The 72,089-nt window shown below is 42.1% G+C and overlaps 1 protein-coding gene across 1 annotated transcript; it reads left to right on the top strand.

Annotated features, from left to right (window-relative positions):
• Positions 1-28,004: 28,004 nt before the first annotated feature.
• LOC132816936 (interleukin-18 receptor 1-like) lies at positions 28,005-45,824 on the top strand. The gene is made up of 5 exons (XM_060826961.1): positions 28,005-28,158; positions 28,987-29,130; positions 31,052-31,216; positions 42,304-42,684; positions 45,730-45,824. The coding sequence occupies exons 1-4, from the start codon at positions 28,005-28,007 to the stop codon at positions 42,654-42,656; spliced, it is 816 nt and encodes a 271-aa protein (XP_060682944.1). The 3' UTR covers positions 42,657-42,684; positions 45,730-45,824.
• Positions 45,825-72,089: the final 26,265 nt, after the last annotated feature.

The raw sequence follows: 72,089 nt of genomic DNA on the forward strand, positions 1-72,089 counted from the left end.
TCCAAGTTCCGTGTTTTGCAAAAAAAGTCTTAACGGTTTGGTTTTAATAATATAGGAATATGAGTAGACTGCCTGTATTTGCTTCTACTCTTGCCCATCAAATCATAACCACAGAATCCCAGGTAATGGATCCTTTCCAAACCATGTACTGTATTACTATAGAAGGGCCTGTTTCCACACTGTAAGTAATCTAATCTAAAAGCTATCAAGCATCTCGGTCCCCTTTTCTTCATCATCTACATCTTGCCTCTTCATCTGAAGGCATGGGCTTGGCTTTTACATATATACTGATAATATCTGATTTTTCCTCTTCACTACTTTCCATGGCCAATCTAGATTTCTCCAATTATGTGTCAAACATCTAGTCACAGTTTCCTTCAGTTAAAAATTCAAAGAAGGCATTTTCAGCTTTGGTTACAAGCTCTGTACCATTGCCACAGAATCCATTCCTTTCAATGGCAAGTATCTTTAGTTGAACAAATTTGTTTACAATGTCAGACTATGTTTGACCCTGAGCTGAACTTATGACTCCTATTTTTTCCATCAAGCAGAAAATCTTTCAATTTTGTAGACTTGCCTGTCTTCGACCCTATCTTTTTCTCATCTTTGTCACCTCACAATAAACTGCTCCAATACTACCTTCTTTTTTCCCCACCTTTCATTGAGTCCAGCTCAACCTCAACTTTACTGCTCTTATCCTCTTCTATAGAACATCCTGAGATTTTCTCCCCCACAAGCAAAGCCATCAATTTTGAATTCTCAACTTTGTCATCAAATCTGTTCGTGGACACAACTCTCCATATCTTGTTATATTTCTCATGGTCTGAAGATATCGGAGAATGCTGGTTTTACCAGCTCTGACTTTCTGTGTCTCCTCCATTACCTTTGCCCCATCATTATTTGCTGCTCCTTCAAACACCTTAACTTCAGAATTTTCTGTCTAAACTCTCCAACTGTATCCTCTATTTCAATCCAACTTTTTGATACCCAGACTTTTGACTAAAATTTTAATTAATCCTCCTAATATCTTTATCTGAACTTTTGTATCATTCTGATTTTATGAAACATGTTACAACTTTTTTGACATACGTATGAATATAAATTATTGTAAACTAAATTTCTACCTCTCAAAATAATATTTTTTATTGTTGTGTAAAGTGCTGCTGTATTCTAACAAAGCTTAAACATTTTATGATTATTTCTAGGAAATCAGATTGACAGATGTCCTCCAGATGTAACCAGAAATGTCTATGCCCTTGAAGGCGAGCATGTCCGTTTACGTTGTAGATTGTGTATCCCATCTACTCCTCATGCTGTGAATAATCTTCAAACACATGGATCTGGAATTACTTGGTTTAAGGACCTACATGAAAATGGTAGTATTGAAATAATAGGTGGAACAGGCAGGCTAACTGTTGAAGGAGTCTTGCTCAGTTTTTGGCCGGCAACTGTGAATGACAGCGGAAGATACTTCTGTTCTTTCTTGTAAGTAGCAATAGCGATAGTTATCTAAACTGATAGGGACGTGTGTGTGTGTGTGTGTGTGTGTGTGTGTGTGTGTGTGTGTGTGTGTGTGTGTGTGTGTGTGTGTGTGTGTAGGGGAGAGATCATTCTTTTAAATCGGATGCCATCAGTCAGCATTATAATGAAAACCAGGAATATGTTGACAAATCTCCTTAGAGACAAGATTAGAATGGTGCTGGAAAAGCACAGCAGGTCAGGCAGCATCCGAGGAGCAGGAAAATCAACGTTTCAGTTCTGATGAAGGGCTCCTGTCCGAAATGTTGATTTTCCCGCTCCTCAGATGCTGCCTGACCTGCTGTCCTTTTCCAGCACCACTCTAATCTTGGTCTCTGATCGCCAGCATCTGCAGTCCTCATTTTCGCTTCTTACGTGTTAGAGCTTAGAACTCCATGCCTCAACCAATATAACAAATCTAGTATTTTTCCTCCAGTCTGTCCATTCAAAGTACAACGGTCTTTGAAGACCAGGAGACTATGGTCATACTTTGCCTTCCCTCATTTCATGTTGACATGCTCCCTCCCCAGCCTCCTGCAGCTGATTTGCTTTTCTTTCCTGCTCCAAACACAACACATGGCTTTTCCAGTTTTCTTTCAAAAGCATCAGCCCCATAGTTTGCCTCCTTCCCCCTTCTGTTACAGTTCAGGATCTTTTTGTAAGACACTATTTTGCGTGCTCTTCCCAGGCATTTGTTTCCGCTTACTCTGTGAACTCTTCTCCCTTGCAATGTTATCCAATCCATATCATAAGACACTTGCCTTCATTCCCCATTATCACTACTCACCACCTTCTTTTCGACTGTTTATCCATTTCCCCTCACTTACATCCATCCCACTTGAAGACAGACTGCTCATAGCAGCCTGTGGTTTTTGATCTTTTGAAATTTATGGGAGAGGTCCACAGGCTGAGAATGCTCAATGTCCTGGTGTTTCATTCTCGGCTTTACCAGCAAGCACAAAACTTCTCCTTAAAACTTGCAGCTTTTGTTCTGGTTGGCACTTTTTAAAATCAATGATCTTGTACTTTGCCAACCAGAAGTACTCCATTCAATCTTTCTCCAACCATGTTTCTTTGGATCTAACACTCTCTGGCTATTGCTGCTTCTCTACATTAACATACATAACATTAGACGACATCCATTGCATTTGTTATGAAGCTTGAATGATATAGCTGTTATGGTGTTTGAAATTGAACATTAATTAGTTCATCTTAATCTTCCCAGAAGAAATTAATTGTTGGAACAGCACAGACAGACATAGACAGTTGAGAGTTGGGATCTTGCAGAAGTTCTGACATAGCTGAATCCATGAAAATTACTTGCAAAGTTGAAAAGTCTGATGGGCAATTATCTGGTACCCAGAACACTCTGAAAATCTCCTCAAATTTGAGTTAGTGTTTGAAACTTTGAGGAGTTGCAACTGTTTTGCCTGAATAGTTAGTCAGAAGCGGTTAGAGGAGGTGAAACTGACATAGCTACCATCACAGCCACCCCTCCACCCCAAACACACACATGCTCACACACCCATTCTCCGCCATCCCCAACTTCACATCTATCTGCAGGTACCTGAACCCCACTCCAGATCTGGTTCCATGACACCTGATGCCCCTCCTCCTGGAGTACTAACCACATTATGCCCCCCACCCCATGGTATCCTGAACCCGACACCACCATTCCACCTCACATTGACCTAGATCCAACTCAACTTTTCCCCCAACTCAGGAAGACCACGGCCTCCTTAATTAATACTTATTTCCCTTGCAGTCTTCGTTGAGTTAAGTTTATTCATAGTTCTTACTCGCTGACATTAAAGGAACGTAAGTATGTCTTCAAGTTAGGCTGATCCGATTTGAAAGTAAGGAGGGTTCTTATGTTTCTGATCACCTGATTGGTAAGGACCATCCAGTTAGGACAGGCTTTTAACGCAAAGTTCATGTATTGCTACTGATGGAATATACTGCCAGAGCACTGTGTTTGTGGTGGAGGGCATGGATAATGAGTCTATTGCTGTGGGTAATAAAGAAATGTATTGCTTTGTCCTGGACCATGTCATGCATTTGGGGTGTTTTGTGACTGGAGGTGGTGAGTATTCCATTGTAGCTCTGATTTAAGCCTTGTAGATGATGGTTGTATTGTGACAGTGCTGCAGAAAACAGCTTTACATTGACTTATGAGTCAGATTAAGCATCTAATTAAATGTATTTTGAATTAATGATATCATTGGATTGTGAGTGCCTTTTGCTTAATTACTATGAATGATCTTGAATCTTGCACAAGACATGAGAGTGAATAAAGCAGTCTAATTTGGAACTGACTGTCTAATCTGTTCCTGTTATTTATTATCCTAAATTTGTGTTCAGCATCATTTGTTCTAACCTGCTTTGTGCTTAATAGCAATGGAACGCACAATATGACGGGTGAAAATATGAGTTTGAATGTTGCATCAGTTATTGAAGGTTGTTACACTGAAGAGCTAACATATGAACGAGATGCAGATATTGGAACATCGATTGAACTGCTTTGTCCAAAAATGGAAGATTATGAGAATAATAAAGAAGATCTGAAGTGGTACAAGGTAATTATGTTTAATCAAATCAATTAGATTATCAAGTCTGGAGCTCACACTTATATTTAAATTAATAAGTGGAACCTATGGGCAATGGTGGAGTCACTTGGTTAAATGTGGTGAAAATTGAAAAGGTAGTATTGATGTCGTATGCAAAAGACTTTTGATTTACCATCCAAAGTTTGAATGGTGATGCAAGAATCTCTCAAGTAAGTGGCAAAAGGCTTATTTAAATGCATTAATATCTCATTATTACCTGATCTCATCTCATTTATCTGCAAGTATGTTTTTTATTTCCCAGTCAATGGATTAAAATCAGACGTGAAACTCTGAGCAGGTACCTGGTAGATTCAACTCATCATTTGCTCATCTGGGTTTCCATCTGGACAACAGAACTCAGCATCACAGGGCACCACCACCTACATCCTTCATCCAAAGAGGTTGGCATCAGCCTTGCAACACCTTGCATTGCCATGCTGCTAGCAGTGTCTTTGTACACAGGGGCACGTATCATCTCATACATCACAACTGGATGCACCTCGTAGCTTTTAAATATTTAAATCAACCTGTTCAGAGATGACATCGCACACCTCTGGAGCAGATGGCAGACCTGACAAAGACACTAGATCTGCCATGTACCTGCTCACATACAGTCATAGAGACGTACAGCACAGAAATAGACCATTTGGTCATCAATGCCGACCAGATATCCCACCCCAAACTACTCCCATCTGCCAGCACCAGGCCAATATCCCTCCAAACCCTTCCTATTCATATACCCATCCAGCTGCCTTTTAAATGTTGCAATTGTACCAGCCTCCGCCACTTCTTCCAGCAGCCCATTCCACACACACACACCATCCTTGCGTGAAAAGGTTGCCCCTTAGGTTTCTTATATATCTTTCCCCTCTCACCCTAAACCTCTGACCTCTAGTTCTGGAATCCCCGATCCCAGGTAAAAGACATTGTCTATTTACCCTATCCATGCCCCTCATGATTTTATAAACCTCAATAAGGTCACCCCTCAGCCTCCGATGCTCCAGGGAAAGCAGCCCTAACCTATTCAACTCTCCCTATAGCTCAAATACTCCAACCCTGGCAACATCCTTGTAAATCTTTTCTGAACCCTTTCAAGTTTCACAGCATCCTTCCGAATGGAAGGAAACCAGAATTGCACACAATATTCCAAAAGTGGCCTAACCAGTGTCCTGCACAGCCTGAAAATAACCCTCCCAACTCCTGTACTCAATACTCTGACCAATAAAGGAAAGCATACCAAACACTTTCTTCACTATCATATCCACCATGCAACTCTACTTTCAAGGAGTTATGAACCTGCACTCCAAGGACTCTTTGTTCAGCAAGTCTCCCTAGGACCTCTACCATTCAATGTATAAGTCCTGCCCTGATGTGCCTTTCCAAAATGCAGCACCTTGCATTTATCCAAATTAAACTCCATCTGTCACTTCTCAGCCCATTGGCCCATCTGATCAAGATCCCGTTATAATCTGAGGTAACCCTCTTCGCTGTCCACTACACCTCCAATTTTGGTGTCATCTGCAAACTTACTAACTATACCTCTTATGCTCGCATCCAAATTATTTATATAAATGACGAAACATAGTGAACCCAGCATCGATCCCTGTGGCCCTCTCGCACTTTCATGTCAAGAACTGTTGCTGTCTGGTTTTTCTCCACTAACTGGGAAAATAGCACTCTGAATAGATGAGGTGAGATTAGGTAATAATGAGATGTAAGTGCATACCACTGGAGCAGGTGGGACTTAATCCCAGGTCTCCTGGCTCCGAGGTAAGGGCACTACCAATGCACCACAGGAAAGCTTGCTTTCTCTGTGTTCGTTCGCTTGGCATTCCTTGGGTGCTCACAGCATCTCTTTGCACGTGCCTTGCCTTCTTGTGTATTGTCCCTCATTCAGAAATTAAAGGCTGTCAGTAGTTCTATCTCACCTTGTCTTTTAATGCCAGACAGTTTATCATTGTTGTTGTGGTGATCAGTCAAGAGGTAGACATTTAACTGTTCAACACCACGCTACATGAGTGTCACATCTACAGCATGTGCCAGCAGCTTACACTGCAAGCACACTGAATGTGCTTCAACCTCGTGTCTCCACATCTAAGGGAAGTAGTTCTCAGTCAAGTCAAGGGTGACTGCTGTCAGTCAAGGGGTTCCACCATCATCAGTCAAGGACATTGTGTTATCTTAGTCCAGGGGCTTGGACATAGGCATTTGACCACATCAGACATTCAGATTCAGATGTTCTGTATCATTAAAGTCTAGAGAGTGGGCTGTGGTCACTCCTGCAGATTGAGGATTAGCAGTATATTGGCTGGGGAGCTGGACAGAGATTAGTCAGGACTCTGTTCCATCATCAGACAAGCCTGTTATTCCAAGTTAGTCAGGGGTTGGTCCATGATCTCCAAGATACCTGTTCATTGAAAGACAGATGCCACTTATCAGGGGCCACTGCTGTAGTGGGCAATTTGGGAAGTCAATTGTGGGGATTGAAGAGTAGGAAGAGTAAGTGTTTTTTTTCTTTCTGTGTGAGAAAGTGATTGCACTTGTGAACAATGAGAGGACCATCTTAGGGTAGCTAACTTAATCAGGCACTGACACAACACAGATTGAAAATATCTGTACTCGTAAAATCCTGTCTGTGAAACACTTACAGTGACTAACTGAATGGGAATGTAAACCTGGCCACTTGCAATTGTGACCAAATTATTGGTCGATACAGATTGATTATGATCATCTCTGTAAATCACAAGTACAGGGCAGCTCCCATATCCGTGGAATCGTTTTCCGTGATTTCAGTTATCCGTGGTTTACCATGGCCCAAACCTATTACAGGCAACCTCCCAGAACCAGGGGTCGAGGGCTGCCGGGTAGGAAATGTCATGGAAATTAAACCGACTTGACTCAATAATTAGCAAGAGCAAAGCAAGGGTCTTTATTAAAAATCTTGCAAGATTGACTCATTACACTAAGTCAGAAGCCTCAATGCAATGAGTACTGAAAAATTACACAGACGCCTGCCTTAAAGCAGTCCTTATCACGCTCTCAAGAGCAGAGACTGGGGAAACTCAAGTTGTTATCCTCTCATCCCCTGGTCCTAGACATAACAGTTATTCAGCTTTCGCTGAGTTCGACTATCGCACGGTCGAGTTGAATGTTTACAGAATTCCAACAGAGATAAGCTAACTGCAAATCTTCATCAAAGCATCGTTTACAAAGCTCAGCACAGCATTGATTTAAACAAAGCATTGTCTTTAAATTTCACAGTAAATGGATAATTGATTTCACAGTAAATGGACAATTTTCCATTACATTTTCCCCCTTTTTGTCATTTTATGACAACAAGGACAACTACAGTAACAATAAAAAAATACAGAGCCAGAATAGCTACACATCCTAAAATGTTGAGGCAAAACCAGGCCTTTTTCTCAAACACCAACTACCCGAAACATAGCTTTATGGTGGTATCGTCACTTGCTCTGGTGTGCTCAGTACACAGCCCATGTTCACAGGCCACACTCGTCAACGCCATGGTAGGATGGGGTCCACGCAATTCCCCTGCCCTTATGAATAGTCCTCCCAGGGCACTTGCTAAAGGTGTGAGTTGGGGCAGCCCCATATTCGTAGGAGGCTTCTAATCCGTACTTGCACTTAATTGGTTCCGGAGCTGTCTGATGTCTCCTCAGGCCCAGCTACACGCTTGCAATGACTGGCGTGCATCCACATGGCTCTTTCTGAGATCTTAATTGCTAACTGCTGTCTGTGTTGTAAGGAGCACTTAAAATAGTTCCAGCCACCTCTTCGCCTTCCAGTTTTTTCTCCTGAAGTTTTTCACCACTATCCAGTCTCTAGGTTCTAGATCATGCAGCTTCCCTTCGGCTGGTTGGGGTAGTGCTGCTTTCACTTGATTCTGTATTTGAGATAAAAGTGGAGAGAGTTTTATACAGTAACACATCTCCTCTTCACAGTGGCCTCTTATCTGTCTTACCTTAGGTCTTGGGCTAATTCCTGTATTGGGCGGTCTCCCAAACAAAATTTCAAACGGGCTAAGATTAGCTCTTCCTCTCCTCTGAGATCTCATATACATTAGCACAATCGCAGTGCCTTTGTCCATGTCACCCCTAATTCCTCACAACATTTTGTCAATTTATTTTTTAGCGGAGCATTTTCTCTCTCCACTGCCCCACCGCTCGCTGGGTGGTAGGCACAGTGTTGTCTCATGTTTATTCCCAAGTAATCATTGATCTGCTGTATGACATTATTGACAAATGGGGTCCCATTGTCACTACTGAGCCTTTCAGGGATACCCCATCTCGGAATTATCTCAGTTAGCAAAGCCTTGGCTACTGCACTGGCATCCTGTTTAGACGTGCGGAACGTTTCCACCCATTTGGAAAACATATCAACGATTACCAGACAGTACGTTTTCCCTTCACTGGGCGTTTATTCATTGAAATCCATCTGTAAATGTTCAAAAGGTTTTTGGGGTTTGGGGTGTGCTGCTTGACTCATCTGTATTCCTCTCCCCACATTATTAGTGGCACAGATAAAACAACGTTCACAATATTTCTGGGATTAATGAGTAAATCCCTTAGTGTACCAGTGTGTTGAAATACTGTTGTACATCCCCCTTTTGACACATGGTCCTTACCGTGTGTCAGGTTGACATAGAATGGAAATAATGCTGGTGATAGACAGGGTTTATCATTGGCGCCACACCATACTCCTTCCCTCACATTGCATCCTGTTTTTGTCCACTCACGCTTTTCTTCTGGTGTGGCCTGTGACTGTAACTCCCGTATATCTGCTGTTGGAGTACAAATTTTTTGTCATATACATGTCAAGTTGATCACTTATCAGCTGCTGGGCTGCTGTTTTCGCTGCTGAGTCTGCCCTTGCATTGCTTTGAGAAATAAACTCATTGTTTTTTCTGTGGGCTTCACACTTACACACAATGTTTGATTTAGGCAACAGGACTGCTTCCAGGAGGTCAGAAATCAGGCCACAGTGTGTGATGGGCTTTCTGGTGGAGGTCAAGAAGCCCCTTTGTTTCCACAGGGTTCCAAAATCATGTACAACCCCAAATGTATATCTGCTCTCGGTGTAAATATTCACTGTCTTTCCCTCAGCCAATTTACATGCCTCAGTCAAGGCAATCAGCTCTGCTGCTTGCACTGACAGATGAGAAGGGAGTGATCCTGCTTTGACTATCTCGTAGGTAGTCACTACAGCATACCCAACACAATTCTGGCCTGTCTCCTTGCTCCTGAATGCTGACCCATCCACAAAAACTCCATATCTGGATTGCTGAAGTGGTGAATCCCACAAATCTGGTCTAGGGCTGCAAATTTCATTAGTTACAGCGGCACAGTCATGTGGGTTTCCATCTCTTTCTGTGGGGAGAAGGCAAGCAGGTTTAAGGACGTTACATCGCTTTATTGTAATGTTAGGCATCTCCAATAGCACAGTATTATATCTGAGCCAACACGCTGCTGACATGTGCGCGGTCCTTTGCTCGCTCAGCAGTAAGGATACTGCATGTGGGACCAGTAGGGTTAATTCACCATAGCTGACTTTATCCCTGGACGCTACAACAGCCTTTTCAGCTGCAGCCACGGCTCGCAGACATTTAGGCAATCCTGCTGCTACGGGGTCTAGTTCAGGTGAAAAATAAGCTACAGGCAGGCAGTCTTCCTCCATGATCCTGTAACAGCACAGATGTCATGCAGCCACACTTCTCATTCACCGTTTGTACAAAAGGCTTGTTTGGATTCAGAATCCACAGTGTAGGTTTAGTTTGGTGCGCCTTTCTCAATTCACCAAAGACACTCTCGGCCTCTGGGGTCTAATGCAACAGACTCTGGTTCTGCAACCCTTTGCCATGGGCTATGTCACTTAGGGGCACCTCAAGGGTTGCGTAATATGGGATAAACATTCTACAGTAAGTGCACATGCCCAAAAAGGATAGCGTTTGTTTCTTCGTGTGAGGCTTTGGAATTTGCTGGATTGCTTGAACTCTGTCTTGACCAATAGCTTTCCCTTGTTCAGATATAGTATAGGAGTTAGGAATATTTGGGGCGTGCAGGACAACAGCGCTATTGACTGCCTGCAGGTATTGGACAAACCTCCATTCCTCCGCTTCATCAGGAATGTTTGCCTTTTTGACTGGAAAAATAGGAGTTCTCCCCGATGAGTTTTCACAGGGGATTATCACTCCAGCCTTTAGGAGGGATTCAAAGACTGGAGTAATTCCTTCTATGGCTTCGGGTTTTAACGGGCATTGTGCTCTGCAAGGACAATACTCAGACTTCGAGGTTATCCTTATGGGCTCACAGCCCATTATGAGCCCCAAATCATGTTTGCCCTTTGCCCACAACTCAGTAGGGACCATTTTTAATCTTGGGTCTGAGACTTCTATCTTAGGGAAACGGCAGGCTATCCCCCTAGACTTCTCAGGGCTAGTGGGGGTTACCTGGACTGTTATCTGCCTGAGTTAGCCAATTTAGTTTCTTCTTATATGTCCACATATCTGCATTGAACCAGATACCCACATCATCCCTGAAGACTCAACCTTTCGTTCTTTGTGCCTTTAGCGCCCATGGTCCCAAACCCTGCCACCTGTCACTAGATGCCTTTGCCAGTGACACGTGAGGAGTGGACCCTTCCACATCAAAAATATAGGGTCTGTTTGCTGTTACAGATACCTTAGATAAGTTCACACTGACTGCATATCTCTGATCACTCCAATAAAATTCGCACAATAACAACTGATCTGATTTAACCAATCTCCTGAACCAATCCTTTCATATGGTTTGTCAGGACCATCCCAGTGTACGTGTACATAATCTCCAGCAACAGCAAGAAAATCGGTGTTAATAGGACTAACATGGTTGCTTGCTTCCAGGGTGAGTGAATCGCTCACTGAACATATCGCTCTCTGGCCTAATCGCCACTCATAGACATACATCAGGGGTCGTGGGTCATATTATACAGCGTGCACTGGTCAATCTTCCCTTTGAATTACCTGCAAGCCGGTCGGGGTACTGAGCAAGTCCAACCCCAGTCTCACTATGAGATCCGAGCCATCAGATTTAAAGGACAAAATTCCAATAACAAGAAGGAGAATTGGAAAGTTTCCCCGTTCCGCACAATAGGAACGTGGAAAATCTCTCCCGCACCATGACTCCTGGTGCACCCATTGTGTTCAGGAACCTTTCACTCATCCTTATTTGTGTCGATTGTCTAAACTGGCTTAATGTAAGGACTGAACATGTTGCCCCTGTATCTACCAAAAAGGTAACTGATATACCTTCCACATATAACATAGAGGTGGGCATTGACTTATACGCATCATTGTGATATTGGACATACTGTCCACACTTCGCAATCTCAGCACTCAACGTAGAGGTGTGACATGTTTCAGTGCCCGTAAGGTTAGTAGAGGAGATAAGCGAGTCTTCATTGCCAAGCATAAAGGAAAGAGGCTTACCTGTACCTTGTGGGCTGAACACCTCCACCTCAGCCTTCCCCTGTCAGTCACCCTGTCACTCAGCCTCCAGGGCCAATTGGGACTGTCTGTGCGGGCACTGCCTCGCCCAGTGGTCCATTGCTCCGCAAACAAAGCACCCGCCAGATCTACCTCTGGCAGCGCCTCTTCCGCAGCCTGTTTTTCTGCAGCACCTTCTTCCAATGGCTGGGTGACCATCTTTTTCGCTATTTCATCCTTTATTCCATTGATGAAGCTGTTCCTCAGGTGTGCTTCATACGGCATGATTTCTCCTGCCGTCATGTCTTCAGGTAGTCTCAGTCCATAACGGACATTATGAACTTCAGTGAGGCGCGTAAGGTACTGGGACACTGTCTCATCTTCTTGTTGTTTACACATTGCTACTTTGGTCATGTCCATTCAACTGGGATTACCGCCCCACAGGCAGTTGCCAGCGCTGCAACAAAAGCCTTAACGTCTCCGTTCTCTTCTGCTTGCGGGTTGGCTACTCTGGCATGGACATTTACGACTGGCCAGTTATACTTCTCTTGGCCTTCTTGCTTCGATCTGTTGCGGGTACGAAGTGCTATCGGTGGACGCTGACGTGGAACTTTTGCCAGACGGATCATGTAGGGGGTTGCTGGTCTCGGAGGGCAGTCATCAAACTCAGGATCTGAAACAGACTGAAGAAACTGTACAGCTTCGTTAGGTTGTTTGCCGCGTGCGCCTGCATGTGCGCTGGTGTTTGCACGCGTATTTGATCTATCTTTTACTTGAGATTTCCTTTCTCTAATATCAGCCTCAACCTTCCACATGTTATAAACACTCCAATTTACAGGTTCTATTTTTTCCTTCCTTTTCTCCTTCTCTCTCTCCTCCAACCTCAGCCTCAATATTTCCAGCTGCCTTTTACTAAAACTTCCTCCCTCCGGAAAACCACATTCCTTGATCCACAATTCTAACTGCTTTACAGACTCTGGGCTATAATTATTTGACATGTATTGTATTTTTGGTTGGCCATTCCAAGTCCTATGTGGACTTTCCCTTTGTTTGCTCTTTAGTGTAACTGGAAAAGTGTTCAGCTCTCTCTCTCTCTCTCTCTCTCTCTCTTTCTCTCTCTCGGTACCGTTACCTTTTCCCTTTTGATTTGCTTTTTACCTCTGGAGGTCCCCTTTCACATTGGGCGCGTCTGCCTCAATGCCTTGATTTTCGTAAACCAAGAAACCATGTACCCGGTACGTCTTAGGCGAGTCCAACTCAGCCAGTGGTGGTTCCAAGTCTAAAACCACCCTTAACTTTACAGTCTCCTAAACGCTCTTGAGATAGCAAGCCCCTTCCCTTGGGGTTTTACTCTAATACCACGCGAACCTTTTTCCTGCTGTATTTATTCTCTTAGAAAGAGTCTCTATGCAGAATTACTTAATCCATGACTCTTACCCTGACCTTATTTGATTCGAAACCCCGGCGCTAGGGTGATCCACAGATTCCCAGTCCTCTCACGCAAAGGGGCCAATTCAGCGCTCGACATGAAGTGAAAGACCTTCAAGGCGCCTTCTGAGAATCTTCAGAATCTCACCCAGTCGCGGGGTCCCAGACTGAACCCCCAAGTTTACTGTCATGGAAATTAGATCGACTTGACTCAATAATTAACAAGAGCAAAGCAAGGGTCTTTATTAATAATCTTGCAAAGATTGACTCATTACGCTAAGTCAGATGCCTCAATGCAATGAGTACCGAAAAATTACACAGACGCCTGCCTTATAGCAGTCCTTATCACACTCTCAAGAGCAGAGACTGGGGAAACTCAAGTTGTTATCCTCTCATCTCCTGGTCCTAGACATAACAGTTATTCAGCTTTCGCTGAGTTCGACTATCGCACGGTCGAGTTGAATGTTTACAGAATTCTAACAGAGATAAGCTAACTGCAAACCTTCATCAAAGCATCATTTACAAAGCTCAGCACAGTATTAATTTAAACAAGCACTGTCTTTAAATTTCACAGTAAATGGATAATTGATTTCACAGTAAATGGATAATTTTCCATTACAGTAACTTCCCCATTTGAATGAATTGTGTCAGGCTTCCACAGTAGGTCTTGGAACGTATCCTCCCCGGGTATGGGGGACTACTGTATCTGGATGGATGCATGAATAGGAAGGGTTTAGAGGGATATAGGCCAAATGCTGGCAAATGGGACTAAGTCAAATTGTGATGTCTGGTTGATGTGGATGAGTTGGACCGAAGGGTCTATTTCTGTGCTGTGTGACTCTATGACTCTGTGTGTGATGGTGGCATCATGCTGAAAGTGGCCAAAAAGGCAGCTAATGATCCTCTGGATGTTAATACTAGTGGGATGGTAGGGGTAAATAATGGGGACCCTATTGATTTTGTGGGAGAGAAGAGAGGGAGTGAAGCCGAAGTGCAGGAGATGGATCAGATCCGGCTGAGGCCCCTGTTAGTTACGGTATTGGGGAATCCTCGGTTGAGAAAGAAGGTGGACATTTTGGAACGCTCCTTGTCAAAGTTGGCATCATCAAAACAGATGCAACAGAGATGGAGGATCTGGGAGAATGGAATAGAGTCTTTATAGGAAGCAGGGTGTGTGGGTGTATAGTCAAGGTAACTGTGGAGTCGGTGGGTTTGTCATGGATATTGGTGGCTAGCCTGGATTAATGGATACTGAAAATGTGTTGCTGGTTAAAGCACAGCAGGTTTGGCAGCATCCAAGGAACAGGAAATTCGACATTTCGGGCCAGAGCCCTTCGGCTCTGGCCCGAAACGTCGAATTGCCTGTTCCTTGGATGTTGCCTAACCTGCTGTGCTTTAACCAGCAACACATTTTCAGCTCTGATCTCCAGCATCTGCAGACCTCACTTTTTACTGGATTAATGGATAGGCAAACACATGTATTCCTTTTCTGTCATCTCCTCGGGATGCCCATTTATATCCTCCCTCCTCACTATCCAAAGATACAAACACACCTTCCAGGTGAAGCTGCGGTTTAGCTGCACTTCACTCAATCTGTATTCACTGTTCACAATGTAGTCTCTACTACAGTGGGGAAACGAAGCATAGATTGGGTGACTGCTTTGCAGAACACCCATGTTCTGTCCACAAAAAAGACCCTGAGCTTCCAATTGGTGTGTGCCCAGGCCAAAATCTCTTTCTTAGGCTTGCTGCAGTGGTCCAGCGAAGATTAGTGAAAGCTGGAAGAACAGGGCTTCTTTTTCCTCCTGGGGACTCTGCAGCCTCCAGGGACTTTTAGGGCTTAAGCAGCTTTTCCCATTCTTCATTCTCCCAGACTGACCTTTACCTTTTCCTTTATGCAACTGTTTTTTTCTCTCTCTTTGGGTTCTAGCTCCACCTATCATTTTCTCCTCTCCCATTCCTATCTTCTGATAAAAAGCTACCCTTTTCCTAGCTGCCATCTATTCTGAAGAAGGATCACTGGACCCGAAATGTTAACTCTGATTTCTCTCCACGGACCTGCTGAGTTTTTCCATTTTCGATTTTTGTTTCTGACTTCCTGCATTGGCAGTTCTTTCAGTTTCTTTGCTCTGTTGTCAATGACATTGTTACAAGCTTTGTCAGTTCTTGTCTGAATATTAGCAACATCTGGTTGATTCATTCAACAGGATTGTCAGGAATACATTCACACAGGATCATCACTACAGTTTAATAAACTTAAAAAAGAAAATGCGGGATATTACACTTGCATGCTTACATTTGAACATTCTGGAGTACAATATAATACTACAAGGACATTAACACTGACGTTGAAAGGTAATGTGTTTTACTAATTTCTTAATGGCAGGGCTTTTATATCCTTGATAAATGATATGCCTGTGGCAAAAAAGCACCAATAACCTTCTTAGGCCTATTCAAATATTTTTCTAAGTTGCTTGTGGAATATCTATCTTCTGTTAATTGCCAAGTTAACAAGCATTTAGTTAATTGACGGTCATAAGAATATCTACCTTTAGAGGGCACAGTTTTAATATAAAGAGTCTCACAGATGAAGATGAGGAGAATTGTTTCTTACAAAGGGTCATGAGTCATGAATTGTCTGCTTAGAGAGAAGTGAAGGCCTGGCTCATTGTACATTCTTAAGAGTGAGTTGAATAAATTTTTGAATGACAAGGGGTCAAAGTAAAGTTGAAGCCACAATTAGATGAGTGATGAACTTATTAAAGGGTGAAACAGGCACAGGGGCTGATTGAGCTGGTCCTAATTCACATCTTTGCATATTTGTATATTCTTATACCTTTTCTGGATATCTTCAAGAAGATATTCTGCAGAATAATAAATGTTGACCTAGGTCTAAAGATCATATCCAGCCTTCTCATTTAAACAAAAAGTTATTTCAGCACAATCCTAAAACATGCGGAGTGTTAGAAAATGAAGAGGTTTAGCTACCTGTTTTCATATCCTACATGTGACACTCAATGATGTGGTCAAATCTTGACTGCAGTCTGAAATGACCCAGTGAGCCATTCAATTGTATCACCAGGGAATCTCCAGAGAAAGTAGGAGAAGAATAAAACTCAGAATTGGATTCCTTCCCAACAACTCTGTGAGTACCTACGCCACATGGACAATAATGGGTCATCACTACCTTCTCAAGGGCAAATATGCATGGGCAACAATGCGAAATTCCCATGTCCCATGAAAGATTGAATGTAAAAATGTAATGGGTAACAATCAAAGTACAATTCAAAATTTCAGAATTGACATTTAGAGTCATGGAGTCATAGAGATGCAAGCATGGAAACAGATCATTTTGGCCAACTCGTGCATCCGACCAGATGTCCTAATCTAATTTGGTCCCATTTGCCAGCACTTGGTCCATATCCGTCTAAACCCTTCCTATTCATGTACCCATCAAGATGCCTTTTCAATGTTATAATTGTACCAACCTCCACCACTTCCTCTGGCAGCTCATTCCATACACGCACCACCCAAACAGTTGCCCCTTAGGTCCCTTTTAAATCTTCCTCCTCTCACCCTAAATCTATACCCTCTAATTCTGCACTTCCCCAACTAGGGAAAATGCCTTGTCATTTTACCCTCTCCATGTCCAGAATGATTTTATAAACCTCGAAAAGGTCACCCCTCAGCCTCCGATGCTCCAAGGAAAACAGCCCCAACCTATTCATCCTCCCCCATAGCACAAATCCTCCAACCCTAGCAACATCTTTGTAAATCATTTCTGAACCCTTTCAAGTTTCACAACATCCTTCCCTATTCTAGAGGGATAAATGTTACAATTGAAAATACACTTACTGTCGGGTATGCAACAAATAGATTTTATACATATAATGATGAATACAAATAGAGCTTTATGTAGAATCTTTGAAAGAAAGGGTTATATTTATATTGCACCTTCCATGACTTCAGGACTTTCTAAAGTACTTACAGTCAATGGTTTGTTGAAGTATAGTCACTACTGCAATGTAAGATGGACCTTAAAAATGTTTGGAAGATATATACTTAAGCTAGATACTATAGAATTTGTCAAGTTTGTGGAGGATGGTTTACTAAGAGTAACTTTGAAAATCTGGGTTTCTGTTGTGGTACTCCAGCTTAATAAGATTTCACATCATGTACAGTGCTTTACAGTATACCCGTAGTGGTCGATTCTGGAAATGATTTATATTTTGACAGACCACATTTTAACAGGTTAACTCCTCTATAAATTGACTTGTTTTGCCCCCAAATATCTACCTCAGCCTTCTTTCTCAAAACCTACCTATTTGATCATGCTTTGAATTATTATGCATCGTCCTTGTAGCACAGGTTACTTTCACCTCTGAAAAGTGCTTGGAAACTTTACATTACATTAAAGTTCCATATAAATGAAGTTTATTGTGTAGTTACATTAAGGAATGAACTTAAGAACTTACTTTCATTTACTTATTTAAAAATTTCTTTTTAAGAACCTCCTGCCAAACCAAATTTAATTTACCCAGTTGAAGAACGTATTGAAGTGGTTTTAGGTGGGTACAGTTTCTACTACTTTTTTTCCAATGTGACTTGTTACTTTTATTGATTGTCAGAATGTTTAGATTGTATGCAAACAGGTGAGATGAATTGTAATGGAAAAGAGCACATTACAAGGTCATGGAGTCATAGAGTCATACAGCTTGGAACTAGACCCTTTGGTCCAATCATATGCTAATCATATTCCCAAACTAAAGTAGTCCCCCCTATCTCTGCTTGGCCCATATCTCTTCAACATTTTTTATTCATGTACTTATGTAAATGTCTTTTAAATGTTATAACTGTACCCACATCCACCACTTTCTTTGGATGTTCATTACACAAAAGGTTGAAGTTCTAAATTGGAGAAAGGCTAATTTTGACAGTATTAGGCAAGAACTTTCAAAAGCTGATTGGGGGCAGATGTTCGCAGGTAAAGGGACGGCTGGAAAATTGGAAGCCTTCAGGAACGAGATATTGGGAATCCAGAGAAAGTATATTCCTGCTAGGGTGAAAGGAAAGGCTGGTAGGTATAGGGAATGCTGGATGACTGAAGAAATTGAGGGTTTGGTTAAGAAAAGGAAGGAAGCATTTGTAAGGTATAGACAGGATAGATCGAGTGAATCCTTAGAAGAGTATAAAGGCAGTAAGAGTACACTTAAGAGGGAAATCGGGAGGGTAAAAAGGGGACATGAGATAGCTTTGGCAAATAGAATTAAGGAGAATCCGAAGGGTTTTTACAAATACATTAAGGACAAAAGGGTAACTAGGGAGAGAATAGGGCCCCTCAAAGATCAGCAAGGCGGCTTTTGTGTGGAACTGCGGAAAATGGGGGAGATACTAAACAAGCATTTTCCATCGGTATTTATTGTGGAAAAGGATATGGAAGATATAGAATGTAGGGAAATAGATGGAGGCACCTTGCAAAATGTCCATATTACAAAGGAGGAAGTGCTGGATGTCTTGAAACGGTTAAAGGTGGATAAACCCCCAGGACATGATCAGGCGTACCCTAGAACTGGGTGTGAAGCTAGAGGAGTGATTACTGGGCCTCTGGCTGAGATATTTGTATCATCGATAGTCACAGGTGAGGTGCCGGAAGACTGGAGGTTGGCTAACGTGGTGCCACTGTTTAAGAAGGGTGGTAAGGACAAGCCAGGGAACTATAGGCCAGTGAGCCTGATGTCGGTGGTGGGCTAGTTATTGGAGGGAGTTCGATGTTTTGGGCATAAGCCCTTCATCAGGAATGAGGAAAGTGTGTCCAGCAGGCTAAGATAAAAGGTAGGGAGGAGGGACTTGGGGGAGGGGCGATGGAGATGTGGTAGGTGGAAGGAGGTCAAGGTGAGGGTAATAGGCTGGAGTGGGGTGGGGGCGGAGAGGTCAGGATGAAGATTGCAGGTTAGGAGGGCGGTGCTGAGTTTGAGGAAATCGACTGAGACAAGGTGGGGGGAGGGGAAATGAGGAAACCAGAGAAATCTGAGTTCATCCCTTGTGGCTGGAGGGTTCCCTGGCAGAAGATGAGTTGGAGGAAGAGCGCCTCATCTTCTGCCTGGGAACCCTCCAACCACAACCGAAACGTTGAATTTTCTGTTCCTTGGATGCTGCCTGACCTGCTGCGCTTTAACCAGCAACACATTTTCAGCTCTGATCTCCAGCATCTGCAGACCTCACTTTGTACTCGAAGTTATTGGAGGGAATCCTGAGGGACAGGATGTACGTGTATTTGTAAAGGCAAGAACTGATTAGGGATAGTCAACATGGCTTTGCGCATAGGAAATCATGTCTCACAAACTTGATTGAGTTTTCTGAAGGGTTTGGAGGGATATGGGCCGGGCGCTGGCAGGTGGAACTAGATTGGGTTGGGATATCTGGTCGGCATGGACTGGTTGGGCCGAAGAGTCAGTTTCCATGCTGTACATCTCTATGTGTCTATGACTCTATGACTCACACAAACTGAGTCTTATTTAAATCTTTCTTCTCTCACCCTAAAGATATGTCCCCTAGTCATAACATCCCTCTCACCAACCCCCCCCCTCTACTCCCCAGGGAAAAGACACCTGCTATTCACCTTACCTATAACCATTATTATTTTATAAACCTCTATAAGGTCACCTCTCAACTTACTCTGCTGTAGTGAAAATCCCAACCTTTCTAGCCTCTCCTTATGAATCAAACATTCTGTTCCTGGCAACATCCTAGTAAATCACTTCTGAACCTTCTCTAGTTTAGTAATAAGCTTCCTATGGCAGGGTGACCAGAAATGAATATAGTACTCCAGAAGAGGCCCCACCAATGTCTTGTACAACCTCCACATAATGTCCCAACTCCTATATTCAATGGTCTGAGCATTGAAGGTGAGCGTGCTAGATGCCTTCTCAACCACCCTATCCATTTGTGATGCAAACTTCAGAGAATTATGTACCTGAACCGCTAGGTCTCTCTGTTCTACAACACTACCCAGGGCCCTACTTTTAATTGTATACGTCTTGCCTTTATTTGTTTTACCCAAGTGCAATACCTCACATTTATTCAAATTTAATCCCATTTACACTTTCCATCCCATTGACCCAATTGGTCAAGGTCTGCTTGTAATCTTAGAAAACCTTCTTCACTGTCCACTATACCACCAATCTTGATGTCATTCACAAATTTATTATCTATGCTTTCTATATTCTCATCTGAATAATTTATATAAATGACAAACAAAAGTAGACCGAAGGTCTTGATTTCATCTTCAGTGCATAAGATCCTTAACTTTAAAACCTGTGGAAATATAGCCAGTTTCAAAATGGTTTCTGAGCTAGACACAGATAAATCAAACTGGGCTTGATTCAGGCATTTTTGACAAATATTTCTTGTGCACTACAGAAGAATAACAATTTTCAGGCAGGAACAAACCATTATTTCATGTCACCTTGTAATCCAGTTTCTCAAAAATGCATTATACAAAGATATTGTATCCTAAAGCTAATCACCATGATTTGCTGATGTGAATCTGTCTGATCCCTTTTTGAACATCATCATAAGTTTCTTTTTTCCATCAACTGATAATGTGTACCACATATTCACCCTTTTATTGGTTTTATTTTCTGTACTTTTTTTTCCTTCATTTGTCTCTCTTTCTTGAGTACAAGCAAAAAAAATCTTGTTCCACAATCTCTAAAGCAATTAATGCTTAGCACTTTAATGACCCAACAATTAAGAGGTGGCACGGTGGCACAGTGGTTAGCACTGCTGCCTCACAGCGCATGTTCTCCCTGTGTCTGCGTTGGCGTGCTCCAGTTTCCTCCCACAGTCCAACGATGTGCAGGTTAGGTGAATTGGCCATGCTAAATTGCCCGTAGTGTTAGGCGAAGAGGTAAATGTAGGGGAATGGGTCTGGGTGGGTTGCTCTTCAGAGGGTCGGTGTGGACTTGTTTGGCCAAAGGGCCTGTCTCCACACTGGAATTAATTAATCTACTGTCCATATAACAGTGAGACTAATGGTATTCAATATTATCAGTGGAGGAAGAATTCACTTTGCAGCACCTGGTCTTTAGCTTTGTAGGTCACAGAGCTTCAGGCATAGATCTAGGTTCTTTTTAGATAAGTTGAGGGTTTCTGGCGCAAAGAGTGAACTAAGTAGTAAATTCTAGGCATGCACTACCTTCTGGGTGAAAAATCTTTTCCTCATGTCCTGTCTTATCCCCTCTATCAATCACCTTAATGTGTCCCCTTGTAATTGCGTTCTCTGCTGAGGGGGAGGGGGAAGGTCTTTAATGTCTACTCTATTAAAACCCCTCAAAATTTTATACACATCATTAAATCACTCTTCAGACTCCTGTGTTCGAAGGAAAACAACTCTTGTCTCTACAATCTTTCCTAATGACTGCAATTTTCAATCCCTGACAATATTCCTGTAAGTCTCTGTACTCTGTCCATAGCATTACATCTTTTCTATAATGTGGTGATCAAAAGTGTATACAAAACTTCAGAGTGGCCTAAATAGTGTCTGATGCCATTCCAGCATTACATTCCTGCTTTTGTAGTCACAGCCTCAGTCAATAAAGGAACATCTCCTATATGTCAACTTTGCTACCTATTTACCTGTTCTGCCTTCCCAGAGGGATCTGTGGACATGCACTCTGAGATCTCTTACTTGTTTACCCCTCTCATTACCTTAAGTGTTTTGATTGCCCACCCAAATGCAGAACCTCAACTTCTCTCAATCCCATCTGCCACTTTTTTGCCCATTCTGCCAGACCATTGATATAATCTTGCATTTGACAGCCATTCTCTACACTATCAGTTATCCATCCAATTTTTGTGGTGTCTGCAAATTTACCAATTATGCTTTCTACATTTAAGTCTGAATCATTAATGATTAGCAAGGTACATAATATTGAGTCCTGTGGAACACCTCTAGAGACTGCTTTCCGTTAGCAAAGACATCTGATGACCATAACCGTTGTTTCATGTCACTGAGCCAAAATTGGATCCAACTTGTCACAGTCCCCTGTACCCCAGAGGCGTTAGCTTTTCTAATAGTCTGCCATGTAGGACCTTGCCAAATGCTTTACTAAAATCGGTGCAGACTATATCCACTACACTGCCCTTATTACTTCCTCAAAAAATTCAGTTAAGTTAGTAAGACAAAACATTCTCTTAACAAAGCAGAATGATGCTGAATATCCATAATTAATGTGTGTCTTTCCAAGTAGCAATTACTCATATCTCTCAACACATTCTAGTAATTTGTCACTAAAGTCAGACTGACAAGTTTATAATCATTTGATCTATCCCTTGGTGCTTTTAGATTAATAATACATTGACAGATCTTCAGTCCTGTAGTACCTCGTGTATCCAGTGAAGTTTGAAATATCCTCATCCATTATTTCCTTCCTTAAACAACCTAGAATACGATTCATCTGGCCCTGATGACTTATCCACTTTCAAAGAAGTCGGTCCATCCAGTATTTGCTTTCTTATTATATTTATTTTAGTTAATGTTTCAGACTTCTCCCCTTTAACTACAATGTCGGCATCAGCTCCCTCTTTTGTGAAGACAGTGAGAAGATATTCAGTAAATCCCCTGTATGTAGCTTCTACATTCACACACAAGCTGTCATGTACATCTCTGATAGGCTCAAACCTTTCCATAGTCATCTTCTTGCACTTACAGTACTGATAAATGCTTTTGGATTTTCCTTATTTTTATTGGACAATTTTGTCATCTATGCGCAACTTCAGATGAAGAAAGAAATGCGATTACATGCAAAAATCTGAACATTACTATCTGAAATACATGATCACTTTGTGAAAATGCCTGTATCCACATTCAAATGCATTATGCAGCTTGATCTACTTTCAGAGTTGGTATGAACTAAACTTTGGATGCTCAGTCACTGAGCGTAATCAATACTGAGATTAGTAAATTCTGGGCACTAATTTTAGGAATTAAGGGATATGGTAAAAGGCAATAAAATGGAATTGATTGTAGAAGATCAGCCAAGATCTTATTCAATAACAGCACAGATTAAATTTGCCCCTAATGGCCTAATGGTATTATCACTGGCCTTTTAATCCAGGCACCTGGATTTGAATCCTGCCCTGGCAGATAGTGGAATTTGAATTGAATGATAATCTGGAATTAAGAGTCAGATGTTGATGAAACCATTGCTTATTGTCAAGGGAAAAACCCATCTGGTTCTCTAATACCCTACAGGAAGGTAAATCTGCTGTCCTTGTCTGGTCTACATGTTATTACAGACCCATAATAAGTGGATGACTTTTAATTGCCCTCTGGGCAATTAACAATGTACAATAAATGTGGGTATAGCCAGCAGTTTCCACATCTGATGAATGAAATAGTAAGGGCTCCAACAATAACATTCACTGTGTCACTATTCACACGAGCACTTTATTTTCAGAATTATTTTATAGTAATTATTAAGGCCTGAGCGAAATGTAAAAACCTGCAATCCAAGTGCAAAATAAAATCTATTGTGGTTTCTTCAAATAGCTAATTCAAATCAGGATTTTAAAAAATTTTTTCAAATGCTACTAATATCCATTGATATCTGATTATTTAAATGTTTAGGTGAAAATAGAACAATTAATTGCACAGCTTTTGCTAACAGCACAAGGAATCCACTGTTACGGCTAAACTGGTATTTTGGCAACTCCACTGTGGCTGGCTGTAATCGAGCAGAGTCTGTGTGTAAGGATTCAAGGAGGTAGGTGTTTAATGATTATTGGATTCATTACTTACTCTTGTGAAAGGATTTCGATACTCCAAAACACTTGGCCGATGAGGCATTTTGAAATGATTCTGGGATACAGTGTGATGTATATTTTCTGTACACTATTTATGAGATTAATTTGCAATGAATCACATTGAAATCAATAGAAAGTAGCTAAGGCACCAATAAAAGTGTCAAACTTAAGGTGTTGCAGGGATCAGTGTTGGAGTTTGCAATTCAATGTGTGACTTAGATGTAGAGACTGAGAGTCTAAAATATCCAAGTTTGCTGATGAACTAACGCAAAGTGGGAATGTAAGGTGCGAGGAGAACATAAGGAGATATAAATGTGTTGAATGAAAGAGAAACAAGTTCACAGATGTGGGCAAACATGAGGTTATTCACTCTGATAATAAAAATAGAACAGCGGAATATTATTAAAAAGGTTGAAAATTTGAAATGTTGACTTTTGGAGGAACATAGGTAAAGTTATACACGAAAACACAAACACCAGCTAACCAGGAGGAGTTAGGTCATGCTGCAGTGTGAAATTTGGGCAAGGCATCATCTAATAACTAGATCTCCCTGTGATAAGGTGTTCAATCTCTGCAAGCATGGTGAAAGCTGTGAGAAAGTTAAAAGTGGTAGCATCACTAAGGAAGTGAAGTTGATACAACAAGTAGTGGTGCAAAGCAAAAAGCAGACATCATTAAGAAGTTTTTCAGTTTGTCAATCATTCTGAAGTGCAAGATGACTATCTTGGTTTAGATGGACAAACAGGCATTCTCTCCCACAAGGGTAAGGATGAGAACGGCTGCCAATTCTAACATTGAAGAACCTCTGCAAATGTAGTTCAAAATAGTTCTAGCAGAGAACGGTTCCATCTGCAGTTTAATCCTGCAGAAAGGGTGGGTCACTCTACCAAAAATGATGAGCCACAAGGAGTTCATATGGTAAGCGATGGGGGTGCAGCAGTTACTGCAGCAACAACAGATGGTTGACTATAAAATGGTCTCACCCATGTCCAGAATGACTCTGCACCCAGAGATATTTTCACTGCAGATTAAACCAGACTGTTTTACCAAATTCTGCCAGATCACTCTTTAATGTTTAATGATGCAACATGTCATTGTGAAAAGCGAGGCAAGCAATGTTGTCTGTGCCAGCATGGATGACATTGAAAAGTTGCCACTCCTTTTGATAGGAAAGTGCAAAAGCCCTTACAAGGGTTGAGATGCTTCCTGTGCAATATGTGGTTCACAAACCCACCTGGATGAATGACCTCCAGCATTTTTGAGGTGTGTATCGGGAAAGTGGGCAATGGGGAGAAACGATAATCATCACTACAGGCAACTATCCCACAAGCCCTGACATTTCTGCCTGAAGAACTGACATTCTTGCCTTTCAAAATCATGGCGAAGCTCTAGCCAATGGATTAGAGGCGGGTGGTTGGGAATCCACTACTGATTGCAGCTGATCTCTTACATTATTGGGGGCCTCAAGAAAAAGCAGGAGTTCAATCCAATTGTTCTACAGGCAATCTTTATGAGGAGGAAGGTGTGATAGATGTTGAGGAAGCCACAATTGCCAACTGTTTCCAACATACTGAGTTCAAATGGGCTATGATAATGCCACAAGAGACCAACCAAGCTGCTGACAATTTGTTTGTCTGTGCGAGGCCAGCAGAGACAACCGTGGGAATGTTCACTGAGATGGCTGACATCTTATGCTGCCCAATGGATGTGATGGATGAGTTAAGCAAAGATGCAGTAGATTGTGCAACAGGGGAGCTTGAGGAGGTCAAGCATCCTAAAGTGTCCCAGGAATTACTGCCTGCTCACCAGCCTGTTTCCTGAGCTGATGATTCAGAGATTTCACACTGCACTGTGAAAATACAGAAGATGTGTTGAAGTGCTTGATAGAATGGTGGACTGTCTCACACTCATATGGAAACACTCCACCAAGCAGAAAAGGTTGTTTTCTGGATCTATCTTCCAAAATTTTTCACTGCTGTAACTGTATAAAGTTAGGCCATTGTAATGTAAGAACACATTGTAAATAATGATATATTTCACATATTTAATCATTTACAATGTTTTATTAAGGTTTTTTTTATAATAGAGCATGTTTGGAGGCAAATAAAGGCTTTCATAACTATCTGAAACTTTACTTAATGTGAATCATGAGCAGAAGCCTTGCAATTCAACTCATTGTGATTTCATTGTAGGTTTAACAATTGAATCTTTATTTTCCTAAATGAAAGTATTAAAATTTCCATTATGATACATTTGCAAGAAGGAAGCTCATTGAAGGAATGAAAATTTGAGTTAAGAGAATAGCTTACAACTTTGGTAGCCTGAGGATTAGGAATGGAAGCTGTGTGAACAGTTAATGGAAATGGGATTGAAGGTGCAGTTAGGTCTTGGAGATGGAATGAGCTTGATTTGTGTAGAGAAGGACAGTGGCAATATTAGACCGGGTTCAGCACAGGTGGAGAAGGCGAGAATTCAGGATGCTCGCCAATGAAGAGCTGCAGTGACAACTAAATGGATGATGTGTAGTTGGGAGATTAAGTAATTTTATGAACTTCTCATTTATTTTAGAAATGATAGGAAGGACAGGAAATATGGTTCAAAGGAGACAAATGAACATAGAGTAAAAAAGGAACTTTGGTTCATCTACACTTCTCCAAAGCACCCCAGCGTATTGTGTAGTTTTGACAAAGACAAGTGTGTTCTGATAAAGCTGGATCAGATCAAAATAGCTCTACCCGCGCATGGAAGTTGATGCCCCTTGGACTTAAAGAGGTGAAGATGAGAGCTGAAATAGGAGAACTGGAATAGGAGATAGTGAAGGAAATGGGTACTTGTATTCAAGATGAAGGAATAGTTAAGCTTCAAATGTATAATGGCCAATGGAGGATTGTAAGGAGGGTGACACCTCAAAAATGTAATACTTCTGATTTAGCTTTGCAAAACAAATAGGATCTGCATATGTGAGCAGGTTGCAGGCTAGAAATGGGCCCAGGACTCAACAGTCTATGAAATGCTTCCCACTTGTAAGGCACAAGTCTGAAATTGGGCCTCAGCCACTTCTAATGTTTTGCATGAAAGCCACTGGTATGTTCATTGGCTACTTGAGTATTTGAAAGGCCATGTGCCACATCAGAAATTGACTGCATTTAGGTCCCAGAAAGGCTTTAAGTGAACAGTGGTTGCAGGGGAAGAGGAGGAGGATTAGTTTGGTGGTCTTAGCAACTGTAGAGTTGGGCTAGTAAGTCTGCTGTTTTCTACTTCACATGAAAAATCTTAAAATTTTAAATTAACAAATATTTAAAATGGTGGCTATGGGCCTTCTTAGGTCAAATCTGACACTTACCACCCTCATTTATCAAAGGGATCCTTCAACTGCTGCTGGGCACCAGATTAACATTTAGTGCACAACCATTGGCATTGCATCTTCCTTTCCTAACATGCTGAGCTTTTCCAGCATTTCCTATTTGTTTGTTCCTTGTTCCTTGCCCACCATACTATGCCCATTTGACTTTCCCTCCCTCTTTGAAGTGGTTTTAACTGGTGTTCTGACTGACATTCTCTCTAAGTGTGACTGTGATAATTCTGCATTTTTTCTTCCTTGTCCTCCTTGATCTGGAGTCGTTAAAGTATGTAATCACTTCAACTTCCTACAGAATCTTGACACCTTTCCAATCCCATTATAGCTTTGCTTTTCGGTACTGAGATGATCCCCTGCAGAAAACCCCAAAGATCCATCTTTGGACCCTTCTTTCTCTTGCTTTATGTTACCCCTTTACTTACTTTTTTGAATCACTCAATTTTTGCTTTGACTTTTTAGTCATACCTTTAAAATTCATCCTGAAATGTTTTTCAATGTGTAAATAAATAAATAAATACAAAACTTGATTTAATTTTTATGTAATTATAATGGCTGTACAAAGGGAATTGTAGATTGCGATTGTTTTGTCAAAGTAAAATTCATTGTATATTTCAGAAATGTAATTAAAGGCAACGGAAAGTATACTATACGTCCATTGGTATTTACTCAAATTAAAGAGGAGCATCTGAATCAAAACTTTACCTGTGTTTTAACAACTTACAACCAGAGGGTTTCTGGATACATTATTCTGCGAGAGAAAGGTACCGTCCTTTATTTGTGGCTAACATGGGGAGGAAATAGATGGGAAATGGCTGGCATTCTCTGGAAAATTGAGTGCCTCAATACTACTGATCCTCCTGGCCCTGCAAACAATGAAATTACTGAAAGAGCACTTCAGATTCTGGTCCCAATCATGCTGACCTCCATCAATGTTATTACTCCAGCCAAAATTAAAACTACAGGTAGGACGTGAATGGTGAAAACAGCCCCTAATTGGTATACAATATGCGAGTTAGAATTCCACTGGATTTGAATTACTGCCTGAAAATTTTTGATATTTATGCAAAATAAGGACTGCAGATTCAGAAGCTGGGCCAAATTTCTAAAATATAATAACAAAAACAAAGTCTCACACAATCGGTCAATGAAAACTAATAGACTTAACCACAACCTGTGAAATGTTTCTTTAAACATTACAATAAAACAATGTTTCGTAATATCTGAATCCACTTGTTGAATGTTATAGTGCACATGTGACAGGGCTGGGAAACAAAACAGTATCTTGGAATGTTTTGCTTAAATAATCTTTTAAAATGTAAGTGCCTTACGTTAGATAAGAAAAAGGTGTGAAAGATAATCTTGAGTTGAACAGGTTTAGATTAGATTACTTACAGCATGGAACCAGGCCCTTCGGCCCAACAAGTACACACCGATCCTCCGAAGAGCAAACCACCCAGACCCATTCCCCTACGTTTACTCCTTCACCTAACACTATGGGCAGTTTAGCATGGCCAATTCATCTAACCTGTACATCTTTGGACTGTGATAGGAAACCAGAGCACCCAGAGGAAACCCACACAGACATGGGCAGAAAGTGCAAACTCCACACAGCCAATTGCCCGAGGCTGTATTTGAACCCTGGTCCCTGGCACTATGAGGCAGCAGTGCTAACCACTGTGCCTCCCGTACTTTTATGTCACCTTTTTTTGATGTCATTGAGGATGTATTTGTTACGTAAAAAATATTGATGACAGCAGCATGAATTATTCACAATTTTTTTTCTCTTGTAGGCAAGAGCAATGTTCATGGAGTTGTTAAATTATTAACTTCCATTATTGTTGTGCTTGTCTTTGTGGCAATTGTATGTGTACACTTCCATGTACAAATTGTCCTTTGCTTCAGAGATCTCACTGGTAGAGATGATACTCTCGAAGGTAAGAATATTAAACAGTTAATTGTTTTGTTAAAAAATCTCACAATTCTTGTACTTTAAAGCAGTAATTCTGTGTGTCACAGCGGTTGTGTGAAAGTCATTCATAGACATTTTGGGAAGACCTGAGAATGTGATAGTTGTTATACAAATGCAAGTTTATTGTATCTTCTTGCCGATGGGCATACTATCACCGACAGGTTGCCCTCCAAACACATACAATCATCATCCAAACAACACCATCAAGTCAACATTTTGCATTATTCAATCATACACTACACTGAGTACACAAGAACTATAATAACACAGCAAAACAAACACTACCTTATTCTAAGAACAAAGAGGGACAGCAATAAATGTACCCTGGCTTGCATTTCTTACATCCAGACACAAGTATGAAAAATCATGGTTATTTTAGTTGCCACTGTATTTGTAAATTGGTCCATATTGTTAAATTGGCGTTCTGTCAGTCATAGGTCCTATCTCAACTCATATGGAACAAACTTATGAGTAATTTTCCAGAGATGAGTAAGTGGGGTGATTTCCCAATACTTTCCTTTTGGTGTTTTGTCTTTGAAGTACATTCTCCTCGATGGGATACAATCAAGGCTAACACTGTGTGAAATGCCTCAGCAGTACATCAAAAGCATCAATCCATTGACCTCTCCTTGGAGTATGCCCAGGGTTAACCCTTCTGAGTGAGCCAGTGACCACTCTATTTGTTGTATATTAATATTTATATCGCAACCATGGCCTGGATTTTACAGTTTCCAAGATGGTGGATCTGAAGATATGGTGCTTGTTAAACCAAGGGGCCTCTTCATTGCCTGCCCATTACCCTTGCCCTATTACTATTATAACAGCAGTGGAGAGGAGCTGGTTGGCCTCCCACCAATAGGTCAATTAAAGCTATAATGGGAATGAATTCCCCCTTCCCAGCCTCAACTCACGACTGCTGGGATTTAACCAGTGTGGGAAAAGGGTCAGGCCAAACAATCAACGTGGTGGGGTTCCCTGCATGGTCTGGTGGTGGACTGTCCTTTAAGGGGATCCCATCAGAGGTCCATCCTTAAAGTGTTGTAACATGTTTCTCTAACCCTCCCTTCTTGTCTCTCAATTCCCAGCTTCTCACTCCTCACTAGTCCTACTCTGTCGACCTGACACACAGCAAACCTTCCTACAATGACCTCAATCCCGATTCAATATCATCTTGATTCCGAAAAACTGATTGACTGATAGATCTCTGTAATGTGACTCCCTGTCCCTGAGGACTGGTAGTGTCAGTCCAGTCTAGTAGCAGCCCATTTGTGCATTAAGAGGCTCCAGGACAGCTAGTGTTTCCCACCATTTCAGCTGTAGGTGTGTGGAAAATCCTACACCTCACATAATTCTAGGTTCCACTTGCTGCCTTGAACCTTCACTGTATGATTCAGAAGCAGAAATGAAGCTAAACTGAACTCTCATCTCCAATAACAACTCTGATAGAAGTCCTAAAATAATCTGAGGAGACCTTGTCGTGTAATACCCTGCTAGATTAAATTCATTGTCAAAGTCTTGCTGATCTAACAAAGTACACTCTGAGGCATGAACAGTGCAGATGGAAAACATTTCCCTTTTTTTAACTACATTTCAAACCATAAATTGTGCATAAGTAGTACTACTTCTCAGGCATAGGACTCTCTTTGTTTTTGCAAAATTACATTAGTTTTCAGAGCATATAGTGGGCCTTCCACAAGATATATAGAAACTGGAATTTCCAGTTCTATTGTGGCTATGCATTAATTGGAAATCTTTTATTGTTTGTGGGATGTGAACATCACTGGAAAGGCCAGCATTTATTGCTCATCCTAATTGCTAGTGGTCTTTATGCAAAAAAAAGCTTTAATTACACTGATTGCTGCTAATGTTTTGGATTTAATTTTCAGATGATAAGGAATATGATGCATATGTGTTACTTCTTAAGAGTAAAGAGACTCTCCTTGATGCTAAGGAAGAGCATCAATTTGCATTTGAACTATTACCTGCAATTCTAGAAAAACAATTTGGATACCGACTGTGCATATTTGAACGTAATGTTCCTCCAGGAGGAAGTAAGATTTCTCGGTTTATTTTTTACTTTATTCTGCTAAATCTAGTATGGAAAAGTGCCCTGCTTTGTTACAAGTATGTTCAGTTAATTTGGAGGTGAAAGAAACACTTGCAAAATAAGGAAACGTAGACTTTTCATTATTAACAAAATTACTGAGCTATAAATCCATTTATATTTAGATTTATGTCTCCAGTACTTAAAAGCTGAAGTCAAGGAGAGTCCACTTGTCTCTGGTAGGGAGACCCTCAGAAAGTCTAGGCAATCCAGGTACAAATGTTCCAGATTCATCCAATCAAACCTCCAAGACCAATGGAGTCCATTACTGAGCAGGCTCCCTCTGTCTCAACTGCAGAACCTTAGACAAAACCGAGACTTAGTAGGAGAGAAAGGAAAAGTAATTCCCGTGAGGCCATTGTGGAGACATGGGTGACAGTGCACTGTACATAAGGTGTCATAGTTGCATAAATGTTATTGGTTTTGCAAGATGTCTGTTTGTTTGAACCTCTCAGTAGCTCCAAATGTAACTGATGCATTTAGACATACAGCATGCAAGCATGGATCAATGTCTGTCTTGAGAGCCGGCTGCAGCATTCAGAAATGAGATGAAGAAGTTGGTTTTGCTGGCACAATTGCTCCCCCATGGTGGAACATTTCTGTTTTTTATCCTGGCCATTGTGTGCAGAAGTGATACTGTGAATGGAATGGTCCGCAATTGGTGGGTCAGTAAGGTGTATAGCACACAGGGAGACAATGAATCAGGATTGCCAGAGATTAGGTCTGTGTCCTGTACAGTGCATGGTCTGTGAGTAATGTTCTTATCTTCACATTGATGGTCCTTGCAGCCCTCTTTCTCATACTTGGGTCACTTACCCTGCCCACTCTGGGTATGATTGCAGTCATTTTCTTCCACATTGTATCATTTTAATTCCCAGAATGAAGAAAGGCAAAAGCAGATGCTTTCAGGACAGTTGCTACCAGCCTCCTCCACCTCCAACCACATTAACCCTATCTCTTCATCTGGCAATTATATAGCTATTGGACTGACTGAGCCATTCCTTGGATTGCAGAGGCAGGAATCCCCTGAAGGAGAAGACCCAAACCGAACGCCTGACCATGGCCAACTTCCTGGACCAGTATCAGAGGCTGCCCTTTACTTACTGTGCCAGGGCCCCCCTACTGATGCGTGGCTCTGTGGACTTCAGTGGGAACCCTAGGACTTTGACAGCTGATTGCTGTTTGCAAGATGTCAACCCCATGACTGAGACCTTTAATGAGCAAGGCAAGCTGTCTGAATGTATGATTGTGTGAAGAGCAAGGTAAGGCAGGGATGACGTGAGCGTCCAGATAGGTGCTAAGGGAGTGAGCATTAAGAGTGCAAGGTAGCACTACTGACATACCACTGGCTCGAATCCCTGTGTGCAAGGTATCCGTGCAGCTGCCTTTCAACACTGGTTGCAGGCATGCCCCACAATGAAGGTCTGTACTCCCTAAGTGTGCTGCACGTGGGTTAGAGAGATGCCATGAGGATCCTGAGAGGTTGGCAAATATCAGGTGCCACTGTTTGTGGTTGTGAGGTATATGTGGCTGGAGCCCAGAGATGGTGTAGTGTGGTGAGCATCATGAAAACTCTTCACAGCCAGCGGTGAGCTGAAGCCATCAGGAAGCCATTCTGATTTCTGGATCAAGAATTCTCAGAGTCTAGTTTGTCTGTATGTGTGATGCCAGAAATCACATGACACCAGGTTATAGGTTTATTTGAAATCACAAGCTTTCAGAGTGATGCTCCTTCATCACTTCACCTGATGGAATATAACCTCGTGTCACGTGACTTCTGACTTTTCCACCCCAGTCCAACACTGGCACCTCCACATTGTGGTGAGCAATAGTGTAGGAAGCTGCAAATTCATAAGGTGAGATCTTCATTAACAAACAATATGACTTCAATAGGCAACTCAGTGCTGCCTACTGAGAATCTCGCTTCAATGCTTGGAACTTAGTTGAAAGATGCAGCAATTAGCTCCTCACATCGAGATCGGCCCAGTCAGACTTCTCATGTGATTCTGTCAAAGCCCATGTCATTCAGGCCCCTACAACATTCTGCCCAATGTCTTAGTAACTACCAAACTGGCTCCTGTTGCCAACCACCTTCTGCAATGAAAATCAGACTTGTTACTGAAGGAAGAATGGAAGATATTTTAAATCATTTTGATTTTAACTCATTTCGGGGGTGGGGGGGCTGCGTTTCATTGACTGGACCATCATTTATTACCCTCCCCAACCACCAGATAATAAGATGATCATAGACCATAACATGTTGCTGCAGAATTAGGCCATTCAGCCGATTGCGTATGCTCCATCATTAAATGAATCATTGCTGATCTGATAACCCTCAACTGAACATTCCTGCTTCTTCCTCAAAATCCTTGATTTCGTTATTGCTTAAAAATCAGTATCTCAGCCTTGAATATCCCACCTTCTGCAGCCCTCAATGTTATACATTCCACAAACGCTACCTTGTAAGAGAAGAAATTACTTCTCATCTCTGTCTTAAATGTATAGTCCCTTACTCTGAGATTATTTCCTCTGGTCCTAGACTCTCCCACAAGGGGAAATAACCTCTTGCATCTACCCTGTCAAGTTTCCTAAGAATCTCATGTTTCCATCAGGTAACTTTTCATTCTTCTAAACTCCAATGAGTACAATCTCAAATTAGTCAACTTTTTCTCAGAAGAAAGTCCCTCCATACCCATGATCAACCTTTGTGAACCACCTCTGGACTACCTCCAATGCCATTATATCTTTCCTCAGATAAGGAGACTAAAACTGCTCTTGGCATTCCAGCTGTGGCCTGACTAATGCCTTGCATAGTTTTAGCAAGATGTCGCTCGTTTTATACTCCATTCTCTTTGAAATAAAGGCCAACATTTTATTTGTCTTTCCTATTACCCACTGAACTTAGATGGAAGGTTTTTGTGGTTAGTGTTGAACCATTGCAATCCATTTAGTGCAGGCACACCCACAATGTTGTGAGGAAGGGAGTTTCAGGATTTTGTAACAGAGATACAGGCAGAGCCTCAATATATTTAAATTCAGGATGGACAGTGACTCAGAGAGGGTCTTGTAGTTGGTGGTGTTCCCACTTATCTGCTGCCTTTGTCCTTCTAGATGGCAGCAATTATAGTTTTGAAATGTGATACCTGAGGAGCTTTGGTGAATTTCTACAGTGCATCTTATAGATAGTACACATACCACTGCTACTGAGCATCAGTGGTGGAGGGTGTGGGTGATTGAGGATGAGATGCGAAACAAATGGGCTGCTTTTGCTTGGATTGTATCAACCTTCTTGTGTGGGTTGTTGGAGCTGAACACATCTCTTGTTTCTCTTAAATGGTTGTCAGGCTTTGAGGAGTCAAGAGATGAGTTATCATTTGAAGGTTTCTTAGTCTTGACTTGCTGTTGTCAACTCATTATTTATATGTCAAGTCCAGTTCAGTTTCTGGTCAGTGGAATCCCCAAGGATGTTCATAGTGGGGGATTCATTGAATATCAAGAGGTGATGATTAGATTTTCTCTTGCTGGAGATGGTCTTTATCTGGCACTTGTATGGGTGAAGGTTAATTGTCTCTTGTCACGCAAAGTTTTTTATATATAGAATTGCTGCATCGCGTGAAAATTACTGATGCGCATATCAGTCAGCATTAGCATCACAGCTTGAAATAGTCCTAAAAAATAGAGAAAACATTTTTTCAAAATTATAGTTTTACACAATAACAAATACAGTGATTTAACATTACTCTTTGATTGACGTAAATACTGGAGGTTATTTCATTTTTGTCAATTTTAGCCTCAGTGGTCTCAAGCAATAAACATTCAATTAGGCAAAATAAGGTTTAGATTATATACAGTGTGGAAACAGGCCCTTCAGCCCAACAGGTCACACCGACCTACAAAAGCACAACCCACCCAGACCCATTCCCCTACACCTAACAGTACAGGCAATTTAGAATGGCCAATTCACCTAACCTGCACATTTTGGATTGTTGGAGGTAACCAAAGCAAACCCACGCAGACACGGGGAGAATGTGCAAACTCCACACAGACAGTCACCTGAGGCAGGAATTGAACCCGGGTCTCTAGTGCTGTGAGGCAGCAGTGCTAACCACTGTGCCACCCATAATTAAGTAGGTTAAGTCAGTTATCATCACCATTTAACCTCCAACTAGAAGCTGGGCTATTTGTTGCAATTATAAAACAATTCAATTTTCCTGCCTTCTCCCCAAATCCCTTGGTACCCTCAGAGATTAAAACATCTGTCTATAAAAGAACCTTACAGCACAAGTACAGGGCCTTTGGCTCTCCAGGCCTGCACCAATCCAGATCCGCTATCTAAACCTACCACCTATTTTCTAAGGATCTGTATCCCTTTGCTCACTGCCCATTCATGTATCTGTCTAGATACACCTTAAATACACCAACAAGTCATACCTCCAGGCATCTACCACCCTCTGCGTGCAGAACTTTCCACATATTTCTCCCCTAAACTTTTCCCCTCTCACTTTGAACTTGTGAACCCTAGTAATTGAGTCCTCCACTCTGGGAAAAAGCTTCTTGCTATCCACCCTGTCTATACCTCTCACGATTTTGTAGGCTTCAATCAGCATCCGCCCAATTCCTTCTTTCCAATGAAAATAATTCTAATCTACTCAACCTCTCCTCATAGCTAGCACCCTCCATATCAGGCAACATCCTGGTGAACCACCTCTGCACCCTCTCTAAAGCATCCACATCCTTTTGTTAATATGGTGACCAGAACTGTATGCAGTATTCCAAATGTGGCTGAACTAAAGTCTTATACAACTTTAATATGACCTGCCAACTCTTGAAGAAAGTGAGGACTGCAGATGCTGGAGATCAGAGTCAAGATTGTGGTGCTGGAAAAGTACAGCAGGTTAGGCAGCATCTGAGGAGCTGAAGAATCAACATTTTGGACATAAGCCCATCATCAGGAATTCATCAGGGATCAGGCATAAGCTCTTCACCTGCCTTGGAGCCCTGCAACCACATGGCATCAATATGGATTTCAACAGTTTTCTCATTTCCCTTCCCCCCACATTATCAGAGTCCCAAGCTTCCAACTCGGCACCACCATGCCAACTCTTGACTAAATGCCCTGTCCAATGAAGGAAAGCATCCCATATGCCTTCTTGACCACTCTACTGACCTGCGTTTCCACCATTAGGAAACCGTGGACCTAAACACCCAGATATCTCTCTACATCAATTTTCCACAGGACTTTTCCATTTACTTTATAGTTTACTCTTGAATCACTTCTTCCAAAATTTGAAGATGCCGGTGTTGGACCGGAGTGTACAAATTTAAAAATCACACAACATCAGGTTATAGTCCAACAGGTTTAATTGGAAGCACACTAGCTTTCGGAGCGACGCTCCTTCATCAGGTGATTGTCCCTGAAAATCACCTGATAAAGGAGCTTCGCTCCGAAAGCTAGTGTGCTTCCAATTAAACTTCTTCCAAAATGCATCACCTCGCATTTGTCAGAATTGAACTCCATCTGCCTCATCTCTGCCCAACTCTCCAATCTATCTATATTCTGTTGTATTCTCTGACAGTCCCCTTCACTATCTGCTACTCCACCAATCTTGGTGTCATCTGCAAACTTGATAATGAGGCAACCTACACCTTCCTCCAAATCATTTATGCATATCACAAACAACAGTGGTACCAGCGCAGATCCCTGTGGGACACCACTAGTCACAGGTCTCCATTTTAAGAAGCTCCCTTCCACTACTACTCTGTCTCCTGTTGCCCAGCCAGTTCTCGAACCATCTAGCTAGAATACCCTGGACCCCTGTGGCTTCACCTTCTTCATGAGCCTACCATGAGAAACCTTATCAAATTCATTACTGAAGTCCATGTATATAAAATCTACAGCCCTTTCCTCAACAATCAACTTTGTCACCTCTTCAAAGAATTCTATTAAGTTTGTAAGACATGACTTTCCCTGCACAAAGCCATGCTTCCTATCACTGATAAGCCTATTTTCTTCTAAATGGGTATAGTACCTTCTCCAGTAGCTTCCCTCCCACTGACATGGGAGGGAAGAAAATACCAGAAGAAAATAGATGGGAGCAAAAGATGGATACATGATTAGTGATCTTCTGCACTCGGCAAGTATCAATGCCACTGTCTTCTCTATGCTTCCACATACTTGCTTTACCTCTGCAACGAGACTAATGGTGTACAGCACTCGCAGTTGCAAGCTACATTTCCGCTTGATGGCACCTATCTGCCTCAACCTCCTAAACTGCCCTTGCTGCCTCTGCACTTCCCACTCATTCACTCAGACACCTCCCCACCTCTGCTGCTTTAACACAACCACCAACAGTTCTTCCACACACTTTCAGCTCCCTCAATCCTTTTGTCACACGGAAGTCATGGAAACAGGAGGCAGTGTTGTAAGAGACATTTGAAAAGCTGTTGGAAGAGTCCACAGTTAAAAGAGTCCACCAATACCTTGCTGGGTCTGGCTCTCCCTGTGGAAAGGTTGACATCTGCAGAACACTCAGTGGCTGCCAGAAAGACATGCAGACCTGCACTCCAAAGCTATTTGCCGGCAGCATCAGCAGCAGGGGAGAGTGGGATAAAGGACCTTGACCTCACTTCAGGTGCCTCTACAAGTGCCCAAGGAGACATACTGGTGGCATCAGGCACCCAGATGGAGGAGAGACCATACAGAGACCACCCATTCATTTCCTCCCAAGACACATCAGAGATGCCTAGCTCCTCCAGCTTCAACTTGTCTGCAATCCTCAACTCTATAGAAGGGGAGGGGTGCAATCGGGGAGGGGTGAGCATGCACATAGGATGGGCACTAAGCAGGTAATAGAGTCATAGAGATGTACAGCATGGAAACAGACCCTTCCGTCCAACCCGTCCATGCCGACCAGATATCCCAACCCAATCTAGTCCCACCTGCCAGCACCCGGCCCATATCCCTCCAAACCCTTCCTATTCATATACCCATCCAAATGCCTCTTAAATGTTGCAATCGTACCAGCCTTCACCATTCTCTGGCAGCTCATTCCATACACGTACCATCCTCTGTGTGAAAAGGTTGCCCCTTAGGTCTCTTTTATATCTTTCCCCTCTCACCTTAAACCTATGCCCTCTTGTTCTGGACTCCCTGACCCCAGGGAAAAGACTTTGTCTATTTACCCTATCCATGCCCCTCATAATTTTGTAAACCTCTATAAAGTCATCCCCTCAGCCTCCGACGCTCCAGGGAAAACAGCCCCAGCCTGTTCAGCCTCTCCCTATAGCTCAAATCCTCCAACCCTGGCAACATCCTCGTAAATTTTTCTGAACCCTTTCAGGTTTCACAACATCCTTCCGATAGGAACGAGGGCCCTCGAGGCACAAATGGCCAGGGAGTGTCTGCCCAAATCATCTAGGCCAACAGGTTCCACCACAGAGTATATTCCCTCCACCACAGATCTCAGGACTGCATCTCAACGTAATAGAAAAGGAGAAGAAAAATGCTGTGAGGTGGCGTGGGTGACAGATCTTTGCAAATTCTTTGTAGTGATTGTCACAACTGTATGACTAGCTATGCTATTTCAGAGGGCAGCTAAGAGCTATGGGTCTGGAATCACATGTAGGCTAGACCAGGTAAGGACAGCAGATTTCCTTCCTTAAAGAAAATGAGTGAATCACATCGGTTTTTCCAATAATCAACAATGATTTCATGGTCATCATTAGACTCTCAATTCCAGATTTTTATTGAATTCAAATTCCACCATGTGGCATGGTAGGATTTGAACCCTGGTCACCTGAACATAAATCAGGATTAAGAGTCTAATCATAAAATCACAAGGCCATCACCTCCTCTTCAAACAAAGTTGTTTGCTTGATCAGGGCCGCATCCCATAAGCATCTACTCCCTCTTTGATCGATTGACAGTGGAAGCAGCATGTACTATCAACAAGATGCACTGCAGAACTTTACCAAAGCTCCTTAGACTGTATATTCCAAATTCATGACTACTCACACTCGAAGGACAAGGACTTGCACCAACTGCAAGTTCCCTCCAAGCCACTCACCATCTTGACTTGGAAATACATCAGCATTCCTCCACTGTTGCTGGGCCAAAATCCTGCAATTCCTTCTGTAGTGGCATTGTTAGTCTACCTAAACTTCAGTGGTCCAAGAAGGCAGTTCACCACCATCTCCTCAAGGGCAACGAGAGATGGCCAATAAAAACTGACCCAGCTGTTGACATCCACATCGCATGAATCAGTAAAAAAAAACAACTTTCACATCTGAAAATTCGTATGTGTTTTCTTTGATCTCATGTCTGATTGGTTGGTATTTTAGCTATGTAGGGTCTGGTTTAATTGGTTGTTGTTTCATCGTTAAGCTGCCTCTTTATACATCCCAAGGAGGACAGAGGTTTTACTGGTGAAGCATTGGTCATCTGTAAAAAATTCCTGTGTTCCAGCAGATTTTGGGGATCTGTCATCCCTTATGTTCATGTCTGCAGCCAAGGCTTAACACTGAGGCCAAAGGTAATGTGGCTGCTTTGAACAGGTGTTTTCTCAAGTTCCACACTTCCAACCACCTTGTGTATGTGTGAATGTGATCATTCATGAGCTTACATTTCTCTGGAGGCAAAGGTTCATTCTACCTTTTTGCCTAACAGAGGAACTTACACTCATTGAAGAATGGATGACTTAATTACTATGATTCAGACTCATTGTCCAAACATGTGCACCTCGCCCCACCTGATCAAACAAATGGCACTTGCTCCATCGACTGTGAATGTGTTGCAGCTACCTTTCTTCCTTATGCATGTTGAGGTTCAGTTGAAAATGGAAAGCCATGCAGATTGCACTCTGGTGAATTTCAACTCCACCTGACAAGAATCCCAATTCCAACCTCATGAATCCTTTTACACTGCTAACACTTCCAAACTCATTAGCTGAAAATGTGTTACTGGAAAAGCGCAGCAGTTCAGGCAGCATCCTAGAAGCAGGAGAATCGACATTTCGGGCATGATTCCTGAAACGTCAATTCTTCTGCTCCTTGGATGCTGCCTGACCTGCTGCGCTTTCCCAGCAACAAATTTTCAGCTCTGATCTCCAGCATCTGCAGTCCTCACTTTCTCCTAAACTCATTAGCTGTCAAGGTTCCCAGTGTTGCCACCCAATCTTCTTATTTACTGGTTAATATCCCCAATTTTCCCCTCTAGCCCTTTACATACCACATTGCCAGATCCACTGGCAATAGCTAACCACTGTCCTCTCATTGAAGCCAGGCTGGTGGTGACTTGTAAAATAAAAACACTGTGTCCCCCCAGCTCCCAGCCTTATATTTTGAGTTTCCCCTTCACTGGCGTTATTCCCTCAGCACCACAGTGTAATGCATCCCATACTCAGACTTGGAATTCCTACTGTCCACTGCACTACATGGACTGTCATTTAATAATCACCTCCCATTCCTATGATGTTTACTGTCCAAACCCCAGGCCTGACCGTGCAACACCCATATATGACAACAGCCATGATTGAGCATGCCCCAATCCCAAACTGATATCTCCACAGTTCCTCAATTATGATCTTGGACTGATTGGACCTGACCTACAGGAATGCCAGGTGTGGTCCAGTCTCAGGACGGAAAGGGCACAGATTCTTGAAAGCTGGTTGACAGTGGAAGCAGCGTGTACTATCTACAAGATGCACTGCAGAACTTCACCAAAGCTCCCTAGACTGTATATTCCAAACACATGACCACTCACACTAGAAGGACAAGGACTTGCACCAACTGCAAGTTCCCTCCAAGCCACTCACCATCTTGACTTGGAAATACATCAGCATTTGACTGCCCATGGCCAACCCCATAGACTATATGTGGCAGTAACTCCACACTGACTGCAGTTCTCTTCACTGCACTAACATCTATTCCCCTTTGGCTTTCTGACATGGGTATTTGATTGAAGCACATCTAATGTGCTTGCTCTATAAGCTGCTCACACATACTATAGATATTACACTGACATAGCATGGTGCTGTACGGCAATGTGACCAGCCCCTTGACTGATCATTGCTGGCAAACATGATAAACTGCTGAACTATCAACATCCTCTCTTCCCTCAGCATTAACATGCCCCCACTACCCCCCCCCCCCCCCCCCCACCAACTATTACATAAATGCTGCCTTCTCCATGCATCACATCAGTTCTCAAGAAAAATCATAAAACATTAGCTTGCTCTCTCTCCATGGATGCTGCCTGACCCGCTGGGATCTCCAGCGTTTGTTGTTTTCAGTGCCTGTCTTTGTATGAGCGCTTAAAAACAAGTCAAAACAGAGATGCTATGACCCTGTAAATTCTCATTGAAGTGACAATGCACAAAGAGACAAGAAATGCCAGAGATGCTGTGAGTGAGCACTAAGAGAGCAAGCTAACAGCCATAAAATGCACCCTATGTAGATGCCTGAGATGGGTGAGTGTCACTGTAAAGAGTAAATTGACCGAACATTGCAATGTAAGGTGACCATAAGCTCCAACATGTAGTGGTGAAGAACTGAAGCTGTACATGCAAGCCATGTGTGCTAGGTAATGACTTCCCCTTTCAACTTTCAAAGTGGTGCCATCTAGTCTCTCACTATGCTGGAAGAATAGTGGATGGCATTGAAATGAGGTGAGATTAGCTGATAATGAGATGCAAATACACTGGCAATGAACTGACTGCCACTTACTCATGAATTCAGAATTCACCATTTAAACTGTAAGGGGTAAATCGAACATTTTGTTTTCTGGATGTCAAGAAAGATTTTTTCATTCTCACTATATTTTCCCACAGTTCTCTCCATTGCTCATGTCACTGAAGGGCTGCGGTAGCTCCCCCCTTTGTGATCACATTTGACATATTGCTCAGCATTCTGGGAAATAATTTGAGTGAACAGCAAAGAAGTAGACTATGTACAGGTTGAGATTTATGTGTGTGATATTCAAGATTTTTTTTTGCCAAATGGTATTTTTAATGAATTGATATTTAATTTCTTTTACAGGCTCTGCAGATAATATACTTTCTTATGTAAACAAATGCCGAAGATTGATTATAATTCTCTGTGAAGAATATGTGGACAATGAATGCAGCTCTACATATGAACTAATGACTGGACTGTATCAAGTATTGGTTGAAAGAAAAATAAAACCAATACTTATTGAATTTAAACCTATAAGCAACCCTAAGTTACTACCAGAGTCACTTCAACTTGTTCTGAAGTCAAAAAGAATTGTGAAATGGAAGGGAAACAAGTTAGTCTTGAAAAATTCTTATTTCTGGAAGAAGGTGCGATACTTGATGCCAGCTAATGGTGGTCAACGAGCAAAACATTCACAACGTAATGTGGCTTTATAAAATAATGACTGATTCAAATAAGTTACAGGTTTGCTATAATTTTGTTTCCCTAACATTGATTCAAAATGTATTTATGCCAATTTTGCAAAATACGTTTCTGCGTCAGTGATAATGTGGACTTTGGATCCTAGCAACTTCCATTTCAGGGAGATTCAGATGAAAACCAATTTAAAAGAAACACCATAATAGCAATTGTTTGTATGTTTATGTTATTCAAATTAAGTTAAAAATCACACAATACCAGGTTATAGTCCAACTGGTTTATTTGGAAGTTTATTTCATCAGGTAGTTGTAGAAGACATAAGACACAGAATGTGTAGCAAAATCTTTTGCTATACATTCTGTGTGTTACGATCTTACTCCGTAGCTACCTGATGACAGAGCAGTGCTCCAAACGCTAGTGCTTCCAAATAAACTTGTTGGACTATAACCTAGTGTTGTGTGATTTCTTTTTAAACTTTGTCCAGCCCAGTCCAACACCGGCACCTCCTCATCATATTCAAATTAATCCACTGGTGTAAGTTTAGCAGGAAACAGTACAAATTTGGCCCACATTAAAGCATCTTTAAAGAAACAATAACTGCAAGAAAGCTGATATAATTTTTCTGAAGCTACTAACCATTAAATGGCACTTGTTGAGTATAGCAAGTCCAGGTATTGCCATTGTATTGAAAAAGAATCATATGATAACAATGACAAATCGTGATATGGATTCAAATTGTTTAAAATCTGTCCAGAAAATACAGCTGCACTTATAAACTTATAAATAGGTTCATCGTTGTGGTTCTGTTCACCGACTGGGAATTTGTGTTGCAGACGTTTCAAATCTTCTCACAAACTTTAAATGGGTTCATCAAACAGAATCATTCTCATAGTTTTACCTTATTCCATAGCTCTTACCCTTATCTAGATGAACACATTGGCTTTGAAAAGAAGCACCTCAAAGCAATAATATCTTAAAACAACATCATAAACATGTCAATTAATCAAAATAAACACACTTCTTCAGTTTTTTGAAAAAAGACCTCCCCACTGTGCTAATCCATTAGTCAACCTTAATGAAATGTTAACTGTGATTTTTCTCTAAAGATGTTGCCAGACCTTTTGAGCTTCTCCAGCACTCCCTGTTTTTGTTTCAGATTTTCAGCATCTGCAGTTCTTTATGTTTATTTTAATGAACTTTGGAGTATTCAGCATTAATAATAAAGCCATTTTGTTTCTGTTGTGATGATTTAATAGTTATTGGATCATTTTAACCTTTACCTTGAGAGAAGTATGGAGACTGAGAAACAGAGAAAGCACTGTTGCTCAGTTGAGTATCTGACATAGAAACTAATCATCATGTTTCAGTGTTTAAATTACCAAATCAAAGCATTGTGAAATCTATGCATCCACTTACCTCACAACAGGGCTTCTCCCTTCATCCCACATGAATATTTCAGAAATCTGAAGCACAGGTTAGCAGAATCAAGATCAGGGATTTTCGATTGGTCATTGCAGTACTGCAAGAGTGTGACTAACTTAAACCTCATAGTTTACAATATTGGCTTCCTGTTACTTGTCTAGTTGGGACTGCCCTACTTTTTGTCAAATTCCCTGTGAAGGTCACTTGCAGCCAAATGAGAAGACTCCCAACCTCAAATCATTGATCTACGAAAACATACTCAGAGTTACAGTGGGATAGGTCAAAGGAAATATAAATCACTTAATTATAGTGATATCAAGGACATAGGATGCTGCTTTAAAATACCCAGAAATGCTACATGCTATTTTATATTTTACTTCTAGTTTTCCAGAAGTTTTTTTTTCTCTATCAACTTTGGTGCTGAAGAGTTTTCTCTGACTTTTTTTGTGTAGATTTGTGTCAGCACATGAAAAGGTGGACAAAATCTAAATTTATTCAGGATGCTACTAGTCTTTGGTAAAGGTTTAGGATTCCATTTTTCCCTACTCCATTCTTCTAGCCAAAGAGTACACAACAGCCTTCTCCAGGGATGTGAAAACCATGCGATTCTTGCATCATCTTCAAGTTTGGGTCTATTTTATTGTATTTTATGCCACCTTGTGATTGCAATTGGAGAATCTTTGAGATAGAAGTTGAAGAATTGGTGATTAAATAAGTCACAAGCCTAACATTTTCATTCAGAACTTCACACTTTACATTCTGTTAGAACAGGTTGAGTCATTGTTTTCCTAAATTACACCTTGACTCAAGTGTTTTAACATTTCACTTCAGACCCATGACCTTTCAATAGCATAAGGAAATGTTCAAAATGTTTCTAGTTCTGATTAAAGACCACAGACCTGAAGCATTAACTGGTTCTTTCATTACAAAAATGCTGCCTAAACTGCTGGGTATTTTTACAGTATTTTCTGGTTTTAATTCAGTTTAGCAGCATGCATAGTAATCTGCTTTTTACTTGTTAGGAGAAAGTGAGTACTGCAGATGCTGGAGATCAGAGTCAAAAGGTGTGGTGCTGGAAAAGCACAGCTGGTCAGACAGCATCCAAGGAGCAGGAGAGTTGACATTTCAGGAATGATCTGATCGAGGTATATAAGATAATGAGTGGAATAGATAGAGTCAATAGCCAGAGACTTTTCCTCAGGGCAGGATTGACTGGTACGAGAAGTCATAGTTTGAAGATATCAGGAGGAAGGTATAAAGGAGGCGTCAGAGGTAGGTTCTTTATGCAGAGAGTTGTGAATGCGTAGAATGCATTGCCAGCTGTGGTGGTGGAAGCAGAGTGATTGGGGACATTTAAGCGACTGCTGGACATGTACATGGATAGCAGTGAGTTGAGGGGTGTGTAGGTTAAGTTATTATATTTTACATTAGGATTAAATCTCGGCACAACATTGTGGGCCAAAGGGCCCGTTCTGTGCTGTACTTTTCTATGTTCTATGAAAGGCTTATGCTTGAACCATCGACTCATGCTGTTCAGATGCTGCCTGACTGGCTATGCTTTTCCAGCACCAAATTTTCTGACTTCTTTTTAATTATTGTTTAGTGACTGTGCCTTTTTCCCACTAAGAAAGCATAAATAACGAGTTGAAAATGTTCTTTTGTTTTCAGGCTTCCATCTTGGCCAACAATCAACCACTGAAGATAGTATCAAATTGAAGAAGCCTTTCACTTATAATTCTGGCTAATGCCTGAGTAATCTTGGAGTATCGGCAGGAAGTATCTGTAATCTGATTATACATATAATTGCATCTAACTTGACATTTTCATTTGTTGTAACTTGTGAATCTCAAATGTCAATCCAAATACCAACCTCTTCCTTAAAATGTTTTGATTGAATTCAATGCAAGAACAGATGTGTATCTTGGTTGCAATCAGGACTATTGCACAGTTGCACAAAATCAAACTCCTTTCAAAATGGCTTAGATTTTCAAAGTAAAGAAAATGGTACAGTATTTTAATGGTCGCAGGATTGATGAAATGAAGCAAAATAAAGTTAGGTCCATGAGTTTAGAAGGTGGTCCTGCGTTGAGAGGCTGAGTGAATTGGGACTGCATTCTCTGAGTAGAACAAGAAGTAAACTCATTGAAACTTTCAAGATTATGAAACAATACTAAGAGATTGGTTTGGGTAAAGCTATCTTATGGTTTAGTTGCAAGCTACTGCAGGGCTATTATAGATATTTCTAATCAGTCTGCTCACTCTCTCGGCGGAGCAGGTAACGGCTGTCTGGTGGTGTTTTTTTTAAGTCGCGGGTATAGTCCAGTTTTTGGTTTTTAACGGCTAAAATTTAAAGTTTTTTTTAAGCGCCTAGCGGACCCGAAGCTGGTGTCGCGCTAGCTTACCTGGGAAGGGTTTTTTTTCTTATAAAAGCGCGCAGCTCCACGCCTTCGGCCTCACTCTCTCGGCGGAGCAGGTAACGGCTGTCTGGTGGTGGTTTTTTTAAGTCGCGGGTATAGTCCAGTTTTTGGCTTTTTAACGGCTAAAATTTAAAGTTTTTTTAAGCGCCTAGCGGACCCGGAAGCTGGTGTCGCGCTAGCTTACCTGGGAAGGGTTTTTTTTCTTATAAAAGCGCGCAGGCGAGGAACCTGAGGCACTACAGGGGTAGAGCCTCCCACCAGCCCTCCTCCTCTCACCTAATGATAAGACCCGTTGTGGTAAGCAGGTAAGTGCTGCATTTTGCTTGATTGTTTCTTTAGAACCTAGTTTTTAAAGTTTAACTTTTAGAGGGATGGCAGCGAAGGCAGTGCAATGTTCCTCTTGCAACATGTATGAGGTGAGGGAAGCCATTAGCGTCCCTGCTGATTACACTTGCAAGAAGTGCACCCATCTCCAGCTCCTCCAAGACCGTGTTAGGGAACTGGAGCTGGAGTTGGATGAACTGCGAATCATTCGGGAGGCAGAGGTGGTCATAGATCAGAGCTTTAGGGAAGTAGTTATTCCAAAAGTTATAGAGAGATGGGTGACAGTGAGGGGGAGTGGGAGGAAGCAGCCAGTGCAGGGACCCCCTGCGGTCATTCCCCTCAAGAACAAGTATACCGTTTTGGATACTTGTGGGGGGGGTGACTTACCAGGGATAAGCAACGAGGTTCAGGCCTCTGGCACGGAGCCTGTCCCCGTTGCTCAGAAGGGAAGGAGAAAGGTAGAGCGATAGTTTTGGGGACTCAATAGTGAGGGGCACAGATAGGCGGTTTTGCGGGGCGACAGAGACTCACGATTGGTATGTTGCCTCCCAGGTGCAAGGGTACATGATGTCTCTGATCGTGTTTTCCGGGTCTTTAAGGGGGAGGGGGAGCAGCCCCAGATCGTGGTCCACATTGGCACCAACAACATAGGTAGGAAGAGGGGTGAGGATGTTAGGCAGGCTTTCAGGGAGCTAGGTTGGAAGCTCAGAGCTAGAACGAACAGAGTTGTTGTCTCTGGTTTGTTACCCGTGCCACGTGATAGAGAGTCGAGGAATAGGGAGAGAGAACAGTTAAATGCGTGGCTACAGGGATGGTGCAGGAGGGAGGGATTCCAGTTTCTGGACAACTGGGGTTCTTTCTGGGGAAGGTGGGACCTCTATAAACAGGATGGTCTACACCTGAACCTGAGGGGCACCAGTATCCTTGAGGGGAGGTTTGCTAGTGCTCTTTGGGAGGGTTTAAACTAACTCTGCAGGGGCATGGGAACCTGGACTGTAGCTTTAGGGTACAGGACCTTGAGTGTAGGGAGGTTAGGAACAAGGCATCGATCTCGGAGGATGCCTGTAAACAGGAAGATGGCTTGAAGTGTGTATACTTCAATGCCAGAAGTATAAGAAATAAGGTAGGTGAACTTGCAGCGTGGGTTGGTACCTGGCACTTCGATATTGTGGCCATTACAGAGATGTGGGCAGAACAGGGACAGGAATGGCTGTTGCAGGTTCCAGGGTTTAAATGTTTTAGCAGGGTCAGAGATGGGGGTAAAAGAGGGGGAGGTGTGGCATTGCTTGTCAAGGATAGTATTACAGCGGTGGAAAGGACGATGGAGGAAGACTTGCTATCTGAGGTAGTTTGGGCTGAGGTTAGAAATAGGAAAGGTGAGGTCACCCTGTTAGGAGTTTTCTACAGGCCTCCTAATAGTCCTAGAGAAGTAGAGGAAAGTATTGCGAGGATGATTCAGGAGAAGAGTGAAAGTAGCAGGGTGGTTGTTATGGGGGACTTTAACTTCCCAGATATTGACTGGGAAAGCTATAGCTCGAGTTCATTAGATGGGTCGGTGTTTGTCCAATGTGTGCAGGAGGGTGTCCTGACACAATATGTAGACAGGCCAACAAGAGGTGAGGCTATACTGGATTTGGTTCTAGGTAATGAACCAGGCCAGGTGTTAGACTTGGAGGTAGGTGAGCATTTCGGGGACAGTGACCACAACTCAGTGACTTTTACTCTAGTGATGGAGAGGGATAAGTGTGCACTGCAGGGCAAGAGTTATAGCTGGGGGCAGGGAAATTATGATGCGGTGAGGCATGACTTAGGATGCGTGGATTGGAAAAATAGGCTTCAAGGTAAGGACCTTGAAGGGCTCTGGCCCGAAACGCCGAATTTCCTGTTCCTTGGATGCTGCCTGACCTGCTGTGCTTTAACCAGCAACACATTTTCAGCTTCAAGGTAAGGACACAAATGATATGTGGAGCTTGTTCAAGGAACAGCTATTGGGTGTCCTTGATAAGTATGTACCAATCAGGCAGGGAGTAAAGGGTCTTGTGAGGGAGCCGTGGTTTAATAAGGAATTGGAATCCCTTGTGAAAGGGAAGAGGGCGGCCTATGTAAGGATGAGGCGTGAAGGTTCAGTTGGGGCGATTGAGAGTTATGAGGTAGCCAGGAAGGATCTAAAGAGAGAGATAAGAGCAGCGAGAAGGGGACATGAAAAGTCCTTAGTTGGTAGGATTAGGGAAAACCCAAAGGCTTTCTATAGGTATGTCAGGAATAAAAGGATGACTAGGGTAGGTATCGGTCCAGTCAAGGATAGTAGTGGGAAGATGTGCGTGGAGGCTGAGGAGATTGGAGAGACACTAAATCAAAAGTTTTCGTCAGTATTCACTCAGGAACAGGACACTGTGCTGATGTGAATATTGAGTCACAAGTGATTAGAATGGATGGCCTTGAGATATGTAGGGAAGAGGTCTGGGGAATACTGGAAAGGATGAAAATAGATAAGTCCCCTGGGCCTGATGGCATTTATCCTAGGATCCTCTGGGAAGCTAGGGAGGAGATAGCGGAGCCAGTGGCCTTGATTTTTATGTCGTCATTGTCTACGGGAATAGTGCCAGAAGACTAGAGGATAGCGAATGTGGTCCCCTTGTTCAAGAAAGGGAGTAGGGATAGCCCGAGTAACTATAGGCCAGTGAGTCTCACTTCTGTTGTGGGCAAAGTCTTAGAGAGAATTGTAAGGGATAGAATTTATGAACATCTGGATAGGAATAATGTGATCAAGGATAGTCAGCATAGTTTTGTGAAGGGCAGGTCATGCCTCACAAACCTTATTGAGTTCTTTGAGAAGGTGACCAAGGAAGTGGACGAGGGTAAAGCAGTAGATGTGGTGTATATGGATTTTATCAAGGCGTTCGATAAGGTACCCCATGGTAGGCTAATGCAAAAACTACGGAGGTATGGCATTGAGGGTGCATTAGAGGTTTGGATTAGGAATTGGCTGGCTGGAAGAAGACAGAGGATAGTAGTTGATGGTATAGGTTCATCTTGGAGTGCAGTTACTAGCGGTGTTCCACAAGGGTCTGTTTTGGGACCATTGCTGTTTGTTATTTTTATAAATGACCTAGAGGAGGGGCTTGAAAGCTGGGTGAGCAAGTTTGCGGATGACACGAAAGTCGGTGGAGTTGTGGACAGCAAAGAAGGATGTGGCAGGTTACAGCGGAATATAGATAAGTTGCAGAGCTGGGTAGAAAGGTGGCAAATAGAGTTCAACGTAGCTAAGTGTGAAGTCATTCACTTTGGTAGGAGTAACAAGAAGATGGATTACTGGGCTAATGGTAGGCTACTTGGTAGTGTGGATGAACAGAGGGATCTTGGTGTCCATGTACACAGATCTCTGAAAGTTGCCACCCAGATAAATAGTGCTGTGAAGAAGGCATATGGTGTACTGGGCTTTATTGGTAGAGGAATTGAATTCCGGAGTCCTGAGGTCATGTTGCAGTTGTATAAGACTCTAGTGCGGCCTCATCTGGAGTATTGTGTGCAGTTTTGGTCGCCATACTATAGGAAGGATGTGGAGGCACTGGAACGGGTGCAGAGGAGGTTTCCCAGGATGTTGCCTGGCATGGTAGGAAGATCGTATGAGGAAAGGCTGAGGCACTTGGGGCTGTTCTCATTGGAGAAAAGAAGGTTTAGGGGAGATTTGATAGAGGTGTACAAGATGATTAGGGGTTTAGATAGGGTTGACAGTGAGAACCTTTTTCCGCTAATGGAGTCAGCTGTTACTAGGGGACACAGCTTTAAATTAAGGGGTGGTAGGTATAGGACAGATGTTAGGGGTAGATTCTTTACTCAGCGGGTTGTGAGTTCATGGAATGCCCTGCCAGTAACAGTGGTGGACTCTCCCTCTTTATGGTCATTTAAGCGGGCATTGGATAAGCATATGGAGGTTATTGGGCTAGTGTAGGTTAGGTAGGCTTTGGTCGGCGCAACATCGAGGGTCGAAGGGGTTGTACTGCGCTGTATTTTTCTATGTTCTATGTTCTATGTGTGGAGCAGGTGCTATTTGAACACAGGCTTTCTAGACGCGAGGTTGGGACATTACCATTGCACGACTCAACCTGTCCAGAAGTGCATTGACACACTCTGGAACAGATGGAATTTGAATCCATACCTCTTGTCTCAGGGGTAAGGACACTACTACTGTGCCACAATAATCTTTCCTGGGATTAGAATCTGTTCAGAGATGTTAATGTTCATCTCTGGAGCAGATTGGACTTGAACCCAGATCTCCTGGCTCAGAAGCAGGGACAGGGACAATACCACTGTACCACAAAACTCTCAGGGATATTATTCCAGCAATTAGTGCTTATCAGTTGTACTTGTTACATAAGACAGATGTTTATTGTGGGATGTGAGGATAACAGCTACAAGCCTTCAGCTCCATGCCCTAAATTAATTTAGACTTTTGACTTGCAGTGCCTCAAAGAGAAGCAGTCATTTTTAGGTTATATAAGAGACTTCTGTATTGAGGATTGGCTTTGGCTCTATAAGCTTAAGCATAATGTTATTGTAGCTATATAGCTTTTCTTATTGCTTATGAACATGTATCAGTTGAATGTTTCCTGCAATAGTTTGAAGTGAAACATGTTAACAGGTTTAGCACACTGATTGGTTTTATGCAATGATTGTATATACACTTTGTATAGGTTTTATGGTGAAGCAACTTTGTAATGGCTGTACTAATTTTAAGGCTGTGTCACCATGCTCTTTTGCTAGTTCTAATTAACGTGTGCCAATCAGCAACAGCCTCTCCAGAAATCTACATCAGCAAGCAGTTCTCTCAATCAAAATATTGATAAGTGCTTTTGTTAATGATGATTGCACAGGACATACAGTATTGGTACAGATGTGTCTGTCTGTATAATGAGGTATTTAAGACAATCAGCTCAGATGTTAGACGTTGGGACCAGGCACCAACACACACTCTTATCTCAAATAAACAGGCACAAAAATTAGTTTTATCGCTCCCTATTATTAGGAATGCATATAACTGCATGAACAGTGAGAAGTTGGAATGTGGAACTGTTTGGATGTCCCTGGGTTGAAGAGGCTTTATCATGTAATTTCTTGGAAATGAAAAGTCAAAAGGTCAATAAGAACTGTAAATTATTTGCTGGTTAAGACAATAAGATGTAGGAACACAATGTGATCTTATTGTGGTACACAATAAGATGTAGTAAGCCATTTGGCCCATTGAGACCAGTGTGATGTTCAATGAACTCATATCTGATGTGATCCATTTGCCTACTTTATCACCATAATTTTTTGATTCCCTTAAAGATAACAAATCTGTCTAATGATAATAAATCTGTCTTTCTATCTAATTATGGCCTAATCTCAACAGGCGTCTGCAGTTAAGAATCCCAAAGATTGATAACTGCCTGAAGGAAAATATTCCTGTTCTCTATCTTAAATGGGTGACTAATTATTCTGAGATTCTCTCAAATGAGGACACAACCTCGCAGTATCTACCTTGTCAAGAATCTTACATTTTTTGAATATATCTTTCATTCTTCCAAGACAAGCAACAACTATTGGGATAAAAAGCCTTTGTAGAAGAGATAAGAAATGAGTTTTATGGATCAATTGTAGAGCAAACAGACTTGGAAATGTTTTGACTCTGTAATGCTCTTCATTTAACAACATCTTCAAGACTCCTGTATGTTTTCACAGAACTGGGGTGGGTGTTATTATAGCAATTTGTAGTGAGTTCTCTCTCTGACTCAGCCAAAAATAAAGAAACCTTGAAGAAAAACAAATACCTCTCTGCTATTTATTTGGTGTTATGAATACTTCAGTTTTTAAAAAACTATTTCCTTTCTGAATTGGAAGCTTGGCCTAAAGATCTTCTATCATTCTAAGACTGTCAGCAATCAGAACTTGTCAACTGGCAACACCAAAAAACTGTAATCTTCATACATTACTCAGGCACCATGCAGACAGACAATAAATGTATCACCTCTGAATTTTAGTGGTCTCGAGAATATTTCTTTGGGCAGATGCTGCCTGAATGTTAACTGCTTCTTCAAAAAGGCCAGGGAATGATATATGGATGGGGAAGGGAACAATTTATGAATGTACAACCTATGAATGCTCACATTTAAGAATACAATCCCATATAGGGGTGTAATTTTAAAGATTCAATACATGGCATTTCCATACTTATGAATGGCTGGCTATTTTATCTTGTTCTGCTTTGTGTTCTAATTTGCACACAAATCCGCTTGCAATCAGACTCAAGAATGAAACCCGTTGCAACCTGGGGACTGCCAGGAAGGGAGTCTGATGACCGCAAGGGCACCACATGTGGTTTTTTTGACTTGGAGATCCCTTCTCCCAAGTGGAAGCTATGCGTTTTAATTATTGACGCCTCCTTTCCACAAGAGAAGTATTGAAGATGTGACCCTTTGCAAGCATCATGGGTATCACTTCCTTGATTTCTGCTCAAAAGAATTGCACAGAGGTCGATATCCTGTCACCAAGTTACCCTTTATTTTTGTTTGGTTTATACATGGGCTGTGCCCAGCAGCTAACAGCTAGTCCTAGAATCAGGAAACTCTCTGAATCTCCTGTTTATGTATTCTATTTCACGGGCGGCACGGTGGCACAGTGGTTAGCACTGCTGCCTCACAGCGCCTGTAGACCCGGGTTCAATTCCCGACTCAGGCGACTGACTGTGTGGAGTTTGCACGTTCTCCCCGTGTCTGCGTGGGTTTCCTCCGGGTGCTCCGGTTTCCTCCCACAGTCACAAAGATGTGCGGGTCAGGTGAATTGGCCAAGCTAAATTGCCCGTAGTGTTAGGTAAGGGGTAAATGTAGGGGTATGGGTGGGTTGCGCTTCGGCGGGTCGGTGTGGACTTGTTGGGCCGAAGGGCCTGTTTCCACACTGTAAGTCTAATCTAATCTAATATTTAGATTAGATTCCCTACAGTGTGGGAACAGCCCCTTCGGCCCAACAAGTCCACACCAACCTTCCGAACAGTAACCCACCCAGTCCCGTTTTCCCTCTGACTAATGCACCTAACACTATGGGCAACTTAATTGGCCAATTCACCTGACCTGCAATTCTTTGGACTGTGGGAGGAAACTGGAGCACCCGGAGGAAAGCCATCCAGACACGGGGAGAATGTGCAAACTCCACACAGACAGTCACCCAAGGCTGGAATCGAAACTGGGACCCTGGTGTTGTGAGGCAGCAGTAATAACTACTGAGTCACCATGCCACAATCTCCAGTTTATTTATTTTTAATTTTTTTTCTTCCCCACACTAACACTTAACTACGGTATTCTTTTTAGCAGAAATCAAGGAAGTGATAACCATGATGCTTGCAAAGGGTCACATCTTCAGTACTTCTCTTGTGGAAAGGAGGCCTCAATACCACCTAACTGTGGTAGTATTTATTTTTTCCCCAGCATCCATGTTGTGAGACACAGTGAAAGACACAAGGTGCATGAATCTTTATTCAGTTTCCACCACCAGGAAGCAAAAGAAACACCAAAGTTGCCAGTGACAAGTAGTACCCTTCACATCAACGGCAATGCTGTGTGATCAAATAGTGAAGGGGAGGGCAGGGATTAAATCAAAATAGAGTTGGAGGGGGAAATAATGCACTCCACTCCCTGCGGCACCCACCTCTCCCTGAACAGCTCAAGGGTGTTGGTGGACACCGCATGCCCCTTCTCCAGAGACACCAGAATTTCCTATTTATTTTTTTTCCAAAGTGAAGAAGGTGACCCTCCTGTTTTTTTCTTTTTTTCTTTGTTTTTTCTCCTTTTTTTTCTTTTTTCTTAGCACTACCGCCTAAATGCTGTATTCTTTTTAGCAGAAATCAAGGAAGTGATAACCATGATGCTTGCAAAGGGTCACATCTTCAGTACTTCTCTTGTGGAAAGGAGACATCAATACCGCCTAACTGCGGTAGTGCTTATTTTTCCCCAGCACCCATGTTGTGTGTGTGCAGGTGTAAGACACAGTAAAAGACACAAGGTGCATGAATCTTTATTCAGTTTCCACCATCAGGAAGAAAAGAAATCCCCAAGTGGCCAGTGTCAAGCAGTGCCCTTCACATCAACGGGCAATGCTGTGTGATCAAACAATGAAGGGGAGGGCAGAGATTAAATCAAAATAGAGTTGGAGGGGGAAATAATGCACTCCACTCCCTGCGGCGCCCACCTCTCCCTGAACAACTCCAAGGTGTTGGTGGACATTGCATGTTCCTTCTCCAGAGACCCTGAATCTCCTGTTCATAGTTGTCAGCCGGGGTTCCTGATTGGTCCAGGTTAACAACCCTGATCAAGGATCTCATAGTCAATGAGATCCATCTAGCCATGGTACCAGTCACTTCATCTGCATTGCAGATCATCTTATGTAACTGATACCACCTGGATTTCTGGAAACATATAGTGGTAGCTAATATCTACCGGTACAGTTGCCTCTTGTGTGTATGTGGGAACTGAAACAATTTGCAGTGACTTGTCTTGTGAAATCAAAGCAATGAAAACAGTACCAGATTTGTTGAGGGGTATGCTTACTACAGCAGACACTGTTATACCTTCATTGGTTAGCCCATTGTTTTAATTTGGAATGGATTCAGAACATCTAAAGGAATCTATCATTGCCACTTGTGTGATGTAATTGAATATCAGCAGCCACCAAGAATCATGAAGACAAATATTAGTCAGGAAATTAGATTCAGGTTGAAAATAAGAATGTGAACATTCTTAACCTGATGGCTGAAAATCAGATTCTGCATATTTTATTTTCATATTGGTTCAATGCCAAGGGAGATACCCAAGTAAGTAAAAATAAAAATTGAATTGTCTTTCATTTACCAAACAATTAATTAATATAGAATTAGTAGTCACATGGTAAAAGATAAGTTGATTAGGAACAGCGTGATTTCTGACGAGGAAACTGGGCTTGACTAACTTGCTTGAATTTCTTAAAGAGGTTACAGGTAATAGAAAGTCTTGATGGTTATTGATGTGGTTAGTACAGTGCTACATAACAGACCTCTTAGGAAAGTTGTAGACTATGAAAGAATGAAAGGACAGTAACAAATAGATGCCAAATTGGCTCAGGCAGAAAAAACTGAGGGTAATGGTCAATGGATATTTTTCAAGCTGAAGGAGAGTTTATTCCAGAGGTCAGTACTGGGACCCGTTCTTCTTCTGATATACATTAACAATCTAGATCTTGGTGTGCAGGGAACAATTGCAATGTTTGCAGGTGACAAAAAATTTGGAAGAACCATAGACTGTGAGGACATAGACAAAAAGACATAGACATGTTGGTGGAGCAAGTGAATAGGTGGCAGATATGTAGTAATGCAGAGATGTGAGGTGGTGCACTTCAGTAGGAAAAACATTGAAAGACAATGTAAAATAGGGAGTACAATTGTGAAGGAGGTGCAGGAGCAGAGGGACCTGGGTGTAAATATGCACAGATCATTGAAAGCGGCAGGATAGCTGAAGACAGCAGAAATAAAGCAAACTGTATCCTCAGCTTCATTACTATTGCATAGAGTACATGAGCAAGGAGGTGATGTTGAATTTGAATAAGACACTCGTTAGACCTCAGCTGGAGTATTGTGTACATTTCTGGCACAGTTTAGAAAAAGATATGAAGGGACGGCAGAAATGATTTACAAAACTTGATTTCAAGGATGAGAAACTTCAGGTTTGAGAATACATTGTTTAAGTTGGATTGTTCCTCTTGTGAGCTGTAATTCCCTGATTTACACATTATGCCACTTGTTAACTTCAAGATTTAATTGTTTCTCTCGTGAATATCTCGTCATCTTTTCTAAAATTCTTAAGTATGAGAGACCCCACAAATATCATGATCCTTAATGATGGAAAAGCAAAGCACATCAGTGTAAAAGATAAGGCAGGAACATTTGCATGCAATTTCAGCCAGAAGTGCCAAGTGGATGATCCATCTCCCCTTCCTCCAGAAGTCCTCACCATCACAGATACCAGTGTTCAGCCAATTTGATTCTCTCCATAATGATTTCAAGAAGTATTGGAGATATTAGATGACACATTGCCTTTGCACTATGATAAGTACTATGGAAGTACTGGAAGACTTGTGCTCCAGAACTTGCTGCACCCCTACCCAAGCTGGTCCAGTACAGCTGCAATGGCATGGACCTGATAATGTTGAAAATTGCTGAAGTATGTCCTGTACCCAGAAAGAAAGATAAATCAACCCAACCAGTTTCCACCCCATCAGTCTGCTCTTGATCACCATGAAATGATGGAAGGCATCAAGCAGCATTCACTTCGCAATAACCTACTCACATATGCTGAGTTTAGGTTCCACGGGAGCCACTCAGCTCTAGGCCTTATTATAGAGTTATTTCAAATATGGACAAAAGAGCTGAATTTTAAAGGTGTTGTGAGAATAACTGTCTTTAACATCAAGGCTGCATTTGCTGGAATGTGATGGTAATGAGCCTCACCAAAACTGGAGTCAATGAGAATTAGGGGAGAGCTTCTGGTTGGGGTCATGCCTGGCACAAAGGAAGATTGTTGTAGTTGTTGAGGTCAGCCACTTCAGCTACAGGAAATCCTGAGATACAGGTTTGGATTGACGCGGCAAGTAACATTCAGGCCACACAAGTACCAGGCAAAGACTATCTCCAACAAGAAAGAATCTCCCATTGCCCCTTGAATTCATTGAGGGCATTACAAACACTGAATCTCCCACTATCAACAATCTGGGAATACACTTGTCCAGAAACTGAACTGGACTAGTCATATAGATAGTGTGATGACAAGACCGCATCAGAGACTAGGAATCTAGGATCAAGTAACTCGCCTCTTGACTCCTTAAAGCCTCTCAAGCATTTACAAGGCACAAGTCAGGAGTGTGATGGAATACTTCCCACTTGCCTGAATGGGTGCAGCTCTAGCAACACCCAAGAAGCTTGACAACATCCAGGGTAAAGCAGCTGCTAGTTTGGCACCATCATTGATACAACAGTTCCTCCCTCACCATTGACATTCAGTAGCTGCAGAATGTACCATCCACAAGGATCCTTAGACAGTACCTTCCAAATCAATGACCACTGATAACTAGAAGGACAAGAGCAGCAGAAACATCAGAACACCATCATCTGTAAGTTCCTTTCCAAGGCATTCACTATCCTGACTTGGAAATATATTTCTGTTACTTCACTGTTGCTGGGTCATAATCCTGCAACTCCTTCCCAACAGCATTGTGGATCTACCTACATTAAACTGACTGCAGTGGTTAAAAAATGCAGCCCCACTACCATCTTCTCCAGAGCAACTGGGGAAGGGTACAAATGCTGGCCCAGCTAGGGCTGTCCATATCACACGATTCCATTTCTATGAAATAACCTTTCAGAAATAGGTGGCAGATGAAATGAGAACTAGTCATAAGAAAGTAAGAATTAGGAGCAGGAGTAGGCCATCTGGCCCATCGAGCCTGCTCCGCTATTCAATAAGATCATAGTTGATATTTGCATGGACTCAACTCCACCTACCCACCCACTCAATATAACTCTTAATTCTTTTACTGTTCAAAGGTCAAGCTTTGCCTTAAAAATATTCAATGAGGTAGCCTCAATTGCTTCACTAGGCAGGGAATTTCACAAATTTACAATCCTTTGGGTGCAGAAGTTTCTCCTCAACTCAGCCCTAAATCTGCTTCCCGTTATTTTGAGGCCATGGCCGGAGTTCTACTTTTACTGCCACCAACATTGCTGGTTATATCCTATCTATTACCTTCATAATTTTATGTACGTCTATAAGATTCACCCCTCATTCTTCTAAATTCTAGTGAGTATAATCCCAGTTCACCTCCTCCAGCACTAGTGCACCCTTTCTCAAGTAAGGAGACCAAACTCTTCACAGTACTCCAGGTATGGCCTCACCAGCTTACTATACAGCTGCAGCATTACCTCCATATTTTCAAACTCCATCTCTCTAGCACTGAAGGACAATATTCCATTTGTCTTTTTCACTACCTGCAGCCCAATGTTTTGTGATTCATGCACAAGGTCACCTAGGTCCCTCTACATAGCAGTATGTTGCAATTTTTCACTATTTAAATAATACCCCATTTTGCTGTTATTTCTACCAAAATAGATGACCTCACATTTGCCAACATGGTATTCCATCTGCCAGACTCTTGCCCACTCACTTAAACTACCTATATTCCTCTGCAGACTTTCCGTGTCCTCTGCACACTTTGCTCTGCCACTCATTTCAGTGTCATCTGCCAACTTTGACACATTACCCTTGGTCCCCAACTCTAAATCATCTATGTAAATTGTAAACAATTGCAGTCCCAACATTGACCCCAGAGGCGCACTACTAGCTACTGTTCGCCAACCAGAAAAACACCCATTTATCCCCATTCTTTGTTTTCTGTTAGTTAATCAATCTTCTATCACAGTCCAAAGATGTCAGGTCAGGTGAATTGGCCAGGTGAAGGGGTAAATGTAGGGGAATGAGTCTTGGAGGGTCAGTGTGGATTTGGTGGGCCAAAGAGCTTGTTTCCACACTGTAGGGAATCTAATCTAATAAGTCTAGTGTTGTATTCCCACAATTTGAAGGAAAATATTGAAATTTATGCAATTGTTCTTACTAACCATATCAGTAACTGCTTTATCTATGTTTTAGCAAGATCGTAGTCTAATAGTGACCTCGGATTGTGATGGCACTACTGTAGTTATAATCTTCAGACTATTCTAATGCTGCAAATAACATTCAGAAGCTTTTCTCATTTGTCATCAGAAAGATGACCAGGAGCCCTGTAGTGATTGGAACAAGGTCAGCTAGGTGGACCTCAGAATATGAGTTCCCTGATGAACCTGGTCCAAGCAGGGAATTCTGGCTGACAGATTTAAATAGGAGTGTCAGGTTCTCTGTTCACTCTTGAAGCCAGCGGTAGCTGGGTCAGTGTCATGTGCTATGCATGAGTACATAATGGGTAACTTGGTGACGAGATACAGGCCTCTGTGGAGTCATTTCAAGCTACCAATTGTTGTAAGATCTATCTGGTTCACTAATCTCCTGGAGGGAAGGAAAACTGTTATCTATAACTGGTCTGGCCTACATGTGTGCCTGACCCATAGCAACATGGGTGACTTTTAAATGCCCGCTGAAATTGTCTAACAACCATTCAGTTGTAACAAGGCGAGAGGTGTTGGAGTCTGCCTCCTACTGAACACCAGGTGGTGTTGCGACTTGCCACTTGTCAGGTAATGTTCAAATGTGGTGACCCTGATGAGTTACTACACTCCAGTCCCAGAATACCTAACAGTGAAATGCTGTCCCTACCACCTGCCTTGTGAGGTCACCTCTGCCATCCTGAAAACGGTCTATATACCAACCCAGGTAAAAATGAAGAATTCTGTCGATGAAATTTACCCTGCTACAAATGCACTTGAGATGGAATACCCCGAGACCTTATCCATCATAGCCTGTGGCTTCAACCAGGCCAATGTCAAGAGTGTGCTATCAAAATACCATCAACATGTCTACTACCAGGGAGCTAAACATCCTTGACCATTGCTACACAACCATCAAAGATGCCTACAGCTCGATAGCCCCTCCCGCACTTTGGAAAATTGGATCACAACTCTGTGTTCCTCCTCACAGCTTACAAGCAGAAGTTGAAACATGAGGACCCAGTACAGAATGTAGTACAGTACTAGTCTGAAGCAGCTGAGAGCTTCTGAGGGACTGCTTGGATTCAGTGGACTGGTCCATATTCAAAAATTCAGCAGCCAACCTAGTTGGGTATGCCATCACCGCCATGGACTTCAATAGCAAGTGTGTAGAGGACTGCATGCCAAAGAGGTCAATCTGTATGTTCCCCAACTGGAAACCATGGATGAACTGGGAAATCCATTATCGACTGAAGACCAGGCATGTGGCATTCAAGTCAGACTACCCTGACCTTTACAAGAAATCCAGATATGATCTCTGCAAGGCTATTAGTGATGCCAAGATCAATACCGGAGTAAGTTAGAGACCTAAATGACCACATGGGCATCCGCTGTCTGTGGCAGGGTCTACACAGCATAATGGGCTACAAAATGAATCAGGAGAGAATAAAGGACAAAAATACATCCGTCCCCGATGTGCTCAATTTATTTCATGCTCCATTCGAACAGAAGATCAATGAAATGGTGTCGCCTGCACCGGCAACCTCGGATACACCTGTTCCCTCAGTCACCATGGCAGCTTCCAGATTGGCCTCCTCTGGAATGAACCCATAGAGAGCAACTGGTCCAGATAGAGTCCTTGACTGTGCACGCAGATCCTGTGCAGACTAGCTGGCTGGAGAATTGACTGAGATCTTCACACCTTGCTACAATCTGAAGTCCCCACCATCATCACGGTACCAAAGAAAACATGAACTATGCCTCAGTGACAACTGCCTGTGGCTCTGACCTCCAGCTTGTGGCTCTGACTTGCATAGTTATGAAGTGCTTAGGTTAGTCATAACTCACATCATCTTTAGCCTCCCAGCCTGCCTTGATCCCTTGCAATTTGCCTATTGGTGCAACAGTTCCATCGCAGAAGCCATTTCCCTCGCCCTACATTCATCCCTGGAATATCTGAATAATAAACATACCTACGTCAGGCATGTACATACTACTGTGCTTTCAACACTATAATCCCAACCAAACCAATCTCCAAACTCCAAGATCTAGGTCCCTACTTTGCTCTCTGCAACTAGATCTTCAATTTCCTTATTCAAGACCGCAACCTTTAATAGTCAGAGTGTTGAGTACAGGCATTGGGAGGTCGCGTTGTGGCTGTACAGGACATTGGTTAGGCCACTGCTGGAATATTGTGTGCAGTTCTGGTCTCCTTCCTATCAGAAGGATGTTGTGAAACTTGAAAGGATTCAGAAAAGATTTATAAGGATGTTGCCAAGGTTGGAGGATTTGTGCTATAGGGAGAGGTTGTATAGGCAGGGGCTGTTTTCCCTGCAACATCAGAGGCTGAGGGGTGACCTTATAGACCTTTATAAAATCATGAGGGGCATGGATAGGATGAATAGACAAAGTCTTTTCCCTGGGGTGGGGGAGTCCCAAATTAGAGGGCATAGGGTTTGGATGAGAAGGGAAAGATATAAAAGAGATGCCAGGGGCAACATTTTCATGCAGAGGGTGATATGTGCATGGAATGAGCTGCCAGAGAAAGTGGTGGAGGCTAATATGACATTTAAGAGGCATCTGGATGGGCATATGAATAGGAAGGGTTTGGAGGGAGATGGGCAGGGTGCTGGCAGGTGGAACTAGATTGGGTTGGACCAAAGGGTCTGTTTCCATGCTGTATGACTCTATGATGTTGCATTTTACTCCTTTAGTTTTCTTTGGCAATCACTGTGCCCAGATAAATTATTTGTTCATGTTTACATCCTTATTCTTGTGGCTTAGTTAGCAACCCACCTTTTAGCCAGGTTAAAGTCCTGCTCCATTCCTTGAATGGTAAAGAAAGGGTATAGTTGGAGTATCGACTTATAAATCCTTTCAGCAAACACCAAGAACCGGTGGTAGATGTGGCAGAGATTCCCTGTCAACCATGTGATTGAAAGAAAATTGGAGCCTCTTCCATCACTGTCCAAAGGTCCAGGCTGTATCATTCTTATAAAGGTTTATGTTGCGAGAACACTTCTGAGACTTTGGTGAACTCAGTGAGCCAGTGTCCGTTCAATTGGCCCCAACAGCTAGGGAGGTTCAATCCCTCTTTCGGGTGAAGCGAATTTGGGATCTGTCTCCTTGCCCTGCCCATACTAGGGATCTACAGCAAGGAGGAGCGGGAGTTTTTCGGGTTGTGTTTATTGGCTAAATGCCAGCTGGAAGCATTGGAAACAAATCGTTAAAAGTGTGAAATAGTAAAGGAGGCGATGCAGTGATAGCAGGATGTTGTTGGAAATGTCAGCGCTTAGTTTTAAAGCAAGTGGGAGGGTGTGAAACTGATGGAAACCGTGATAAGTGAGACTTTCTAACGGGTTTTCTAACCAGGCTGCTCAATATATATATCTTCAGAATCGGTGAGACTTGAACCCAAACCCCCTGTTTCAGAGGTAAGTATTCTACTACTGTGGCACGAGAGCCCTTATAAATGAGTTTGTGGTAACTATAAAGATAGGATTACGCGATGTTGTAAACAAAAATGACAGCAGATAGTGTAACATAAATGACATGGTCATTGGAGTTTCTTTATTTAGGCAGAGCCATACTGAGGGGTTAAAAAAGGACCGTGATTTTTTGCAGATTAAGAATGAAAGATGACTTCTGTATTGTATGTTCCTTTAAATACGGTCTCTCTTTATTGCTGGACAATAGCAAGAATAAACCATTTCCGATCCTCACGCCAACTCTGAACAGACGCTACAGTGTCCATGATTGGATGTGATTTCTGGAAATTGTTGTGACATGTGGAGGTGGCTGTCATTGCTGGAGATTTCTACTCGAATCGCCGAAGCTGCAGCCTTGACTCATCAATCGCCCTCCGATAACAACCGTCATCAAGACTTGCGTTTTAGGCAACTATTACCTTCTAACCTGAAGAGACAAATTTCTTGCTCTGGGTCAGATTGCCACCCACAGTGAATTCAGGTAAGTCGCACTGAAAGGGTTTCAGTTTATACTCAGCCAGGCATGGGAAATCCGCCTGGGGATGGAGACGAGTACTGTGGCCAGCAAGAAATTCTGGTCTTATTTCTGATTTGAAAGATGTATTGTGGAGAATCACTGAATTGTTGTGACGTTGAACAAGGACATTCGTCCCGTTAGGCCTATCCTGACTCTTCAAGTTACCTTTAGAGTCATAGAGATGTACAGCATAGAAACAGACCCTTCGGTCCCACCCGTCCATGCCGACCAGATATCCCAACCCAATCTAGTCCCACCTGCCACCATCTGGCCCATATCCCTCCAAATCCTTCCTATTCAAATGCCTCTTAAATGTTGCAATCATCCCAGCCTCCACCACTTCCTCTGGCAGCTCATTCCATCCACGTACCACCCTCTGTGTGAAAACTTTGCCCATAGGTCTCTTTTATATCTTTCCCCTCTCACCCTAAATCTATGCCCTCTAGTTCTGACCCCAGGGAAAAGGCTTTGCCTATTTACCCTATACATGCACCTCATAATTTTGTAAAGCTATATAAGGTCACCCCTCAGCCTCCGACGCTCCAAGGAAAACAGCTCTAGCCTGTTCAGCCTCTCCCTGTAGCTCAAATCCTCCAACCCTGGCAACATCCTTGTAAATCTTTTCTGAATCCTTTCAAGTTTCACAACATCTTTCCGATAGGAAGGAGACCAGAATTGCACGCAGTATTCCAACAGTGGCCTAACCAATATCCTGTACAGCTGCAACATGACATCTCAACTCTTGTACTCAATACTCTGACCAATAAAGGAAAGCATACTAAACGCCTTCTTCACTATCCTATCTACCTGCGACTTCACTTTCAAGGAGCTATGAACCTGCATGCCAAGGTCTCTTTGCTCAACAACACTCCCTAGGACCTTACCATTAAGTGTATAAGTCCTGCTAAGATTTGCTTTCCCAAAATGCAGCACCTCACATTTATCTGAATTAAACTCCATCTGCCACTCCTCAGCCCATTGGCCCATCTGGTCCAGATCCTGTTGTAATCTGAGGTAACCCTCTTAGCTGTCCACTACACCTCCAATTTTTGTGTCATCTGCAAACTTACTAACTGTACCTCTTATACTCGCATCCAAATCATTTATGTAAATGACAAAAAGTAGAGGACCCAGCACCGATCCTTGTGGCACTCCACTGGTCACAGGCCTCCAGTGTGAAAAACCACCACCACCCTCTGTCTTCTACCTTGGAGCCAGTTCTGTATCCAAATGGCTAGTTCTTCCTGTATTCTGTGGGATATAACTTTGCTAATCAGTCTCCCATGGGAAACCTTGACGAACGCCTTACCTACACCCACACATTTCCATACTGCTCATTCCATACTCTAACTACTCACTGTGTGAAAATGTGTTTTTTTTCTCACAGCATCTTTGCTTTATTTGCCCATCACTGTAAATCTATTCCCCCCGCATTCTTGTTTCTTTTACAAGAGGAAACAGCTTCACCCTATCTATTCTGTATAGCCTGCTCATGATATTGAGAATCTCAGATCTCCTCCCAGCCTTTTTTCTCCAAAGTGAACGCTTCCAATGTCTTCAATCTATCTTAAGTCCTAAGTTTTCCTTGTCTGGAACCGTTTTAGCAAATTGTTTCTGCCCTCTCTCAAATGCATTCTCATCTTTCCTATAATTTGATGCTTACACTGTACATGATTCTCCAGCTGAGGTGTAACAAGTGTCTTGTACAAATTCAAACTCACCCCCTCATTCTTGTACTCTATGCCTCTATTAATAAAGTAGTGAACAATGTGTGCCTAGATGGCCAAGATTCTTCTCAAAAATAAAACTACACAGAATAAACTAAAATCATCATAAGTTTCATAAAACAATTCACAAAACAGATCCTTTAAGATCAAACGGTACCCTACATTTGAGCTTCAACTTGTTTGTTTACAAAATATGCATTCAGCATTGTCAGTGCAATACAAACCTCCATGTTTTATAAAGTTTGCAAACATCTGCGTTGAAAGCAAATGTGGAAACAACTGACATAAAGTATAAGTGGTGTATTTTAATCAAGAATCGGTCTGTATTGCGACCAAATATTTAAACAACAAAATTTGAGGATTTATATTTGCTTACCCGTAAGTAAGGCATTACCTTGTTCCACTTACAGTATGGGTGCAAGGTTATTGTTGGCATTGTCCTTCACAGACAATAGTGATGACTGGACACAATCAAGAGTCAGAGTCATACAGCAGGGAAACAGACCCTACCATCTCACCAGTCCATGCTGAACATAATCCTGAAACTGGGGTGTGGGAGTTCAGAACTAGAAAGCATAGCCTTAGTGTGAGAGGGGCAAGATAAAAAAAAGGACCAAAGGGGCAACATTTTCACGCAGAGTGTGGTGTGGGTATGGAATGAGCTGCCAGAGGAAGTGGTGGAGGCTAGTACAACTGCAACATGTAAAAGGCATCTGGATGGGTTTATGAATAGGTAGGGTTTAGAGGAATATGGGCTTTGTACTGGCAAATGGGACTAGATTAGCTCAGAATATCTGGTCAGCATGGACGAGTTGGACTGAAGGGTCTGTTTCTGTGCCGTACATCTCTATGAATCAATGACTCTAAATGGAGGGCTATCTTCTACCCTCGCAGAAAGTGCAGTTGATTTTGTTTTCGGAATAGTTAAAAGCAAGACGATAAATCTTACTATGAATTGTAATTCATTTCTTTTTGTGCTATTCATATGATTGTATTCATTGAATTTTCAAACAAAAAGCATATAGAATCTTGACATATTTGGAAGTTTTGATGTATTTTTAAAATACATATGTCAAACGTCAAAGAAGAAAGTTTGTTGGACCAGATTTTCTTTTGTTGGGTATCATGAAGTTGTCTGAAATACAAATCAAGAATATTGCACTTCCATGTTGAATCATTTGCATCACTTTTGTGAATCTGGCCAGTGCTTTAATTTCCTTCATTAGAACAATGACTGCACTTCAAATGTATGTAATGGGCTAGAAAGGACTTCAGAGTTTTCTGAAGTTGTGAAAGGTGCAATTGAGTTAAACTCTCTCCTAATTTCTATAGAATAGATTTCAGTTGAAGAAGTTTGACCATTTCGTGGTTGGCTAGGTGAGAAACCCTGACACCTGGAGAATTAATAGAGAGTGGTTCCATGCTGATCACAACAAATCCACAGTAATTTTATATTGTAAGGAGAGGTGAAATAGCTGGACACCAGACATCCATTCCTTATTTGGAATGAAAGCCCCACATCAGAGAACTGCTGTCAGTCTGATTATTTGACAGCACTGCATCCCAGCAGAGCTAGTAGCAGCAGTGGGTCAGCATTTGGGCTAGAAGTGGTCCCACGTCCCAGAGTCCAGGACTTAATAAGTACAGGAGGTGAAGTGAGGCCGGAGGTTTGGGGAGAGGGGGTGGTGGTATTGATGAAGAAGCTGAAGGGGAAAGGAATTCTTGCAACAGGAAAGGTCTTTTCCTCCATAGCAGGGATCATCCCAGTTTTCTGAACTGTCCCTAATGAAATGATTTCTTTCCTTAATGAGATGACCAAAACTTCTCACCGTACTCCAGATGTGGTCCCACCAACAGCTTGTTCAGTTGTAGTAAGATTTTCTTGCTCTTATATACCAAATAAAGGCCAACATTCCATTAGCCTCCCTGATAATCTGCTGTACCTGTGTGCTAGCCTTCTGCATTTCATACAGTAGTCCCTTTCTGTTACAGCTTCCTGTAGTTTTCTTCCATTTATAAAATATCCTCTTCTTTTGTTCCCATTTCCAAAATGAACAGCTTTCAATTTTTCCTCATCATACTCTGTTTGCCAAGTTTTGCCCAACTTTTTACTTAACATATCAATATTTCTCTGTCACCTGTTTTGCATCCTTTTCACAACCTGCATTTCTACTTATTTTTGTGTCATCTGCAAATTTGGCTGCATGCATTCACTTGCTTCCTCCAAGTCATTAATGTATATTGTAAACAGTTGTTGTGGGAGAAAGCCAGGATTGCAGATGCTGGAGATCAGAGTCGATAGTATCATGCTGGAAAAGCACAGCAGGTCAGGCAGCATTCGAGAAGCAGGAGAGTCGATGTTTCAGGCAAAAGCCCTTCACCAGCCCTTTCCTGATGAAGGGCTTATGCCTGAAACATCAACTTTCCTGCTCCTCGAATGCTGCCCGACCTGCTGTGCTTTTCCAGCACCACACTCTCAAAACAGTTGTTATGCCAGCACTCTTGAACTGTCCAAATGAAATTATTTCTTTCCTTAATGAAATGACTAAAACTTCTCACTGTAAATTACATTCAATGCATATTCTTCCATTACCTCTAGGATGGACACTGAAGCTGTTACTCAAAAAAATATTGTTCACAATTGTTCCTAATTGACGAATGTTGAATATCATGGATAAAAATCTCAGTTAGATCATAAGACCATCAGACATACGAGCAGAATTAGGCCATTTGGCCCATCAAGTCTGCTCTGCCATTCAAGCATGACTGATAAGTTTCTCAACCCCACTCTCCTGCTTTCTCCCCTTTGATCCCTTTCACAGTCAAGAACCTATCTATCTCTGCCTTAAATATATTCAATGACAGCCTTCTGTGGCAATGAATTCAATAATTCACCACTCCCTGGCTGAAGAAGTTTCTCCTCATTGCTGTTCGGAAGTGTCTTCCCTTTACTCTAAAGCTGTGCCCTCATGTCCCAGTATTTCCTGCCAATGGAAACATCCTCTCAATGTCAACTCTCTCCAGGCCTTTCAATATTCTGTAAGTTTCAGTTGGATCCCTTTCATCTTTCCAAATTCCATTGAATATAGATCCCGAGTCCTCAAACATTCCTCATACGTTAAACCTTTCATTCCTGGGATCATTCTCATGAACCTCCTCTGGACCTGGTCCAGGGCCAGTACATCCTTCCTGAGGTATGGAATTTTCATTAAAGATATGCATTCTGGAATTTTCAATAAAGTTCTAGTATTTTCCTTATTAACTTCCTAATTCAGGTTTAGATCTGTCTGGCCATCAGTAGTCAAGTGCTTTAAAGGACATTTTATTGCTTTCTGAAATTTTGAAAAAGGTTGATTCCAAAATCGGTACATAGTGACTTGAATTCAAATACAGATTACTGCTGGGTGGTATGGTGACTCAGTTGCTAACACCGCTGCCCTACCGTAGGAAAAAGACCTTGGCTATTCACCTTATCTATGCCCCTCATGATCTTTATACACCTTTACAAGCTTCAGGGAAAAAGGTCCCAGCCTACCAGCCTCTCCTTATAACTCAAACCTTCCAGTCTTGGTAACACCCTTGTAAATCATTTTTGCTCCCTTTCCAGTTCAATAACATCCTTCCTTTAGGAGGCCAATCAGAATTGTACACAATACTCCAAAATTGGCCTTACCAATGTTCTGTACAGCTGTGACATAGCATCCCAATTCCTGTACTCGGTACTCTGGCTGATGAAGACAAGCGTACCAAACACTTTCTTCACCACCCTTTTTACCTGTGATACTACTTCAAGGAGCTATTTACTTGTACCCCCAGGTCTCCCTGTTTGACAACACTCCCCAGGGCCCTATTATTAACTGTATAAGTCCTGCCCATGTTGTCTTATAAAATGAGACACCTCACAATATTCTGAATTGAAGTCCATCTGCCATTCCTTGGCCCACTAGCTTAGTTGATCAAGATCCCATTGTACTCTTAGATAACCTTCTTCACTTTCCACTATACCACCAATTCATCTGCAAATGTACTAACCATGCCTCTCATATTTCCATCCAAATGGTTCATAAAAATGACGAGCAACAGTGGACCCAACACCGATCCTTGTGGCACACCGTTGGTCACAGGCCTTTAGTCTGAACAATAACCCTCGAGTACCATCCTGTCTCCCACTGTCAAGTCAATTTTGTGTGCAATCAGTGAGCTGTCCCTGGATTCCATGTGATCTAACATTTCGTGTATGCTTTGTTCTGAAGTAAATATTTCCATAACTGTATGTCATCATCCCTGAACACAAGATTGGAAGACTGAAAAACTTGCTTCAAATTTTTTAAAAGACAAGACAGATGATTTCTGTCAGAAACAATTTCAGCTATTCCAGTTTGTATCAAGAAGAAGAAAAGGAATAAAAAAACAGAAGTTTACAAAAGTAAATAGTAGAGAAACATTTTTTCAAAATTAGGATAGTATTAGGACCCAAGTGTATTCGTGAGGCTAATATTGGAAAAATTCTGTATTCAGCAAAGATTGGCATCAAGGAAGAAACAATCATATTCAAAACCAGATCAGTCTTATTGGATGACAAGAGTATTTTACAATATTTACCAATGAGGGCTTGACTTTTTCAACCCTTGATCCAAGGGTTCCTATCTTGGTCTGGGGGGAAGAATGGTTGTGAGGGGTTGTTTGGAGGGGTTAATAAAAGAATCCTCCAAAAGCGTCAACATAATCCAATTTATGATCTCAGGTGCAGGGTTTAATAGCAACTGTTGGGGTGGTAATTGGAGCTAGGACTGTTGTGGAGGTTTTTTAGCTGTAATGTATGTGAGGAGGTGGTGAGGAGATATTGATGTGTTTCTGAAGTTAGGGGCAGGGCTTTTGATTTGGGAGCAAGCAGTCCAGCTCCAGCTGTCTCTGAGACTTGCCTTGCAGCTGCCACATTTCTTAAGGCCCAAGAAACCCAAACAACCAGATTGAATCCTGCAAATTGTGTTAAATTCAGGACTTTAAGGTTCACCACCAAAGTTAAAATGCCACCCGATTTTCTGTGAATGAATTGCCCACCACTTTTCCTGCCGGAATAAAAGATGCAAAACTCACATTGGATCCAGCTTCCCAAAGCACTTCCTTTGTTTTAATCATTTAAAGATGGTGGACGTTTCGGGCATAAGCCCTTCATCAACCCTGATGAAGGGCTTATGCCTGAAACATGGATTCTCCTGCTCTTTGGATGCTGCTTGACCTGCTGTGCTTTTCCAGCAACACACTCTCGATTCTGATCTCCAGCATCTTAAGTCTTCACTTTGTCCAACATTTAAAAAGCATCTGGATGGGTGTGTGAATAGAAAGGGTTTGGAGGAATATGGGCCGGGTGCTGGCAGGTGTGATTAGATTGGGTTAGAGTATCTGATTGGCTTGGACGGGTTGGACTGAAGGGTCTGTTTCCATGCTGTACATCGCTATGAAGCTGGATCCAACCTGTGTTTTGCATCTTCTTTTGCTCAGGCAGGAAAAGTGGTGGGCAATCCATTCACAATAAAGTCAGGGTAATTAGCTTTCCCCAGAGATTGTTTTGAATGTGAATATATTGAACAGTTTAGGCAAATAGCATTAATATATTTAAGGAGAAGCAAAATAAAGATGAGGGAGAAAGGGATTGTAAAATAAACTGATAACTGATAAACTGATTAGTCCTGAGTTGGTGGAAATAAAACTCGCGCAAAAGGTTATCAAAGATAAATGGCTGAATGTAACATTTGTGTTGTTTTATGTTTAAAAGTAACAATTCTAGCATTATAAACTTTCATTTTATTTAACCAATAGAATTTTCCTAACAGCAAATGCAATGTCATTACAGTTGTGAAGCAACTCAAACCCGGTGATGCCTGTGAAATATTTGACATTGGTGACCTTTATTTGGTGCTTGGGAACAATTCAAGGTCAGTTAAACAAAGAATTTCCAAATATCATGATTTCTGCTGCTATTCAAAATGTCAAATTTCCTCTGTCACCCTAAACCTATGCCCTTTGGTTCTGGACTCCCGATCCCAGGGAAAAGACTTTGCCTATTTATCCTATCTATGCCCCTCATAATTTTGTAAACCTCTATAAGGTCACCCCTCAGCCTCCGACGCTCCAGGGAAAGTAGCCCCAGCCTGTTCAGCCTCTCCCTATAGCTCAAATCCTTCAACCCTGGCAACATTCTTGTAAATATTTTCTGAATCCTTTCAACTTTCACAACATCTTTCCAACAGAGCCTTAACCAATGTCCTGTACAGCCGCAACATGACATCTCAACTCCTGTACTCAATACTCTGACCAATAAAAGAAAGCTTACTAAACACCTTCTTTACTAACCTATCTATCTGCGACTCCATTTTCAAGGAGCTATGAACCTGCACTCCAAGGTCTCTTTCTTCAGTAACACTCCCTAGGACCTTACCATTAAGTGTTTACGTCCTGCTAAGGTTTGCTTTCCCAAAATGCAGCACCTCACATTTATCTGAATTAAACTTCATCTGCCACTTCTCAGCCCATTGGCCCATCTGGTCCAGATCCTGTTGTAATCTGAGGTAACCCTCTTAGCTGTCCACTACACCTCCAATTTTTGTGTCATCTGCAAACTTACTAACTGTACCTCTTATGCTCGCATCCAAATCATTTATGTAAATGACAAAAAGTAGAGGACCCATCACTGATCCTTATGGCACTCCACTGGTCACAGGCCTCCAGTGTGAAAAACCACCACCATCCTCTGTCTTCTACCTTGGAGCCAGTTCTGTATCCAAATGGCGAGTTCTTTCTATATCCTGTAAGATCTGACTTTGCTAATCAGTCTCCCATGGGGAACCTTGTCAAACACTTTAC

The sequence above is a fragment of the Hemiscyllium ocellatum genome, chromosome 6, assembly GCF_020745735.1.
Source record: "Hemiscyllium ocellatum isolate sHemOce1 chromosome 6, sHemOce1.pat.X.cur, whole genome shotgun sequence".
Classification (NCBI taxonomy): domain Eukaryota; kingdom Metazoa; phylum Chordata; class Chondrichthyes; order Orectolobiformes; family Hemiscylliidae; genus Hemiscyllium; species Hemiscyllium ocellatum.

Bases quoted from the DNA above. Each gene is read 5' to 3' on its own strand.
- LOC132816936 (XM_060826961.1), top strand. From the start codon at position 28,005: ATGGCTGGCATTCTCTGGAAAATTGAGTGCCTCAATACTACTGATCCT. The intron at 28,159-28,986 runs GTAGGACGTGAA...TTTCTCTTGTAG, and splicing joins AGCCAAAATTAAAACTACAG to GCAAGAGCAATGTTCATGGA. The intron at 31,217-42,303 runs GTAAGATTTCTC...TTTCTTTTACAG, and splicing joins TAATGTTCCTCCAGGAGGAA to GCTCTGCAGATAATATACTT.